We start from the raw sequence: 72,089 nt of genomic DNA on the forward strand, positions 1-72,089 counted from the left end.
ATGTAGGGGGATTGTGAAATCATAAGTCTACAGGACATCTAGCTATTCTATTTCTGTATATATGATTGCTTTATTAGTTTGTAAATTAGCTTTACATTACATAGAGAATTACAGCATGTAAAAGATTATGTTAAAAACATATGACTTAAAGGGCCACTTAATATGGTGGTAATGGTGGTTTCCGAAAGGAGCCACCTCTTGGCTGGGTCCTTCCCTGGAGGAAGACCTGGCTATTCCCGTGTTTGAGACTCTTAAATGAGGCTCCACGGACTTTATTTGCATATTCGTATTTCCCAGGGAGCAATGCACCTATGATTTCACTGATTGAGCGCCTTTGCCAGCTGCCGCAGTGTTTTCTTTGACTGGTCTTCTTGAGGTCAGTGATTGTTTCGAAAAACATATGGATGTCATACAGATGGTAGGTGAGGAAAAATCACATACATGCATAGCTCTCGTATGACAGAAGTTAAACCATACAGATACCACTCGTCCAACTTTCCAGGAGCAACATAATAACTATTTTTTATACTCTAATGCGCGTGACCCTTATGTTGATTGACAGTGCTTGCTTTTCAGCTCTTGAGCTGAATTGAGGGGATTGATGCTGACAGGAAAGGGAGATGAGAACACGCACACACTGACACTGTGTGTGCTCGCACTAGCTCGGCTCCTGCAGTGTCGGTGTGTGTGCATTCTCATCTCTCTCCTGTCGGCATTGACCCGCCCTTGTGATCCTGACTGTAATGTGTGGCAAACAGGGCAAACAGGATACAGGAATCAGAGCACACCTGTACTGACACTGTGCTCTTGGCTCTGCGGTGCTAGTGCAGGCAGGACTTGGGATTCAATTCAGACTGCACTGTGAATCAACATAAGAGGAGTGGCGGAGGCCTGTATTTGAGGTGGCTGGATAGTGGACTGAACACTTGAACATGCTGAGGTTACTCCCTTACAAATGTAACAAAACATTTTTATGTAAAGTAAAATTACTGAAATGTATACTACAGGTTTGATTTGTATAGAGGCATATGAATGTATAAGTGATTTAATTTGAGTTTTGGTGGTTAAGCACTTTCTAATGTATCCAATCCAACAAACAATGATTGTCGAAAGAGGACCTTTCCACCAGTTTGAGCATGTTAAACTGGTCACATCATGGTATAGTGGGTGTGGAGCTGACTGTATCAAATTTTTATTTTTTGTTTCAAATTTCTTATCTTGATTGTGGACAAGTCATGGGCGTCTAACAAACAGGCAATCCCTGCATAAGTTTCGACTGTCGAATAGCCGCAAGACATGCAGCCGAGGCCACTCAAACATTTTTTTCGAGCACACTGAAGATACTCAATTAGGACACGAGTACGCTCGCTCATCACTATTGTGGACATATTAGCTTCTAAAATTTTGCTCATCATTTATAAGTCCAGACGGGCGTTACCAGGTTTTTTCTCTGTTGACATGTACCTTTTTCCCTTGCATTAAATTGACCAATCATAACGAGGAAGAGTCACGCAAGTGAAAAAAAAGAACACACCCCAGAAAGGGTAGAAGAACATGCATTCTCCTGTGTGATGTTATGATAACAGTCCTCCACCTCCAGCTTTCATGTTATGGCAGTGGAGCACAGCTATGTGTCATCACAAACACCTCTGCAGTAGCAGTTCTAATCTCACAGTAACTCAGCCCTTCGCCCCACACAGACTGCCATGAGATGAAAGCTCAAGGTGTTTGTAATCATATTCCGCTCTGCTGTAATCACTTGCTGCAGAGATCAGGGCTGAGAGCAGTAACAGTCTGTCTTTACCTCTCACAGAATATTGACCTGGGGGTTTGTCCTTTTATCCCCACATCCTTATTATACAGTCTCTGTGCTATGTGATTTCAGGCAAAGGAGTTGTCAGTCAAGCAGGAGGAGATGGTGCTGGGGGGGCAGTAGGATCCAATGACAGAGGCTTTGGATCTGCAATACCTCATTTGTATATTAATTAAACCGCTGATTTCTCAGTAGCGGACGTATAGTTGGACTTGACTTTGAAAGAGCTACATGCATATATAAATAATTTTGGGAGTGAAATCCTGATGACAGATTCACTTTAAATGGGATCATTGCTTGTTATATTGGATGTATTATCTGCTGTTAATTTATCAAATCCAGCAAGCAGTGATCTTATTCAAAGAAAATAAGACCAAGTGAAAAGTTCTGATGAATATGAACATTTTTATTTTATGAACTCATGTAATATGTAATATTTAATCTCATCACAGATTATCCTTTCAGAAAAAAAGAAATGTGAAATGTTTTCAACATAAGCTGTAACCTCCAACATCTGGTGTAGAGTGACACATTAAAGCTTTTTTAGTCACTACTCTTATTTTATGGCACAGGCTGCCACCTAGTGGTGAATAAAGTTATTCTTATAATGGCAGTAAAAGGGATTGGGCCGAATTCATTATTGCATTTGAGCCTATAATTTTTTTGTCTCAATTTCTGTGTTCTTCAAACGTGCCAAATTCTTCTTTTAGTTTGTGTCTTTTTTTAAAGTCTATGTTATATGTGTTCAGCTGTTCTTTCATATGTTCACCTCCTGGAGTAATTTTTTGTACGACAGGTATTTTGGTGCAATTTTGCACCATTTTGCAAAGCGGATAACTTTGTTTTAGCTAAGAGTTTGCAAAATAGGTCAAAGGCAAAAATAAAGGCGATTTTGGACTATACGCGAAATTCATGAAAAATGTGTGTCATTTTAAAGAACTTTCCATAAAAAGCTATCTAATATCACGTGACAAAAAAGAAAATTGAACTAAGAAAAAGCCTCAAATGATGAAACGGGGCCCTTCTGTACTGTTAAGTCTAAAGTTTGGTATAGGAAAGCAGTGTGGTAAGTTGATGAATTAATACACAAATATGGAGTTAGAGAGTTTGTAGGTGCAAAAAAAGAATTTACACTTGTTCATTTTTTGTATTATTATGCACAGCTTTGGCATGCACTTAAGGCATAAAGTATATTAACTGGGCAGGCCAAGACTAAAAAATTAATTACCTATCCATAGAATAGGTCAACAATAGCAAAACAATGGTGGTCATCAATATACAGTACATGCTATAGACAAGTTCTGGACAGCCTCTTTAATACTGAATTAGAATTATAAAAAGATGGAATAGTTCCAATATGGCCTTAACCCTAGAAAATGGGTTCAGGTCCTAAATAGTGATGAGCGAGGCAATCCCTACATGTATTCAGGCTGTCAAGTAGCCGCAAATCATGCAGCTGCGTCGACAGAAACTAAATCTCCGAGCACATCCAAATACTCGGAGACCACCCGAGCATGTTTGGGGAAACCCGAGTAACGAGCATACTCGCTCAAAACTAGTCCTAAAGCTTTCACCAAAGACACTAAAGACAAATTTGTGTTGCACTTCTCAAACATACCGTACAGTGTACATGTGGTGTTCTATTCTCCCAAATGGAAACATTTTTAGGGTTTCGGGCAAACTACTGTACATGTGGAGATAATGGCGGAGATGTGATTGATATATTCTGGAGATATTACAAACTTCAGGTATAAGGTTATGTCCACACGCAGTATTTCTGCGTTTTTTTGCTGCAGCCAAATCCTGCTCTCTTGACAGTTAAGGCTAGTTTCACATTAGCGTTTACGGCCGCAGCGTCGGGCTGCGCACGGCCGCCGCTAAGCCCCGTCCCCTGCAGTGCCTCCGCCGGTAACTCCGCCTACGGACGCATGACGCTGCATGCATCCTGCGTCCCCTATCTTTAGCACTGGGGACGCAGGCCGTGCGCAGTATGCGTTTGGCGGCGCATGCGTCCTTTTGCTACTGCGCCGACCAGCGTCAAACGCAACAGGTCACAATTTGGTGCGCTCGGCGCAGCGTCAAAAGGACACATGTGCCACCAAACGCATACTGCGCACGGCCTGCGTCCCCAGTGCTAAAGATAGGGGACGCAGGACGCATGCAGCGTCATGCGTCCATAGGCGGAGCTACCGGCAGAGGCGCGGCAGGGGGCGGGGCTTAGCGGCGGCCATGCACAGCCCGACGCTGCGGCTGTAAACGTTAAAGTGAAACTAGCCTAAAATCTGTTGTTAGTGCCGTTTTTTTGGGGTGTGGATTACAGACTGGATTTTTGCATAATACATATTTAATAAAGTTAGTTTTATTTAAAAAAAATGGGTGAAAAATGCAGCAAAACTTGTTTGGTAGCGTTTTTGCACTTTCTCATTGTGTTACATGATTTAATAGTATGTAGAGAGCTAAATGCTTGTTGGGCACAATATGGCCACGTTCACATGTTCAGTATTTGGTCAGTATTTGTAAGCCAAAAACAGGACAAATTTTAAATTTTGCACAAATTGTAACATTATCTTTCTGCTAATGCATGCTTTCCTACAGACGTAGATAAGACATAGATGAAAAAGAAGGTACTTGGCGCATAAATTGGCCAATTCATGAGTGCCCATGTGTGCCCAATGCAGTCCAATATATGCATTAAGTACTTTCTTTTTTTAAACTTATTTTCTCCAGCAGTAATATAGTTCCAATTTCATATATTCAATGTTTGAGTACTATAGCGCTTCAAAGCGCAGCTTATATTGAGTGAGTCTCTTAGGCTACTTTCACACATCAGGTTTTCGGCGTCAGGCGCGATCCGGCGTCGTGCCGGAACGCCGGATCCGGCAAATGTTTCGTAAAACCATATGTGACGGATCCGGTTTTCTGCCGGATCCGTCTTTTTCTTGACAGACAAAACCGGATCCGTCTCATCCGGTTCATCCGTTTTTCTATCCGTTTTTCGATGGATTACGCCGATCCGGTTTTTAAAATTGACCCTTGTGGCCTTCCGAACGGGATTGGCTACTGGAAAACTATATATAGCATGTTCCTACAGCCCTTCTTTGACAGGTTGTAGAGGAGAAAGTGCAGGTTGGAGAGAAGAGCAAGTTACTGGCGAAGATGGATGTTGTCATTGGAAATATTTTGAAGAATTTGGCGGATTTTACAGCGGAGGCGAATCGTTTGAGGGTGATTGTTCTGGAGAAGGAGAGAGCGAGACAGCAGCGCATCAGGCATCGTAGACGACGTTTGTGGATCCACCCCATCACAGCCAAGAGAATGACGCGTGGGGTCTATTCTACACTCTGCATGGACCTTCGACGAAACCCGGATAAATTTTTTGGATATGTTAGGATGAAAATGGAGAATTTTGATTACTTGGTGGAGCGCATTGCACACCTCATAAGAAAAGCGGACACCTATTGCCGCTTCTCTGTTTCACCCGCAGAGCGTCTGATGGTGACTTTAAGGTAAGCCACATTTATTGGATATGCTCGCATCAGAGCACACTTTCACTGCAATCTTGTTGGTGGTAGTTTGCATCTCCAAGTGTTATAGGTCAGTTTTGGTATGTAATGCTGTGATTTAAAACTAATTTATTGTTTTTTAATTCCCCACAGATTTCTTGCAACTGGAGAATCCCTTTCGTCACTGCATTTCCAGTACAGACTCGGGATTTCCACCATATCTGGAATTGTGAAGTACACATGCCGTGCACTGTGGGACTCCTTAGCTGAAGAGTTTTTACCAGAGCCCACAACAGAGAGGTGGATTGAAATTGCTGACAAGTTTCAACAGATATGTCAGTTTCCAAACTGCTTGGGCGCTGTGGACGGGAAACATATCCGCATTGTAAAGCCAGCTGGATCGGGATCGGAATATTTCAATTACAAGAAATATTTTTCAATTGTCCTCATGGCCATCGCTGACGCGGAATACAAATTTATTGCGGTTGATATTGGGGCCTATGGCCGCTCCAATGACTCTCAAGTTTTCAAACTGTCTGCCATGGGGCGTAAACTGTATGGAAACACCTTCCAGTTCCCACCACCTAGACCGCTGCCGCAAACATCTGGTCCACCTATGCCATTTGTCTGTGTAGGGGATGAAGCCTTCCAGCTGTCAGAACACCTTTTGAAACCGTACTCTAGCAGAGGATTGACAAGACCAAAACGCATTTTTAATTACCGCCTCACAAGAGCAAGAAGAATGGTTGAATGTACCTTTGGTATTCTGACAGCCAAATGGCGGGTCCTATTGACTGCGATCAACCTCAAGACAGAAACTGTGGACGAGGTGATCAAAGCGTGCGTGGTACTCCACAATTTTGTTATCTGCAAGGAACCCATTTCCATTGAGGACACCTCTGAAGAAACCACCTTGCAAGATTACCATGACATTACCACTAGAAGTTCTGTGACGGTTTCAGTAATGAGGGACAATTTTGCACTATACTTTATGTCACCTCAAGGCAGAGTACACTGGCAGGATGACAGAGTGTGAAAGATTTGTGCCCAACCAAACTTGTGTACCTTCTGTACCAACAGTATATACCTTTGCCAACCAAAGTTGGCTATCTTGTCATGGTCTCTATTTTTAGCTTTAGGCCACAGGTGTGTACCTGGTTGTGTTTTATGCAAAGTATTTCACCTTTTAACAAAAGTTGTGTACATTGTTAGGAAATCACCAACAATAAACACAACTTTTTAGGTGAAATACTTTGCTTCAAACACAACCAGGAACACAACTGTGGCAAAAAGCTAAAATTTACCCACAGTTATATACCTAGTTTTGAATACCATTTCACCTTTTAAATACCCTGTATTTAACCTTTTTCGCCGCAGAAAGAAATGACAGACAACCAGTGTAAAATAATTTAACTTTTATTGAAAAATGTTTTTTTTAGTAAACTTTTTTAAAAATTTAATAAACTTGTTTAATAAAACTTTGAAACTATAAAACTGAAACCATAAAACTGGTCATTTTTATTTAAATACACACATTATAAATCTGTGTAGTGTGTGGTGGAAATACTGCTGTAGGGGCTGCGGGACACTTCGACACTGGGAGTGTGGAGAGAGGACTGGGATCGTGGTGGGGAAGGAACAGTTAGAGGTGAAGGTGTGGAAAAAACTACAGAATGGGTGGACATGTGGGAAGCAGAAGAGGTGGTGGGTGGTGGAGTGGAGGGTTGGGCAGGGACTGTAGGAGCAGATGATGTTGATGGCAAGTTGTATGGGGAAGGAGTTTGGTACGGGGCAGGTTGCTGGAAGTGGGGAGATGTCTGGTACGGGGCAGGTTGCTGGAAGTGGGGAGATGTCTGGTACGGGGCAGGTTGCTGGAAGTGGGGAGATGTCTGGTACGGGGCAGGTTGCTGGAAGTGGGGAGATGTCTGGTACTGGTGAGGTTGCTGGTACTGGGGAGTTTGCAGGTACTGGGGAGGTTGCTGGTACTGGGGAGGTTGCTGGTACTGGGGAGGTTGCTGGTGCTGGGGAGGTTGCTGGTGCTGGGGAGGTTGCTGGTGCTGGGGAGGTGGATGGTGCTGGGGAGGTGGATGGTGCTGGGGAGGTGGATGGTATGTAATAGGAGGGGGAGGATGGAAAGTGGCTGGAGGGGGTGTAGATGTAATAGGAGGGGGAGGATGGAAAGTGGCTGGAGGGGGTGTAGATGTAATAGGAGGGGGAGGATGGAAAGTGGCTGGAGGGGGTGCAGGTGGAGGAACTAGTGTGGTGGGAGGAGGAGGTTGGGAGGTAACTTGCTGGAGAGCAGCGTGGCATGAATGCATTACATGCATCTGCTGGGCAGGAGAGAGCGTTTCCATGCGCTCCACAACAGACCTGAAAAAGGTGTGGTTTGGCGAAGTTCTTGCTTCTGAATGCATGGTTTGCAGAAGTGTCTTCACCTCCAGAATGCTGGAGTTGATCTGCTGAAAGCCTGCGGAGATTTGCTCTGACAAGACTTTTAGACAGTTCTGGAAAGATGCATTCAGATGCAAGAACTCTGGCGCATAAGTCTTTTCCTGACCCCTCTGCCGCTGCCGCCCAGTACCCGCAGGTGTACTAGAGGTGGCAGGGGCAGAAGGGTGGGGTAAAGGGAAAGCGATCTCCTCACCAGCAGCTTCATGTAATGTAGGCGGCCACGATGCTCCTGTGCTGGTGGATGGGACAGATGGGTCGAATGTGTGGTAAGGCTGGGAAGGTGCAGATGTACCGGGGCGGTCGAAGTGTTCCTCGGTGCCGGTCTCCTCATGGATCGCCTCAGAAGGGTCCAATCGTGCAGGCTCCCGAGTGCTGCTCACCGTGCTGTGGAATAAAGAGAAAAAAAAACAATTAAAATACTGACATGGTATGGCCCTGGCTGAAAAAAAAATTTACATCTAACATTTTTTTTCACATGTGGTGTGTAATATTTACCTTATGGTGACCATTGTTTCCCGGAGGAACGACAGGGCTTCTGCATACTTGTACTTGCTCCTGCGTCCTCCAGATCCACTCGGGGCCCGCATCTCTTTATTGAACTCCTTCTTGAAACGATCCCTCACAGACCGCCACCGATTCACAATTCTGTTCCCTGAAACGAGAAAGGAGTGGTTAGTATACAACATCAGTGTTTCCCAAACTCCAGTCCTCATGGTCCCCAGGGGTCATGTTTTCAGGATTTCCATAGTAAATAGAAATCCTGAACACATGATCCGTGGGGACCACGAGGACTGGAGTTCGGGAAACACTGGTTTACATCAAGCAACTGGTACTGTATATACTTACGCTCTGTAATCTGGGCCCGAACATCGAGGTCCTCCCAGCGGCCCACAAGGAGCGAACAGATTTCCTCCCAGAGTCGTCGGGTAACGATAAGGTTAGCGTGGCGGCGGTCAGCCATATTCCAGAGCGGCTCCCTTTCTCGGACGAGATCGATGAGGTGGTCCACATCGAGTCCTCCATCCTCACCGTCAGAGTCGGGAGCACGCTGTGAAGGCTGTTAAAGAAAAAGACAAAAATAACATAATTAGCCTCCACATAAGAAATTAAATAAAAAGTGCAAAAAAAACAAAGCAAAAATATTTATACTTACACGCTGGTGACCGCCGCGTTGCTGTCGCCGACGACCCTGGGAGGCACTGCGAGGACCTCTTGGCCGAGCACCAGATTGGGAAGACTAGAGAAGAAAACAAAAAATGTTATGTCTTTGGATGTAGGCATTTGTTTGCTGTGTGTGGTCTGCAGAACATTGTTTTCTATGTGTTGTGTGTAGTGTGATGTTGTATTTCTGCGTTTGATGCAAAAAACTTACCAATTGTGAGCCCACTCCAGGTGTCTGTCCACCCCTTCCTTCTTCTTCTGGGAGCTCCTCTTCATCTTGTGAATCCTGTTTTGAAATAAAAGGCAATGAATAGACATATATTACAGAGAAGATGGATTTTGGAAATAAAAACTTACCGTCAAACGCTGACGATGCGAGGGAGGGCTCCCAGAAGATGATGTGCTGTCTTCCTGGTGGCCACACTCCATGCCTGTGGGTGGTGTTCCAGCTGCTGCCATTGCTGCTGCTGCTGCTGCTGCTGCATCTATTGGGCGGCTGTTGAATAAAGAGAAACAAAGGGCCAATGAATATCTTGATATTCAATAGCCCTAGTTTGGAGGAATGGGGGATTTGATAATTACCGTCTCTCATCTGCTGCTGGCCTCCCCTCCTCAGCATGTTGCATTTGCTGCTCCATTTGGGGTGGTTGTGGTGCTGATGGTGCTGCAGTGGTCTCCTGCCTTCTCCTGCTTCGCTTGGTTGCTTTCTTGGGTGGCATGTTGGGTGTGGCTGTGGGTCCCACTGTCTTGCTTTTATATATGTCTTGTGGGCAGAGCTACTGAGCATGCTCAGACCAAAAAACCGGATCCGGCGCATTGCGGCGCTCATAGGCTTTCATTGTGTGAAAAAGCCGGACGCGCCGGATCCGGCGTGTCCGGCTTTTTCGCCGGAGACAAAAAACGTTACAGTAGCCGTTTTTTCCAGACGCCGGATCGCGACACATTGCCGGATCCGGCGAAAACCGGATGAAACGCATGGCCATCCGGCGCGATCCGGCGCAAATGCAAGTCAATGGGGGGGAAACCGGATCCGGCATTGCATTTCGCCGGATCCGGTTTCTGTCAAAAGCGCCGGATCGCGCCTGACGGCGAAAACCTGATGTGTGAAAGAGGCCTTAGCTTGCACTTGTTCACATTTGTCTTTCTGCTTGGAAGTGCCGGTCAGTCTTTTCATAGGTGTAATACACGCCTTCTGACTGAACACTCCACCCATCAGCCTATGGCGTTTTTAAATAGAGCTTGATCCTACCTGCCCATTTGTTGGTGTTTGACCTTGCACACACAGCCATTACACAGTACATAACAGGGGCACATATATAAGATTATCTCAGCACAGGAACATATTTTTTACTTACATCCAATTGTGGAACTTAATTTTATTCCAAAATCTATTGAATAAAATGAACGTTGTTGGTGTGCGTAACGGGACTGGAGCAATGCCTGGAACAGCTGAAGACAGCGGCTGATAAGTATGATACTAGGGTTAGGAAATCACTCCAGTGTAGGGGGTGGGCTGACCTATGGACCTGTCTGAGGTGGGAAAGACATGTAAAAGATGATGTGCATTATGCTTTATTATATGTGTATGGTTAACAACTGGAAATTAATACAGGACGACGTAGTACCGGGTTTTGGCCACAAGATGGAGACAGGGAGCAGTGAGAAAAGGACTCAACAGCAGGCCTTAGGCTAGAGAAACAGTATAGTCATGGTGGGCGGAGTTATGGGACTGAGAAGGGGATTTCCAAAAAGAGTAGATATAAGGAAGGAGAGTTCCAGGGGTAGGGCAGACACCCAGGAGGAAGAAAGAAGTGATAATAGCTCAGGAGAGGACGGCGAAAGGAGAAGCTCAGGAAGGACAAAGGAGAAACAGAGACTCGGAGAGGGGGGTGGCCCTGAGAAGTCAGCCACAGGAGAGGACGGCAGTGACTAAGGGAAGGTATGGGTACCGGACGGCTGGACACCGAAGAGTGAGTAGGTGTACAGCGGGCAGACATAGCCAGGGGGAAGCGCTGTGGCCGTGTGCCTTACGGCAGCCACAGTGAAAGAACCCAGAGGGACTTTGCCAATAGCAATAACAGGAAGTGACGGGTACCCGGGCCTAGGGGCAGAAGCTGTGGTGCATGCCATGGATGTCAGGAGGACACCCAATAAAGTTTGGACCTGATTGAACGGATTCCCGTGTCTGTCTCCAGTCTGTCTTGCAGCCGAAAGGGACCACCCCCCAGTCGGCACACGTACCTACACCAGCACTGAAATAAAAAAATCAAAATCACTGGAGTGGTGCCTTAAATGCTGATATCATAATGTGTAGCTGAATCCAGTTTCTTCATGTGCAGCTCTGCATCTTCCTTTGTCCAAAACAGGGTCATCATTTGTAAGACAAAGTTAAAGGGAACTTGTCATGTAAAAAATTGCTAATCTGCAGGCTAATAGCTTTCTGTAGCTGTGCGGCTGCTGCACTGAGGACTGGGCATTGGGGAAGAAATTAACTTTCTTAATCCCAGCAGCCTATGGCTGCACCCTAAAGGCCCCGTTACATTTAGCGATGCACCAGCGATCCCGACCAGCGATACGACCCGATCAGGATCGCTGGTGCATCGCTAAATGATCGCTAGTGAGCTGCCACACAGGAAGATCTCACAGCGATGCAGCAGCGATACAGCCGACGATACTCACCTTTCAGACATGGCGATCCTGACGTCCTCCATCCACGTCCACGCGTCGCTCATCGGCGCCAGCAGGAAGCACCCGACGAGAAATGGAGCTGCGCAATCTTGCGCGATCAGCGATGGACAGCGGGGGAGCCGGTCGGAGGTAAGTATCACACATAGCGATATCGCTGCTGCATCACCAAATCGGTGATGCTTCAGCGATATTGTTAGTGATATCGCTATGTGTAAAACCCCCTTTAGGGTATGTGCACATGTTGCGGATTCGTGTGGGGATTTTTCCGCACAGAATCAGCAGAATCCGCTGGTCATAATACCTGCTTTTTTACTCCGGATTTCCAGCGGATTTTTTGCAGATTTTGTGCGTCTTTGGCATACATTTTTACACCTGCAGATTCCTATAATGGAATGGGTGTAAAAACGCTGCGGAATCTGCACAAAGAATTGACATGCTGCGGAAAATGAACCGCTGCTTTTCCGGGCAGATTTTTCCGCAGCATGTGCACAGCGTTTTTTTTTCTCCATAGGATAACATAGTACTGTACATCACTGGCGAATCTACAGCGGATCCACAGGGCCAAATCCGCTGCAGATCCACAACGTGTGCACATACCCTTAAGTGGTGAACTGAATCTGCACCGGCTGTGCCGTAATGACTGAAAGCTGGAGGCTGCCGGGAGGAGTAAATTTAATTTGCTCCCGGCTGCAGGGTCTTCAGTGCAGCAGCTGCATGGCTTTCAGAATGATATTAACCTTCAGATTAACTCCATGTTTGCAGGTTAGTAGCATTTTTTGACATGACACATTCACTTTCAGGCTGGAATCACATTAGCATATGGCATTGGAGGCGATATGCTAATGACACTTGGCGTCAATGATGTTGCGAGCAGGAACCGAGTGCACTGCGCTCCGATCCTCTCCCATCAGTCGCAGCACAGGTACAGAGGCGATGGAGAAATTAATTTCTCCATCTCTTCCATTGCCGGCGTCTGCGGGAATCGCGCCTACACTTGATGTTTCACACACACCCATAGACTTGTATGAGTGCATACAGGTGTTTTCGCATGCTCAATCGCAGATTTGTACTGCCTCATAGTTTAACATTGGGCTGAGTGCAATCTGATTTTTTTATCAAATTGAACTAGTGCGATTGCATCGCAAGTGTGAGGGAGCCCTAAGGGTTCATACTCATCAGCGTTAATAAAATCGGTCCGATCTTGCTCCTGAAAAGTCAGATGCGTGTCATGCAAGTACAATGCGATTTTTCTCACCTAGCATCCGAACACGTGTATGCTATCTGTATGCAGTTTTCTAACAAAATATTCTTCAATACATAAATAGGTAGATAGAAAAATGTGAGTATGATATATAATCATTACTTTGCGTGTGTAGCTTACTGTATATGTATTTAAGTCATAATTAAATTATTTAATGAAAAAAATGGTGTGCAGTACCCTGAAATTTTAATATCCAGCAAAGGGAAAGCAAACAGCTGGGGGCTGATGTTTATTTCCTAGGAAGAGGGTAATAAACATGGAGCTTCCCAGGCTATTGTTATCAACTCACAGCTGTATACTTAGCCTTTACTGGTTATTAAAATGGGGGACACCCCCCAAAAAAAGTGGCCGATATATGCGGCAAATCAAAGCATTCTGTGATTTTTTTTTTCTCAGTCCTATCTGAGCTTGGAAAAAAAGCAGATGAGCAGGGAATCATAGACTAACATTAGGCAGAGTGCAATCTGATTTGTTTTATCGGATTGCACTTGTCCATTTTTCACGCAGATGAGTATGAGCCCTAGGGCTGACTCTTGTCATATTTCCAATAATGTTGAAAAATATATTTTATATACGACATTGCATTTTTTTAAATGTTTATCTTTGCAATATTTGTCCGTGGTCTGGTGATTCAGTCAAACTGTGCTGAATGGGGAAATGGTAGCATTAAAATATGTATTTCTGTTTTTTTTTTCCTGTGGCTTTGTGCTGACTTGTATAATAGTTATACATCTGTAAAGAATGAGCAGAATCAACTCATTATAAAAAGATATTTTTACCTTTTCTGTGGTCAAACAAAAGACTTATGATTCCTACTTTCGTAATGTTTTTATCTAAACGCCTAGTAGGGCTTTCCATACTACAGTATATTTCTTGAAATATTACACAGGGCAGAACTCTATTTCAGTAAATGATGTTTGCTCAGAACTTCTATGGTTTCAGTTGAAATCTTTGTAATTGAAACTGCGGCATAATGACTGCCTTCTTATCCATTTCTGCTGAGAGCCATCTTGCTCAAGTCATTGTCTGTAGTGAGGAGAAATCACGTCCATGATGCTTCCCATTTGTCCTCTGTTCACCTACTGTCCTGTATACCCTACGTGACCATTGCAGCCAATGACGGACCACAGCAGTCTTGTGGAATATACCGCTGAGGCCAGGGGCGGACACCGACAGCTTGGTGCCCCTGTGCAAGAAATGTGTCTGGTCCCACAACCACACACATACATGTATATATAATACATTGTCTTCTTAATATGTACATTGCTGTCCCTTATTACACAGTGCCCCCTCTTGTTATGTACAGCACCGTCCCTTACATATCTGATTATCTAGAGCGCTGTCTTTATTACATACTGTCTTCTCTTGTTAGGTGTATAATGCAGTGACAGCTGATGGAGCATGGGAAAGCTTTTTTTCTAATGGAGGAGCTGATGGACTGGTCGTCTGGTCACCGGCTGATCCATCAGCAGTCATTTTATATCTAACAAGAGAGGGGACTATGTAATAAAAGAGGGTGCGGAGAACAACAAAAATAACAAGAATAAACTATGTAAGAGGCAGCACTGTACATAAGAGCAGAGGAAGCTATATAATAAGGGACCTCATTATATATAATGAGAGAGGATGGTATGTAATAAGGGACAGTGTTACACATAAGTGAGTACACTCTATACTAAGGGACTGTGCTATACATTATAAGACTACATTGCTGTATCCATGTGCAGTATCGGTGTGCTGCCCGCTTTTACAGACACATTGAGCATGTCCTATTCTGATCCTCAAAATCGGATCAGAACAGAACATTCACTGACTCTCATGAATCTCATTCAAAGATCTATGATTTACGAGTAGGTGTGAATGGACCTATAAAACTCTGAGTTCGTGTACCATCCGATAAAAAAACCTGGAAGCACATGGACACTTCACACAAATGTGAGAATGTAGAATAAGGGATTTTACACATAACATTATCACTCCAAATCACACAGTGCAGATACAGAATAATATCTACATCCATTAACTTAACCGCTGACGTCTTGTCTGATTAGAGACGCTTTCTCCTGTTTCTTCTCCATCTGGTCCGACCTTCATGTTGACATCTCCCAGCCATAACTCATCTTGTCACGATGATCTTCGCAACCCTGAAAATAACAAGGTGACATACATTGTATACATACATGTGTCTCCCCCCGAATACAGATATGTACCCCACCATTATAAATATAAAGTAATAAGCAGTACTGTGCCCCTATTAACTATATTCTTTACCACCCAATAAACTATTCAGTCTGTGACTTTCCCCAATTAAATGTAAGGCTATGTCCACGCGGAAAATATGCAAGGTTTTACAGCACACGCAAAGTGAATGAGATCCCTGCAGTCTCATGCACACGTTGCTTATTTTTTCCTTGCAGATTTGCAGCAGATTAAAATCTGCATAATGTCAATTCTTGTAGCGTTTTTCACCTGTATTAATGAGTAAAAATACGTAACAAAAGCATGGCAAAAATGTGAAAAAAAAATAAATGTATTTTTACGCAACTTTTTTCCTGACAACACATTAGGATATGCATCAGAATTTTCTCCCGCAAATCCTGAACGTGTGCAAATAGCCTTAGTCCTGTCCTGTGCCCCCCCCCCGCCATTCATTAGAAGTACTTTATAGCATCAAAATGAATATGGAAGTGGGAGAAGACATTATCACAAACTGAGCATCCTCCGCCACATCCCAATTCATTACAATTTCCTGACAGAGTCTTCTTCCTCTTTTCAATTCATTATAAAGGGTCCTATGCACCTTATCACCTCCTCTCTCAATCCCCAATAAGTCCCCAATAGCATCACAAAGAATTGTGAGATGGAGGAAGATGCTATGAGTGGCTTAGCATCCTTCTCCACCACCCAATTAATTTTTACATCTATATCTAACTTCCTCCTCCTTTCCCCCTGTTTGTAAGTCCATTATAAGTCCCCTTTCATTCCATCTCAATCACCCACACCACTCATTGTCCTCCCCCCACATCTCATCATTGTCCTCTCCCTCACCTCCATCATTGCCCTCCCCATCACCTCCATTATTGCCCTCTCCACCACCTCCATTATTACCCTCTCCACCACCTCCATTATTGCCCTCTCCACCACCCCAATCATTGCCCTTCCCATCACCTCCATCATTTCCCTCTCCACCACCTCCATGATTGCCTTCTCCTCCACCACCCCATCATTGTCCTCTCCATCACCTACATCATTGCCTTCTTCCCCACCACCACATCATTGCCTTCTTCCCCACCTTCACATCATTGCCCTTTTGTCACCTCCATGATTGCCTTCTCCCCTACCACCCCATCATTGCCCTTTCCACCACCTCTATCATTGCATTCTCCCTCACCATCCCCATCTGTTATGATTGAGTCACCGTAGTAGTCAAAAATAGAAATGCTAGCTAAGTCCAGAAAACCAGAGAAGTTGGCAGCTATCGGATTGCAGACCCCTGAACCTATCAACACAACTAGCAGTAGCCGTGGGGGGCTCCTACGATGCCCTAGGCCCCTCGATCACAGCCGGAGGACTACATAGCCTAAAGACAGAAAGGGAAATCTAAACTGCCCCAGAGCAGACCCCAAAGCAAAAGGCAGCCCCCCACAAATAATGACGGTGAAGCAAGAAGAAAGAACAAAACACAGACAGAAAGATAGACTGAGCAAAGATGGGGCCCAAGCTAGCTTAAATAGGAAAGGACAGGAAGGCTGCTGTCTGCAATCCGTGAAAAAACCTATGAAAATAAGAGCCAACAAACTGACAGTAAAAAAGGCCCTGAAGACGCTAGGCTTCAAAAAAGGCTATGTCAGTACTCAGGAATATTCTGAAGACAGAGCAACAGGCAAAAGGAGATTCAGCTCGCCCCAGCAGGGAATGGCAGAATCCAGAAAAGCAAGGAAAACAAAACACTAATGCAAAAAGGCAAAGCAGAAATCTTAGCTTTAGATGAGCAGGAATCAGACTGGTTTCCTAGAAGTCCACAGAGAAATCACCCGCAGGCCAGAAGGGCGTCGGCAGCCTTATATCCAGTCATTAACTCCACTCAGCCAGTCATCATCATCAGCCCCAGGTGTCTGACAATCAGGCTCACTACCTTTCTTCACCAGAAGAGGGAGTTCCTCGGGCCTCAGTAGTGAAGGGGAAAATGAACTCACAACACCCATCATTGCCCTCTCCATCACCTCCATCACAGCCTTCTCCTCCACCACCCCATCAATGCCCTTTCAACCACCTCCATCATTTCCTTCTCCCCCATCATAGCCCTTTCCACCACCTCTATCATTGCTTTCTCCCCCACCACCCCATCAGTGCCCTCTTCACCACCTACTCATACACACACAGACACACACATCATTCACCTCTCCGCACGTTCTCCGTAGTTGCAGCATCTTCATCGTCGGCAGCTTTCTATCTGACACAGACTCGCGCTGAATGCTGACGTCATCCAGCCGTGCTACTGTGTCAGACGGAAAGTGCGAGCAGAAAGCAAGACAGATTCCTGCAGCTCCACTCCACTGCCATTTTCTCCCAGAGCCTCTGGGCTGGAAAAACAGGCAGGATTGCCCTCAGTGTTAGCCGCCCTGGCTGCACAGACTGGTTTAAAGTTATTTTATTGGAAACTGTCTTTACATTGCTTCATCATTGGGATCAGTTCCTTTACAAGGCAAAATATTCTAGTAAGGCATCAAAGAAGTTGCAATTAAAGAATATTATAAGGAACCTGACATGAAAAAACACTATTAACCTACAGACAGAGATTAGTCTCCCGCTGCTGGGAGGAAATTGACTTTATTCCTCCTAGCAGCTTTTAGGTTTCAGTCACAGGGGCGGAGCCGGCATGAGTTCAGTCACCGCTTTGTGTATAGAGAGGGGCGACTGTAATCACTCCACAACACTGACTGACAGCAGGATCAGCATTCGAGTCGGCTATCAGTCAGCATAGGGGGCGTGGTGGTGTAAAGAGGTGGGGGAGAACCCCATTACTTCCCCTCTCTCCTATGTGTTGGTCCCGTGCTCTTTATGTGGTACCCGGATGGTGTACCTGTATGTTAAATGTTATGTCCCATTGCTGTATTGCTATGTATTAATGTGCTGTGTTTGCAACGTTTCCTATGTCTGTTGATACAATGTGTGATGTCCCTTTTGCTCTGTATTGTATTCAGACTAGGGAAAGTAAAGGGTTAAAATGTGGGCTGGACTAACAGCCTGAAAAGGCAGCAGGAAGCTCCTGCTTCCAGTCAGAGCCCAGTCAGGAGTGCCTGAGGCAGGGCGTGTGTCCCCCGTCTGGGACAGAAAGGACCCCCCGTTTGAGGCCTAGGTGTGTCCCCGCTTAGGACAGAAGGAGCCCCTGACTGGGGCATATGTGCGTCCCAGTCTGGGACAGAGTCAGTGCCCCGGGCATGCTTGCCCAGGGCAGGCGCTCAGCAACAACCGGGAACTCTGTCTGGAGGGGACAGAGACTGCTGCCCCAGACCCACGGGCAGTGAAATGGACACAAGACTGCATGGTGTCCAAGGACTAGAAGTGTCCAGAAATCAGACCGGGGAGTTTCACAATGGATTGTCACAGTGGACTGTCACTGTTGCTGCTGCCATTGCTGCTGCTGATATGGTGGTGAAAAGTAATAGGGAAAGAGCAGGAAGTTTCACCATATTTACTGCAACTACCTTTTCTACCTTTTTCTACATAATTTATTCCAAAATAAATAATTTCACTGTTGGATTATTACTGTGTTCCTGGATCCTGATTGCCTGTGCTGCAGTGACTGTGGAGAGGAGTTAAATAGCCCGGGGCTGCATATGTCCTGTCTGTGTTTCATGTGCAAGGGGCCGGGGTGTTTGTGGACTGTTGCTTTAAGTAGACTCGCCCGCGACTACCACCCCATGCCACCTTGTTACAGTCAACTCTCTCTATACAAAGAGCAGTGGCGTCACCCTCATGACTGAAACCGGAATGCTGCCATGATCAATAAAGTTTACTTCCTAGCGGTAGTCGATCCAACCACTATTAACCTGCAGATTAACACTATATCTGCAGGTTAATAGCGTTTTTTTACATTCCTTTTAATAAGGCTCACTGGAAAAACCCATGGGTACAAACTGTTTTATGACAGCTTGTATCCACTGAGTTAGAATAAAAATTGGGAAGAATTAAGTAAGTCTTTTAAAATTTTCATGCTAATAGGTTAGTAATTAACATAATTATATCAAAGTAAGCTATCCAGAAAGGCTACATAGGCCAGACAAGAGTAGCAGTATAAAAGCAGAACACTATTTCCTTTCAGTTGTTTTTTAAGCATTATTTGGATGCATTACTGTTTCATCGCTTTTAGTTTATTTCCAAACAGGAGAGGCATACACGAATCACAAAATTGACCATGGCAGTTTGAAAGCAATATATCTCATCAGTACAAAATGGCAACAAACATTTCTGAAAATGTACATACATTCAAATACACGAAAAAATGGAATAAAAATGTAGTACAAATATTTCGCAAATGCAGATGGATAGGACTGACATTCTCTAAAACCAGCAACACTAAATTTTCATTTGAAGAACTGATGACTATTATCTTAAAGAGAACCTGTCACCATGAAAATACAGTCTAATCTGCAGGCACCACAATATGCGAGGGGCATTCATTAAAGATTAACCCTGACTCAATTCTATTTATCACAGGACACTGAAACTGAACATGAATAATGATATACCGTATTTTTCAGACCATAACACCCACACCAAATCTTCAGAAGGAAAATAGGGAAAAAAATATAATGTGTCAAAAGGGGGTCCGTCTTACAGTCTGAATTCAGCATTTTGTAACAGGTGCGGCGGTGATGGTACTCTATGGTACTTCTCTGTGGGGCGGCGGCCTCATTGCCGAGATCTGAATTTGAGCATGTGGTGGCCTCCAGGAAAATGGCCACCGGGAGCGGTGCATGCTCAGATTCAGATCTCGACAACAAGAACTCATCCCGAGATGATTGCCAAGATCTGAATCTGAGCATGCGCTGCCTCCGGCGGCCATTTTCCTGGAGGCCACCGCATCGCAGCACTGGATTTGCGGATGCCTCCGGGCTTTCACAAACTGCCGGTGGAGCCCCGCTGTCCCACAGAGCACCGCCACTGCTGTCGCCCCACAGAGGAGCACCACCGTCGCACCAGCCTGGGAAGAGAGGCTGCATTGCCCTGCAGCATTGGACTGGGTCCACCGCCACAGTATTTGTAACTATATTTTGACCATAAGATGCACCCCCATTTTCCCAAAAAAATTTTTGGGAAAAAAGTATGCCTTATGATCCGAAAAATACGGTAAGTCTCCATAGGTTACGTGCCAATTTGCAACTCAGAACTGATAAAGGTCTTGATTTTACAGGTGCTGAAGTGGTGTGAGGTTTGATAATGGACCCAGTGGAATACAGAGCAGTCATCAAGTTCCTTTCCTTGAAAGGCCGCACACCAAAGGAGACGAGCGATGAGATGAAAGAGGTTCATGGCATTGTTAATTCAAATGTGGTCAGACTTCAGTACCAACAGCTCCAATTCCAGGGTGACCCCACTCTGCTATTGATGAATACACCATCCAGCAAGTGGAGGTCGCCATTTTGGAAAATCGCTGCGTAACCATTCACCACCTAGTCCAAAATGTCAAGATTATTGTGGGGTCCGTGGAAAAAAATCATCCAAGACCATCTTCATATGCATAAGGTATCCGCTGTCTGGGTTCCCAGCTGCTCACATGTTTCCAGAAGCAGGAACGAGTTGAATTCTCTCAGGCTCTATTGACGATGTGCAATGTAAACCAGGAGGACTTTTTCAACTGATCACACAGGATGAAAGCTGGGTCCATCACTATAATCCTAAGACTAAAGTCCAGTCGATGCAAAGTAAGCATCATGACTGACCGCCTCCAAAGAAGGCACGTGCCCAACCCTCGGCAGGCAAGGCTATGCTCACAGTATTTTGGAACCAGCACGGAGTAGTATTGATGGATTTCCTAGCAAAGGGTACCATGATCACTATGGCATACTATGCTTCACTGCTGCGGAAATTGCGAAAAGCCATCAAAACCAAGAGATGTGGCTTGCTCACCAAAGGTGTCCGCCTTCTGCAAGACAAAGCACCAGTTCACAACTCACATGTTGCCCAAATGTAAACTTGCTCGTGTGGCTTTGAAATTTTACCGCATCCCCTTATTCACCTGACCTCGCACCATCGGACTTCCACCTCTTTCCAACAATTGAGTTATTTTTGAAGTGCAAGTATTTTCCAGATAATGAGACTCTGATTTCCAAAGTCACAGCGTAGCTTTTGGAGCAACCTGTCGACTTCTACAAGCAAGGTATTTATAGTTGCTTACAGAGATGAGAGAAGTGTGCATCCCTAGGTGGCACCTATGTAGAGAAGGACTAATAACTGCCAAGTTTCATTGCTCTCAGTCCACAGGAATCTTTAATGAACGCCCCTCGTAGAATAAGGGAAGCTGCATGGATTGATATGTAGCTTTGTGAGAAAAGATGCAGTATAATCTGTTTTTTCATTGTTTAAACTTTTGCTCTTTCAAGGATTTTTTGTCCAGTGGGCGGAGCTATCAGTGACAGACAGCTATCTCTGCTGTCAGTCTCTGATAGCACCGCCCATTGGACCGAAAATCCCAGAAAGAGCAGAGGATTAAACAGTTAAAAAACAGGTTACACAAAACAATATATCAATCTACTCAGCTCCCCCTGCTCTATAATACAACACCTGCAGATTGAACTGCATTTTCATGGTGATAGGTTCCCTCTAAGACAATCTAAAAAATATATTTAGACTATCTTATTAACACAAAGGAAGAATGCTCTGCAAGGAATTTAAGGCAATTAAGTGCTTACCTCATTGGACTCTTGACACCCCATAATATGCCCAAGGGGTTGAAGTTAAATACAATAGAAAAGTTATTTTCCATGATTATTGCAGAATAATGCAATCAGACAGACTTCATACAAGTGAATAGAAAATCTATATAGTCACAGAAGTGACAGTGGTTCTGGTTTAGCATGTCCAACCAGCTGTGTAGCTGTCCAACACAAAATACATTATTCCACATGGTTATGGTACATGATCGGAAAAACACAAATTGTATTAATCACCAACTTTAATGGATTCAAATGAAATTTGTCACCAGGTCTTGGCAACGCAATCTTAGAGCAGCATGCTGAATTATTATTATTTATTTATAAAGCACCATTGGTTCTATGGTGCTGTACATGAGAAGGGGTTACATACAGATTACTGTAGAGACAGAGCCCCTAATTCCAGCGATGTGTCACTTACTGAGCTGCTCACTGTAGTTTTAATAAACTCATTCTTTAATCAACATAGTATTTTTATGTTGAAGGGAGATTTTAAGTCCATCTAATTCAACTCATAGCCTAACAAAATAGGAATCTTGTGGGTATGATACCTTTTAATGGCTAACAAATAATAGTGAATGATGTTACAATGCAAGCTTTCAGGGGTGCTTACGTCCCTTCATCAGGCTGTATAACAAAATATTTGAAGAAACCTTATTTATATACAGTATAAAGCACAGGCAGGTGTTGTATTGTAACCCATTTACCTGTGGCCAAACATTTCTGTGATCCAGGACACAACATAGACAATATGAAAGTTGTCATTTTAAAAGGCAATTTTAAATCACAGAATCACCGCAGGGTGTGGGAACATAAATTCATTACAATCTTTGATTCTATTCACACAGGACTCAATCTGTCAGAAGGTTTTATGGCCCATTACCATATCTGAGCTATTTCCTCCAAATAGCCCTTTGATCTCACAGAACTTTCACACTACCTATCTAGTCTTACTTAATTAAGGATTCTCTCCTCAAGCTCATTGTTTGTATATTGAAATGTCCATGTATCACACCTTGCCTGTGCTTTATACTGTATATAAATAAGATTTCTTCAAACATTTTGTTATATCAGCTTGATGAAGGGACATAAGCAGTCCCGAAAGCTTGCTTTGTAACATCATTCACTATTATTTGTTAGCCATTAAAAGGTATCATACCCACAAGATTCCTATTTTATTTCTCTCACTGAGAGCACTTTAAATATTTATAACCCATAGCCTAACATGTTGATCCAGAGGAAGGCAAAAAAAACCAGGAGATTATCACTAGAGGACTAGTAAACCTGCTGCCATGTAGTCCTCAGTTTTCATGAGCTCTGTATAACACTGTCCCCTACACTGATTGGCAGCTTGTTGCCTATGCACAGTACACACAGAAAGTTGCCAACCAGTGGTGGGGTCAGAGTTATACTAGTGACTTTTATCAAAAATACAACACACAGCTCAGTAAGTGATACATCACTGGAATCAGGGCCTACATCATGCTACTCTCAGATAGGGTATGGTACATGTATTTGGGTAGGTGCTAAGGGAAAGAAGTAATACTAAGTCAAGTTTATTTTTTAAAGACTATGGACACTTCACAAATTTTTTTTCCTCCCAGCAGTATTTAACAGCCACAGGTGGATCGCGATTCCATGCGCGGCTGTTAGAGGCACATGTCAGGTGTTCAAAACAGCTGAAATGTGACGGAAAAGATGTGGGCTCAGCACCGGAGCCCACATCTTTTCCTGCACATAGCTGTTTTGAACACCTGACATGTGCCTCTCACAGTCGCGCATGGAATCACGATCCACCCGTGGCTGTTAACTTGTTAAATGCCGCTGTCAATCTCTGACAGCGGCATTTAACTGGCCCTTCCGGAAAACGCACATGAAATCCCACCAATCGGCGCCCATGTCACATGATGGGTTGGCAGGATAACCAGAGGTCTCCAGCAGACCTTTATGGTTGTCACTGCCAGATTGCTATGAACGCCGCACAGTGGTTGGTGCTCATAGCAAGTGAGCAATTCTGTTACATTCAGGCGATCTAATCATCGCCTGTATGTAGCAGAGCCGATTGGATTATGGCAGCTTCTAGTCTACCATAGAGACTATTGAAGCTTGCCAAAAGTAAAAAAAAAATGTTTTTAAAAATATTAAAAAAATAAAAAATATAAAAGTTCAAATTACCCCCCTTTCGCCTCATTCAAACTCATTCAAAATAAAACAATAAAAAACCAAAGATACACATTCGGTATTGTCACGTTCAGAATCGCTCGATCAATATAAAAAAATAAATAACCCGATCGCTAAACTGCGTAACGAGAAAAAAAGTAAAAATGCCAGAATAACGTTTTTTGGTCACCGCAACATTGCATTAAAATGCAATAAAAAAAGATTGTATCCACACCAAAATGACATCATTAAAATGTCAACTCGGCGCACAAAAAATAAGCCTTTGCTCAATCCAAGATCACGAAAAATGGAGACGCTATGGGTATCGGAAAATGGCACAATTTTTTAAAAACTTTGGAGTTATTTTTCACCACTTAGATAAAAAAGAATTAAAACCTACCACTTTTAAGTAAGCAAGGAAAAAGTGCAGTTTACCACATTTCACTTTACTGTAGGAGCAGATTATCCATGATTTTTTTAGCATTATATTACCAGGCAAACAACTGAATCTGCATCAAAACTGTGGGCTATTCCACTTACTTTTTTGCTTTAGACACATTGGATCAGTAAAAACAATTGGTTACAGATTGCACATGACATTTTTGCACAACAATTGATTACGTCTTTCTTCAAAAAATATTTACTTACTAGCTGAAGAGCCCGGCGCTGCCTGGGCATAGTAACTAACTACGGTTAGTTATAACAAATTATAATTATTATTATTATTATTATTATTATTTATTGTTATAGCGCCATTTATTCCATGGCGCTTTACATGTGAGGGGGGTATACATAAAAACAAGTACAATAATCTTAAACAATACAAGTCATAACTGGTACAGGAGGAGAGAGGACCCTGCCCGCGAGGGCTCACAATCTTCAAGGGATGGGTGATAATACAGTAGGCGAGGGTAGAGCTGGTCGTGCAGCGGTTTGGTCGATCGGTGGTTACTGCAGGTTATAGGCTTGTCGGAAGAGGTGGGTCTTCAGGCTCTTTTTGAAGGTTTCGATGGTAGGTGAGAGTCTGATATGTTGTGGTAGAGAGTTCCAGAGTAGGGGTGATGCGCGAGAGAAATCTTGTATGCGATTGTGGGAAGAGGAGATAAGAGGGGAGTAGAGAAGGAGATCTTGTGAGGATCGGAGGTTGCGTGCAGGAAAGTACCGGGAGACGAGGTCACAGATGTATGGAGGAGACAAGTTGTGGATGGCTTTGTATGTCATGGTTAGGGTTTTGTAATGGAGTCTCTGGGCAATTGGGAGCCAGTGAAGGGATTGACAGAGGGGAGAAGCTGGGGAATAGCGGGGGGACAGGTGGATTAGTCGGGCAGCAGAGTTTAGAATAGATATAATGATTATATCTATATATATATATAAATATATATAAAGCTGAGTGTAGAGCCCCGCCCACTCCGCATAGCCACATTCACTACAATATCCCACATCATCCCGTCAGCCAGAGCCACCGGACTACTACCACTAAAATCCCACATCATCCTGTCAGCCAGAGCCACTGGACTACTACCTCTAATATCCCACATCGTCCCGTCAGCCAGAGCCACCGGACTACTACCCCTAATATTGCACATCATCCCGTCAGAGCCACCGGACTACTACCCCTAATATCCCACATCATCCCGTCAGCCAGGGCCACCAGACAACTACCACTAATATCCCACATCATCCCGTCACAGACGACGGACTACTCCCCCTAATATTCCACATCATCCCATCAGCTAGAGCCACCGGACTACTACCACTAATATCCCACATCAACCCGTCAGCCAGAGCCACCGGACTACTACCACTAATATCACACATCATCCGGTCAGCCAGAGCCACCGGACTACTCCCCCTAATATCCAACATCATCCCATAAGCCAAAGCTACCGGACTACTACCACTAATATCCCACATCAATCCATCAGCCAGGGCCACCGGACTACTACCCCTAATATCCCACATCATCCCATCAGCCTGGGGTCAGAACCAGAGCGCTGAGTGGAACCGGTCCTAACTTACATACCAGGGATCCCTTTAAGAGAGGCCTGGGGTCAAAACCAAAGCCCTGGATGGATTTGCTCTGACTTCCATACCAATGATCCCTTTAAGAGGGAAGATGTGCCTACGGGATGGAGGATGTGTGATGGGGATATGGGCGGGGGGGGGATTCCTTTCTGTCTTGTGCTCTCTGCTCGTTTCAGGGAGGCAGACAATGGCTGGGAGCTTATGTTCCCGAAGATGCTAGATTTCTTCCACCATGTCAGTGTCTGCTGAGGTGTTGTCAAGTGGGAAAACTTGCTCATAGCAACCAATCACATTTCAGCTAGTTTTAACAATCTCTGGTGAAATGAGAGATGCTTAGTGATTGGTAGCAAGGAATACTGTTGCTCATAGCAACCAATCACAGCTCAGCTTCTTTTGAACAGCTCTGGTAAAATGAAAGTTGCTTCGTGATTGGTTGGTGATACACACACACACATACATATATACATTCACTTTTATATATAGAGATGATATTTATTTGCAACTCAAAAACTGCAAATCCGAGAGGAAAAAAAAATCTCAACCAAAACTAAAAGACATTCAAAGTATGGATATCACAGTGCAAGGGAGGGGTACAAGCATAACCCTTGCCACTACATGGCAGTGATCGTATCCCTTTACTAAAGAAAAGGGCAACTCATTTATAAATAGAAATGCCTAATACCCTGCTTCTTTCATGCAGTCTTCCTTTCCTCAGTGGCACTAATCTACTTAGGGATTCTAGTAGATGAGAAGAACCATGTCTTATATCAGAAGCCTTGCTGAACTAATGATCAGGAAGAAAGCTGTTGAGAGTTGTATTGTCACCATCGCTCTCTTCAATGCTGGAAGCAAAAGTTTTTAATTTTTTAGGCTTTGGTTTGTTCTGCTGGTCATTGTCGGGCATAAGAGAAGATATACACCTCATCTCTGTGTAGGTGACTGGGTGACGTAGCTTGTTTTTCTGTTTCATAGAAGAAAGTTTGGCAGCAAGGGCTATGGTTGAAATGATAAAGATGGTACATACAACAGCAAGGATTAAGATTGTAAGCATGCACTGTCTCATCATAGACTGCGTATATACTTTATCTTCTAAAGATGTGGATATATATGTTACTCCTGATGGTTTTGTAGGGGACCTAGACATGACATCGTGTTCAGTTGTTAGATCTTGCAAGATAACTGATGTGGAGGATGAGGAGGTCTTTGGTGCTTTCGGTGATGAGCTAGATGTGATGTCCTCCAACAATTTATCATTGGTGGTGCTTGTGTCTTGACTACCTTTGGAATTAATTTGGCTTACAGTGGTGGCTTTGTTAAATGTTTTACTTGTTAAAACAGGTAATTCTTCAGAAGAGGTAGGGTTTAATGGTGATTCAGTGACCAGAGTTTGTGATTGGGTAATCAATTTTCCGACCTGTGTAGTTTCATCCTCATTGAGAGCCTGTTTAGCTCCATTTGTTGTTTGCTCTAAATCAGATAACAGAGTAGTTTCATCCTCTTCAAGTTCAGCTCCATTTGTTGTTTGCTCTAAATCAGATAAAGGGGTAGTTTCATCCTCTTCAAGTTCAGCTCCTTTTGTTGGTTGCTTTAAATTAGTTAATAGGGTAGTTTCCACTTTATTCAAAATGGGCATCTTTTTAGCTTTTGCAAGAGCACTAGATGCCTCCAGACTGTATGGGGTGGTATCAGAAAGCTCTTCAGAAAGGGGTTCTGTTGGTTCAACTTTTGGAATTATTTTTTCAGCAGACTTGACATCCTCTTTTGGAGACTTCTTAACTCTTCTCAAGCGAGCTAACATGAAGTTGCCTTCATCCATTCTGTCCTGTGATTGCCATTCCCACTGTGAATTGTATGGTTTGTCTATGGTGTTATCATCATCAGTCAAAGGGGGTCCATTCCAAAGAGGAAGCTTGTAAGTAATGGCAGGAGACATCAACAAACCCAACAGTATCGTTGACAGAAAAAACATTCTTCCTGAAATATGGATTTTTAATGTTAGTCAAGTCAAATAGTTGTACAATAAAACATAGTAAAACCTGGATAACAGTTTTGGAAATATTACTTTATAAGATATGGAGTTAATATTGAACAAACCACTATACTGGACCTTTTGTTGAAAAATAAAATAAAAACAGGGATGGCAAGATAAAAAAGCCTGACGAAGGACGCTGGTTCCGCGTCGGGAGTGCCTGGCACCACCACACGGGGACTGTCACTGTACCACTAACAGGTAATATACCTCAATATCGATTTAGGCGCAGTTGTTTCTCCATCACATCTCATATTGGAGCTATATATTTATACACAGTGGAGCTATATATTTATGCACACTTGTTTTTTTTACCTCTTGTTAGATAAATACACAGATTAGCACCTTTTATATCTTTGCACCTTATTAATTATATATTAAACATCTTTTCATATAGATGCTATTAATATCATGATTTTATATCATATTAGGTTACTGTGTGAATTTTGGAGATTAATTGGGGTATTTATATTATTGTGCTGCTTATAATAACCAGTCTCATATACTGTGGTAAATTCCATTATATATATATATATATATATATATATATACTGTGGTTTTTGGTATAGTATCATACATGTGTTATATCTATATATCATATTACATCAGATTATATTTAATTAATTATGTAAATGATTTAGTAGTCCCTATGAATATTTGCAATTGATTTTAATGAATTAGTGTGCCATACTGGCACTTTTCTTTTAAATTTGCACATTGTCTGTTTTTTGCTAATTGATTTAAATAAAGGCTTTTTTATCTTGTTCAATATTGTTACCCGAATGTTACCCGAATGTTCTGCCATTCAACCACTGAGACACATCTGCGTTACGTTTAAGGTCATATTTGATGCACAATTAATTATTTTATTGGTATTTTTATGATTGTTGTACATTTTAGTATATTCCTTCAGGTGTGTCCCACTATTACTAAGATATGGAGTTGGATATTCACCATAGACCTATTTTTAGGCTATATTTGCCATGATCTAAAGAATACATGTATTTTGGAGGTGTAGTGCATAAAGCATTAGTCCTGAATACTTACCAATCAATTATGTAGTGGTTACATATTTACCAGCAGGAAGTTGCACACATATCCTCTCCTCATATTCAGGGACAACCTGTGCAGCCGCACAGGGGCCCATAGGTGAGGGGGCCCACTTTCTCTGTCTGCCACTGCTCATTGTAGTATTATTCATACTATACCCCTCGCCCATTTACTAGAACAGTGCACCCGTTCTGTCACCACTTCTGTCGCTGCTCTGATGTTGTTATGCCATGCCCTTTTATAATGCAGCCCTCTAAAAAGGACAGTCCTACCTATTTTTCCGTGACCCTTCAAGTCTCCACAACTGCAGGTTTAACAAACAGGTAATCCCTGCATGTGTTGCGGCCTTATCCGATCAGGTTCGCTCATCACTACACGTAACATGTTTTATAGCTGAACTGAAAAATGGAAGTCTATTAAAAACGTCAAGGATTCTGACATTCTAAGGAAGTATCAGGCTCAGTGAAATTGGAGGAGTGTGTGTCTCAGTTATCAAAAATGACTAACAGAAACACTGGGTTTGGTTGTTGTTTGTAGTAACCAGAGTGCTGCTTTCATTTCTTATATTGTGCTGGAGACTGGCTGCAATGGACAACAAAGCCAATGTTTGGGTTTCACCGCTGTGATAAGGGTATGCTCGTTTTGCAGATGATGGTATTTCAACTTCCTGTCATATATGTCTTTACATGGCCTACTGCTAGACTCACTACAATGTGAACAAACGCTATAGGAGCCTTCGCATGTCCGGCAAGGAGAAAATTCTTTATGGTGGTGAAGTGTATATGTGCTGTGCTTCATTCATATACAGTTATACTTAGTACATTTTAGAGTCTCAAAAGAGGATACAATTAACTGTACATCTGCAGAGCATAAGAATAAGGAAAGATTTGCAGAAATGTGACCCTTGCTCTCTCTAAAGAATTGTACTTAATGGGCAAGATGGGGCGTAAGCACATACATTATTTTAAAATGTTGGCCGGTCCAGTCCGATGAGTGTCGCGGTCCGGTCCGGCGACTCCCATCTTCTAGCGATGCTGTCCTCCTTCTTACTTCTGCCGCGGCTCCGGCGCAGGCGTACTTTATCTGCCCTGTTGAGGGCAGAATAAAGTACTGCAGTGCGCAGGCGCCAGACTCTCTGACCTTTCCCGGCGCCTGTGCACTGCAGTACTTTACTCTGCCCTCAACAGGGCAGAGAAAGTACGCCTGCGCAGGAGCCACGTCAGAAGTAAGGAGGAGGACGTCATCTCTAGAAGATGGGAGGCGCCCATCCGGACCACGACACCCACCGCACCTGCCCCCCGGTGAGTATAATCTAACTTGTTTTTCTTATCTTTCAGGTTACATGGGGGGCTTTTCTACAGCATTACAGAATGCTGTAGATAAGCCCCCGATGGCAGCAGCTCATAGGGCTAAAAATAGGTGACAGACAGATTCCCTTTAAAGGAGTTTTCTAAAATTTAAAATTTGATTGATGGGAGCACCAACTCCTGGTACCCCTGATTGGCTAGCTGAACTAAGGGGTTGTGAAGCTCCTCCACAGTGAATTATGAGCTTTAGAACTAGACGTAGCTTCAGCTATATGTATGGGGCTGGCCCTGGAAAAAAATTAGGATGGGACACTGCTGTCTCTTAATTCAGCTAAATAGTGAAGGTGCCAGCAGATACACTCAATACAGATCAATATTAACAGGCTGTTCTAAGGATTGTAAGGATGAACTTTCAATAATAAAGTTCCAACTTGAGCTGTGCAGTCCCTTAATTCACCTGACCATTGTGGGTGCCAGAAGATGGTACCTCACTGATTAACTATTAATGTTATCATTAGTTCTAATAGTTAAAGTATATGTCACCATTACTCCAACCCTATCATGTCAGACCAAATGTGAATAGTGGCGTCATGAACAGCTGTGTAAAGCCACAGTAATACACAGCAATGTACGAATGTGACATATCGACATGGTCAGAGACGGAAGAATTGTTGCCGATTTTGTGCAGATCCTGCATTACAGAATCTGCATCAAAATCTCCATGAGACACATTTCCACCAGGTCTGAACAAAGACTAAGGAAAAAAAAGTGAGAAAGACAATACGGAACTCCAAATATGCAGAAATAAAGGTGATTTCTTTTATCAAAGCAACCCAAAGCATTTAGCGTCACATTTCAGTCCAACACAACAGGCCTTTTTCAAGCAAACAAATTGCCATGGATAGGGAAAAAGTGATGTTGTATACGCCACCAGCTGGAGGGCGCCAACCAGAGCTGCAATGGTCGCATCGCATAGGTCTGCTGTCTCCCACACTGTGATCCTTCTTGAGCACCCTATTGTATGGGGTACGGAGTAAAATGGACAGTCCAATTATAATCAACATTCAATGAGTGAAATTTACCAATAAAAGTTGTTTTACAGACTGTCTAGATCTGGAAAAAGACAATAGTCAGATAATTGATCTTTCATCCATGAACTAGCTTCCTTCAAGAGGGTTCAGAGAAAGATCTTTTGCTGAGGGTCATTCAAAATATAGGTAGGCTGAGGAACAATATGGACTAAAATACGTACGGCTACATTCATCTAATGATCAGTCAGTAGACAATCGATCATTCAATGGTTGTTCAACCATTAAACTACTTTCATCTAGCGTGTATGAAAACCCTTAAGAGAAGACATAATGTGAAGAATGCCAGTCGTGGTTAAGCAACCTGCTTACAACATGTCGCTCTTGTCCTGCACTCATCCAGGAAATGATGCCTTCTGTTCTTACTGCTGATTTCGAAATTGTTAATGTCGGTAAAGTCTTTGAAAACATTTTAAGTCATGATTTCTCTTGTCAAAGGAAGTTTGAAAGATCATGCCCGAAAACCAAAAGCAACGAAACAAATAATCATTCTAGGCAAAAATAACTAAATTAATTTCACCTATTTATTAAATGTATATTAAATTGAAAGATTGAACAATGATATGCAAAATAAGCTTAACTTAATATTAGTTGTGCTAAATTGCATGGGAAGGTATAAATATATGTGAGATTCACATATATTGCAGATGACTTATTTTCAATGTCAAATTAATAGGTATAGATAGATGATAGACACAGATGGCTAGATAGATAAATACTGTAGATAGATATAGATAGATATGATCTTGGTGACCCATGAGCTTCTTACCGTAAAAATCCTTCCGTGCCTAATATACACTTTAACGCTGAAGATGATCTGGTCTTTTCTTATTCAGAAGCATTTCAGGGCTGCAGCTATGTACCTGAGGAAGACAGGAAACATAGACGAGGGTGTGGAGTCTTTAATAAATAAGGAAGAACAGGACCGCAGGCTGTGGTTTCTTGAGAGGCGGGGGTTAGTGAGAGATAGAGTGTATGTGTTATCAGAAGAAGAATACAGTTTTGTAAAAAGGAAAGGAGTGACAGATAGAGGCATAGATTAGACAGGCAGAAGCAAATGTATATTCAAAATAATAAGACATGCTATGTGACCCATGGTGTGAGCAGGGAGGATGGTTAGAAATGAGGCCGAGGACACAACTATGCAGACATGATTATACATGCTGGAAGTTACTTGCTCTCAGGCATCTCCTGCTCAACCCTAGAAACACATTGTTGGATAGTGAATCACTAAATTGATTTTATATACATTTTTAATTGCTACATCAAAATCAGCAATTAGAGTGCCATAGGGTTTTGGTATTTAAAGGAATGCCAAAGCACTGGTATTATTTGCTGCCACATTACTGCACAGGCACCGATCATATCACTTTTACATACAGTTAAATCGGATTATTTAGTGTTGACCAGTCAGTAAGCCCCCAAAAAATCCTTATCCCTAAAGAAAATTCTTTGGCATCAATCAGGCAAATTGGGCTATTTGGATGTTTATATAGCCCTATTTGCCTGATAGATGGCAAAATAATTTTCTTTTGTCAAGCACGGGCAGGGATGCTTGAATTATTTTTTAAATACTATAGATAATGATACTCTGCAGCATGCCACTTTTTCTCCATAAAGCCATACCATAGTAGCTTCCAACATAGGCTTACAACTCAGTGTTGTGATGCAGGCTGAATCCTTTCACCTTTCAGATTTGCTGAACATTGTAGATTCATTTTTGCAAAACCATTAACTTTGCGTGGAGAACATCTGTAAACTCTTAAGGGAAGCCCTTTACTGCAAACACATTACGTGCTGTTCCTGCCCATACATATTTCATCAGGTAATCAATATCTAGTCTCCAGACTCAGACCACAGCACACCATTATGCTGCAGGGTATAAAGGATTCCCTCCGTACACATGCAGATACCCAGCTCACTCTGGGGAACAAGTCCCAGGGTTTCCCCAGATGCATCATATATAGCCATTTACAGCACATTAGTCTCAGGCCTTCAACCCAAAGTGAATGAACACAGGAGCCATAGCTTCTTTCATACATTCAGAAATTATTAAAAACATCTTTGTTTCTAAAATAATTTACAAACATAATGTCATGATCCAGGACGGGGTTTTGCTTTGGCCCATCCTGATCAGACTGGGGGTTAATTGTTCCGCCTCTCTCTGGCAGAGGGCGGCTATTTAATGCTCACTGGACCTAGGTCCGGTGTCAGTTATACTCCTGCCCTCGGCTGAGTTAGTTGACCTTGTGCGTATGTGTGTCTTGTGCCTGATATCTTGCTTGCTTGTTTGGTTTTGATCCGGTTCTGTCCCTGTTACGAGTTCTGCCTGTCCCTCTTGTACTGCGCTAACTCTCGTGTATGACTCTCTGCTTGTGACCCGACGTCTCTCTGCTCGTCCCCTTGGTACCACGTCGCCCTCTTGTGTATGACCTTTGGCTTTGTCTGACTACCCGTCTGTTTGTCCCTCCTGTGCCTCGTGTGCCCGTACTGTTGTGACCTCCGTTTTGCCTGACTCTGAGTTGTTGTATGGCGTCCTGTCATATCTGAAAGCAGGACGCTAAGCCCCGCCCCCTTGCAGTCACCTGACCATAGGTCCTGTGCCAGCTTGCTAATTTCAGTGTCCGCAGATCCTGTGCCTCTTTACTTTCCGGCGCTGACTGGACCCTGACACCGATAGTTTGAAGCACGCATTGTCACCTCTGCTGCCCTGCTCCACAGGTATCTTTTAGCACTGTTTCTGTACTCAGGACATGCGCACTGGCTCTGTGAGCGAGTGTAGTGCGGTGTCTCTGACACATAAGAGATTCTGAATATTTGCACTATACTTAGTGGAATCATTCATGGAATGTGTGCCTGCCCTAGAGAAAGGGAAGGCAACTTTCTATAGGTCCAATGGTGTGGTGGGGCTGGATTTTAAATGAAATTGGGTGGCAAATCTCCCATCTGCCTCTCAATATGAAGAGGAGCTCAAGTCTGATATTTTGCTGGAGCACAAAATGAAGATATTCTCACAACATTGTACAGATTTTACAGTGTGCTTGAAATAGTAGTTCATCCACAAACATACTTTGCATCATCACAGAACCTCATGAAAAGAGCTAAATATTTAAAGCTACTGTATAGATGAGATTTTTTATTTGCATTGCCCAGATCCCACATCTGGTCCAGTCCTTCATGGCAGTCGGTCTCCAATTTCAGCCCTCGTCATTCTTGGCCCAGCGTCCAAAAGGCGGTAAGAATGCTGGGCACAGTCAAAGGGAATCTATGAGTAGGATAAACCCTTCTATGCCATATACATTGGCTTGCAGGTCATAGAAGTTGATATCTGCAATCTGATGTCTTATTCCAGTGAAATCCACATTTCTTAATATGCAAATGAGCAGTTAAGATCTCTGGGTCGGACATAGATCTCCCTGACAATCTGCCTCTAGAGCTTATTTTAAATGCTGTTTTCCCTGGGTCTTCTGAATGCATTATTCATTTTACTCATGCCGAATCGGGAAAACTTCGAATAGCACTGGGCTTTGTTATACGCTCGTGAAAGAGTACCATAATAGTATTAGAACCATCCTTTTGAGTGAGAAGATTGTAATTATGTCTCCCTCACACTAAATCCATGTCATATTAGTACAAATGCAGATTCAAGCTCCCCATGAAGATGACCACAAAGATAACAATGAAGGAAACTCCCCGTTAATGGTATCTTGGTACTTTTTGATTTATATTAAGTAAACAGATCTACCCACTATTGTTTGATGTAGTACTAAATTATCTAGCATGTTGAAGTTTATGCCCCCGTATTTTTGCTTGTATAAATGAATATCTCTGATACAGCTGAACAGATAAAACTGAATCAGTAAAATAAAAACATACCTTTTTTTAAGCATTATCTTATCATATTCTGTCATTGATAAACTCATGACTTCTAATCAGTCCCCTGGGAATCCTGTGTAATGTCTTCATGTAAGATCAGTTCTTGATTTGTCAATTGCCAATGTATTGCAAAGTTGATAGAACCACGTTGTGCGCTAAGGTGGCACACGTGGTTCGTGGACCCACTGTGCCATGGGGCCAGACTTACCTAGGAGAGGCGTAGCTAAGCAGCTACCAGGTGTTCATTGGTAGTCCCCAATACTTCAGCTGCTGATCACAGGGATCAGATATGCAGACATGGATATGGACTTTGGCTCTGTTTAGACTACTAGTTTCTGGATCCTCTGGCAGAACTGTTACTGACACAGACACGTCTCTGGCTCCGCTCAGATCACTTGGTTCAGGATCACTGCAGAACGGTTACTGACACAGAGACTAAAACAGGGGTGATTCGGAGACTAGCTGCAGCAGTCTGGATATTGATTCAGTGACTGGCAGCTCACAGACCGGGAGATGACATTCAGGCACTGGCCGGACAAGGACCAGCAACTTCAGGTTCAGGACTGGCAACACAAGGACCAGGGACTTCGGGGTTCAGGATACTGGCCACACCAGATCCAGGGGACCTCACAGCTCACTGGTAGACTACAAACTACTACAAAAAACTTGAGGTTTGCCTCTCTATCTGGACACCTCACATCCATGAATTGGCTGGTTCCTTATTGTGCCTCCTGATGAACCGTGTGGACGGGGAAACGCGTTGAGGCTGGAAGCTAAGTTTGGGTTAACCCCCAGCTGTTTCTATAATTTTTTTTTTGGCAATAGGTATCATCCATTGCCTTCTATGGGAACCAATATGGATATAATTCTGATGTTCCTTTATTGAACCACGCTATTTTTTTTACCTCTAGTCTGTGCTTGTCTGATTTTACTGCAGAGATTTTTTTTTTTGGCTTTATTTGATAATGCATATGGAATCTATGTTTTCTGTAGTCTATTAATACCCAAAAAGACAAGATTGCCACTATCTACTGGTAGTCTATGGAATCTATATTTTCTGTAGTCTATTAATACCCAAAAAGACAAGACTTGCTAGTATCTATTGGTTATACAAGAGGTTTCTCTATGTTTACATGTAATAGCCTGTCTTTTATATATTGTACATTAATAGCCTGTGTATTATATTAAGCACTATCTTTCATCTCTTTTATTTACTTATTGTTTTCCCACCTGTAGTTTATAAGGGTCATTTAGGGCGAGTCTGAGACAGCCGCCGCCGAGTGGGGGCGCCAAATCGTATCTTTTAGGGTGCCAACCTCCACTGTCAGGAAGGGATAGCAGGCTAGTGTAGGGCTATCGTAAGTTATTATTGTATAGCGTTTGTTAATTGTGTTGTTGCACTAGGGGGGTGTTTTTTACCTCAATTTATTAAAGTTTCATATTTTTAAAGGGATTATATGATTGCACTTTAGACTACAAACTACCTAATGAAGTTTTGTTGCTTGTCCCCTTCCTATTGGGGAGGGTGCCTTTTAACCCCTTTCCGACATCGGACGTAATAGTACGCCGATGTCGGACTCCCTCTCTTTGATGTGGGCTCCGGCGGTGAGCCCACATCTTTCCCGGCACATGTTGAACAGCTGACAAGTGCCTGGATCCACCTGCAGTTATTAACCCGTTAAATACCGCTGTCAAAATGTTAACAGGGGCACTTAACATGCGCTTCCGGCATTCGCGCTGAAAATCTGCCCACCAGTGACCTCCATCACGTGATTGCAGGTCACCGGTGGGTTGGCATGACAATCGGACGTCTCCTGGTTATCATTGCCGGCTTGCTGTGAGCTCCGCCCAGTGGTCAGCGCTCATAGCAAGTGAGTAATTCAGCTACATATAGGCGATCTGATCATCGCCTGTATGTAGCAGAGCTGATAGGGTTATGGCAGCTTCTAGTCTCCCATGTAGATAACAGAGGAATGAACACATATCCCATATATACAGGTGTATATTATATTCCCTGTGCTTTATAGGTGGGGAATGAACATGAAATATATGTAGATAATAGGGGAATGAACACATATCCCATATAAACAGGTGTATATTATATTCCCTGAGCTTTATAGGTGGGGAATAAACACGTAATATATGTAGATCATAGAATCATAGAATCATAGAATCGTAGAGTTGGAAGGGACCTCCTGGGCCATCTGGTACAACCCCCTGCTCAAAGCAGGATTCGCTAAATCATCCCAGTCAGATGTCTGTCCAGCCTCTGTTTGAAGACTTCCATTGAAGGAGAACTCACCACTTCCCGTGGCAGCCTGTTCCACTCACTGATTACTCTAACTGTCAAAAAGTTTTTTCTAATATCTAATCTGTGTCTCCTCCCATTCAGTTTCATCCCATTGCTTCTTGTCTTTCCTTGTGCAAATGAGAATAAAGTTGATCCTTCTACAATATGACAGCCCTTTAGATATTTGTAGACAGCTATTAAGTCTCCACTCAGTCTTCTCTTTTGCAAACGAAACATTCCCAAATCCTGCAACCTTTCCTCATAAGACAGGGTTTGCAGACCAGTCACCATTCTGGTCGTTCTTTTCTGAACTTGCTCCAGTTTGTTGATGTCTTTTTTAAAATGTGGTGCGCAAAACTGGACACAATATTCCAGATGAGGTCTGACCAAAGAGGAGTAGAGGAAAATTATGACTTCACGTGATCTAGACTGTATGCTTCTGTTAATACATCCTAGAATTGCATTTGCCTTTTTTGCTGCTGCATCACACTGTTGACTCATATTCAGTCTGTGATCTATTAGTATACTCAAGTCTTTTTCACATGTGCTGTCACTTAGCCCTATTCCTCCCATTCTGTATATGATTTTTTCATTTTTATTGCCCAGATGTAGTACTTTGCATTTCTCCCTGTTAAAAACCATTCTGTTAGTTGCTGCCCACTTCTCCAGTTTATTTATATCTTTTTGAATCTTCTCTCTCTCTTCTCTCGTATTAGCTATCCCTCCTAGCTTTGTGTCATCAGCAAATTTAATCAGTTTACCCTCAATTCCTTCATCTAAATCGTTGATAAAGATGTTGAACAATACAGGGCCCAGGACAGAGCCCTGTGTTACCCCACTTGAGACATTCTTCCAACTGGATGTGCAGCCATTTACGACCACTCTTTGGGTCCGATCACTAAGCCAGTTATGAATCCACCTAACAGTTGCCTTGTCCATTCCATACTTAGTCATTTTTTCAATAAGGATTGTATGAGAGACTTTGTCAAATGCTTTGCTGAAGTCAAGATATACTATATCTACAGCATTTCCTTGATCCACCCAATCAGTGATTCCGTCATAGAAGGAAATTAAGTTAGTCTGACCTGACTTATTAGTTACAAACCCATGCTGACTCTGTTTAATCACTTCATTCTTATCCAGGTATTGACATACATGTTGTTTAATAATTTGTTCAAAGATCTTTCCTGGTATAGAAGTCAGACTCACCGGCCTATAGTTGCCTGGTCCACCTTCTTCCCCTTTTTGAAGATAGGAACAACATTTGCTCTTCTCCAGTCTTCTGGCACTTCTCCTGTTCTCCAAGAATTTTCAAAGATTATGGAGAGGGGTTCAAAAATTTCTTCTGCTATCTCCTTCAGTACTCTGGGGTGTAATTCATCTGGACCTGGAGACTTGAATTCATTTAGGTTAGCTAAGTGTTTCCTCACTATCTTTCTGTTTATAGATATCCTGGATTCTTCTTTTCCCTTAATAGGACAGTGAAGAACAGTTGATGTTATATTTCCTTTCTGAGAGAAAACAGTTGCAAAATAGGAATTTAAAAGTTCAGCCTTCTCAACATCCTGTCTTACCATTTCATCATTTTTATGCTGTAAAAATCCTATAGCATCTTTGACTTTTCTTTTACTTTTGACATATCCCCAAAATCTTTTATTATTGCTTTTGACATCTCTTGCAAGCCTCAATTCATTTTCAGCTTTAGATAATGTGATTTGTGCCCTGCAGGTTCTGCAGACAGCATTATATTCTTCTTTAGATATGCCTCCCTCTTTCCATTTTATAAACATTTTTTTCTTCCTTTTTAGCATGTGCTTAAGTTCTGTGTTCATCCATCCTGGTTTCCTTAAATGCTTCCTATTCTTCCATCTTTTCGGAATTGTTAACAACTGTGCTTTGAGAATTTCATTTTTCAAGATTTCCCATCCTTCCTGGACATGTTTGTCTTTAAGGATATCCAGCCATTGGATCCCTCCAATTCTCTTTCTGAATCCCTTAAAATCTGCCTTTCTGAAATCTAACCTTGACGCCTGAGTCTTCACAGGTCTTCCGCCTCTAGTTATCCAAAATTCTAAAATAGCATGGTCGCTACCTCCTAGGGTCCCTGCCACTTTTACCTCCTCAACCATTTCCTCCCTGTTTATAAGGATTAGATCCAAGGTAGCAGTTCCCCTTGTTTTCTCCCCTACCTTTTGGAAGATAAAGTTGTCAGCAAGAGAGGATAAGAATTTCCTTGACCTGTTAGTTTTGCCTGAGAGAGATTCCCAACAAATGTCTGGATAGTTGAAATCTCCCATGACAACTATGTCATATTTTTTGGAGAACTTGGCCATTTGATGCATAAAGAGTTCATCCATGTCTTCAGCTTGCACAGGCGGCCTGTAGTAAATGCCTACAATGGTGTCCTTTCCATTGTTCTGTCCTTGTATTCTTACCCAAACAGTTTCCACAGAACTCCCAGTCTCTGAAGCTTCAATCTCTGTGCAGATATACGCGTTTCTAACATACAATGTGACACCTCCTCCTCGTTTATCAAGTCTGTTTCTTGCAAATAAGTTGTATCCTTCTAGTCTTGTATTCCAATCATGTGTATTGTCCCACCAAGTTTCAGTGATTCCAATGACATCATATTTCTTTTCCTGTGTTAGTAGTTCCAATTCTCCTTGTTTGTTGCCCATGCTTTGTGCATTAGTATAGAAACATTTTAGTTTGTGATTGGTTTCTCTTTCTCCAATATTTTTATTAATTAGATTCTTTTGTCTTTGTTCTTCCTTTCCACTTCTAATAGCAGAGTTCTCAATAGCATTTGTCAGGTGTATGGCTTTTTCTGGTCTTTTGCTTCCTTTCCCACGTTGTTCTAGTTTAAAGCTCTCCTTACATGTGTAGCAAGGCGACTTCCAAATACATGTTTTCCAGTCTTCGTAAGGTGCACCCCATCTCTAGCAAGTAGTCCATCGTATAAGTAATTCACTCCGTGATCCAGAAATCCAAATCTTTGCTGACGGCACCATCGACGTATCCAGTTGTTCACCTGCAGAATCTTATTCCACCTCCTTGTTCCATGGCCATCCACTGGGAGGATGGAAGAGAAGACCACCTGCGCTCCCAGTTCTTTCACTTTCTTGCCTAAGTCTTCAAAGTCTCTGCAGATGGTTTCCAGGTCATTTCTTGCGGTGTCATTTGTCCCCACATGTAGTAGCAGGAATGGGTAGTCATCTGTAGGTCTGAAGAGTCCTGATATCCTGTCAGACACATCTTTAATTTTTGCACCTGGAAGACAGCACATTTCTCTTGAAGTTATATCCGGTCTGCAAATAGCGGCCTCTGTTCCTCTCAACAGGGAATCCCCATTGACCACCACTCTCCGTTTCTTCTTCACAACGTTTTTCTTTCTCCATCCAGGAGGACTCTGAAGGCGTACAAGGTTGCTGTTTGTGGGCAAAGTCTTATAATAGGTGAGATAATAGGATAATGAACACAGATCCCATATAAACAAGTGTATATTATATTCCCTGAGCTTTATAGGTGAGGAATGAAGATGAAATATATGTAGATAATAGGGGAATGAACACATATCCCATATAAACAGGTGTATATTATATTCCCTGAGCTTTATAGGTGAGGAATGAAGATGAAATATATGTAGATAATAGGGGAATGAACACATATCCCATATAAACAAGTGTATATTATATTCCCTGAGCTTTATAGGTGGGGAATGAACATGGAATATATGTAGAGAATAGAGGCATGAACACATATCCCATATAAACAGGTGTATATTATTATATTTGAAGAGAGAAGGAAGATCCGGCACTGGAGACTTAATAAAATCCACGATAAGTTTTATTCACATAATTTCATGATAAAACCATAAAGGGGAAAACAGACCCCCCACGCCTGACGCGTTTCGAACCTTACACCAGGTTCTTCCTCAGAGATTCCCCACCTATCTTCTATATTATTATATTACCTGAGCTTTATAGGTGAGGAATGAACATGAAATATGTGCAGATAATAGGAGAATGAACACATATCCCATATAAACAGGTGTATATTATATTCCCTGAGCTTTATAGGTGGGGAATAAACATAAAATATATGTAGATAATATAGGAATGAACACATATCCCATATAAACAGGTGTATATTATATGCCCTGAGTTTTATAGGTGGTGAATGAACATGATATATGTGTAGATAATAGGAGAATGAACACATATCCCATGTAAACAGGTGTATATTATATGCCCTGAGCTTTATAGGTGGTGAATGGACATGATACAGTTGTGGCCAAAAGTATTGACACCCCTGCAATTCTGTCAGATAATACTCAGTTTCTTCCTGAAAATGATTGCAAACACAAATTCTTTGGTATTATTACCTTCATTTAATTTGTCTTAAATGAAAAAACACAAAAAGAATTGTCCTAAAGCCAAATTGGATATAATTCCACACCAAACATAAAAAAGAGGGTGGACAAAAGTATTGGCACTGTTCGAAAAATCATGTGATGCTTCTCCAATTTGTGTAATTAACAGCACCTGTAACTTACCTGTGGCACCTAACAGGTGTTGGCAATAACTAAATCACACTTGCAGCCAGTTGACATGGATTAAAGCTGACTCAACCTCTGTCCTGTGTCCTTGTGTGTACCAAATTGAGCATGGAGAAAAGAAAGAAGACCAAAGAACTGTCTGAGGACTTGAGAAACCAAATTGTGAGGAAGCATGAGCAATCTCAAGGCTACAAGTCCATCTCCAAAGACCAGAATGTTCCTGTGTCTACCGTGCGCAGTGTCATCAAGAAGTGTAAAGCCCATGGCACTGTGGCTAACCTCCCTAGATGTGGACAGAAAAGAAAAATTGATAAGAGATTTCAACGCAAGATTGTGCGGATGTTGGATAAAGAACCTCGACTAACATCCAAACAAGTTCAAGCTGCCCTGCAGTCCGAGGGTACAACAGTGTCAACCCGTACTATCCGTCGGCGTCTGAATGAAAAGGGACTGTATGGTAGGAGACCCAGGAAGACCCCACTTCTTACCCCGAGACATAAAAAAGCCAAAACTTACCTGAAAAAGCCTAAAACGTTTTGGAAGAATGTTCTCTGGTCAGATGAGACAAAAGTAGTGCTTTTTGGGCAAAGGCATCAACATAGAGTTTACAGGAGAAAAAAAGAGGCATTCAAAGAAAAAAACACGGTCCCTACGGTCAAACATGGCGGAGGTTCCCTGATGTTTTACGGTTGCTTTGCTGCCTCTGGCACTGGACTGCTTGACCGTGTGCATGGCATTATGAAGTCAGAAGACTACCAACAAATTTGGCAGCATAATGTAGGGCCCAGTGTGAGAAAGCTGGGTCTTCCTCAGAGGTCATGGGTCTTCCAGCAGGACAATGACCCAAAGCACACTTCAAAAAGCACTAGAAAATGGTTTGAGAGAAAGCACAGAGACTTCTAAGGTGGCCAGCAATGAGTCCAGACCTGAATCCCACAGAACACCTGTGGAGAGATCTAAAAATGGCAGTTTGGAGAAGGCACCCTTCTAATATCAGGGACCTGGAGCAGTTTGCCAAAGAAGAATGGTCTAAAATTCCAGCAGAGCATTGTAAGAAACTCATTGATGGTTACCGGAAGCGGTTGGTCGCAGTTATTTTGGCTAAAGGTTGTGCAACCAAGTATTAGGCTGAGGGTGCCAATACTTTTGTCTGGCCCATTTTTGGAGTTTTGTGTGAAATGATCAATGTTTTGCTTTTTGCTTCATTCTCTTTTGTGTTTTTGCATTTAAGACAAATTAAATGAAAATAATAATAACAAAGAATTTGTGTTTGCAATCATTTTCAGGAAGAAACTGAGTATTATCTGACAGAATTGCAGGGGTGTCAATACTTTTGGCCACAACTGTATATGTGTAGATAATAGGAGAATGAACACATATCCCATGTAAACAGGTTTATATTATATTCCCTGAGCTTTATAGGTGGGGAGTGAACATGAAGTATATGTAGATAATAGAGGAATGAAGACATATCCCATATAAACAGGTGTATATTATATGCCCTGAGCTTTATAGGTGGGGATTAAACATGAAATATATGCAGATAATAGAGGAAAGAACACATATCCCATATAAACAGCTGTATATTATATTGCCTGCGCTTTATAGGTGGGGAATGAACATGAAATATATGTAGATAATAGGAAAATGAACACATATCCAATATAAACAGGTGTATATTATATTCCCTGAGCTTTATAGGTGGGGAATGAAAATGAAATATATATAGATAATAGGAGAATTAATACATATCCTATATAAACAGGTGTATATTATATTACCTGAGCTTTGTAGGTCGGGAATGAATATGGAATATATGTAGATAGAAGAGGAATGAACACAGATCCCATATATACAGGTGTAAATAATATTCCCTGTGCTTTATAGGTGGGGAATAAACATGAAATATAAGTAGATAATAGGAGAATGAACACATATCCCATATAAACAGCTGTAAATTATATTCCCTGTGCTTTAAAGGTGGGGATAAACATGAAATATATGTAGACAATAGGATAATGAACACATATTCCATTTAAACAGGTGTATATTATATTCTCTGAGCTTTATAGGTGGGGAATGAACATGAAATATATGTAGATAATAGGAGAATGAACACATATCCTATATAATCTATGTCATGATCCAAGACGGGGTTATTCCTTTACTGTCCTGGTCAGGTCAGAGTTAATTTAATTTTCCTCTCTCTGGTTCAGGGGTGGCTATTTAGTGATGGTATTTCCTGGGTACGGTGTCGGTGATACTTCCGTTCGCTCGGCTAGAGCAGCTGACCCAAGTTACTCTGCTATAATTGTTGTTCCTCTATATGTGTGATCCTTACTGTGTATGACCCTGTGTGTTCCATGACTTGTGCTTCCATCTTCCATTTTGGTATCGTTCAGTCCTCTCTGGTTTCCTGACCCCTCGGCTCGCCCCTTACTACGCTACAGTCTTGTCCTCTGGTTTTATTCTCCCGTTTGGCTTCTAATCCCCGGCTCACGTCTGTCTATGCTCGCGTCTCCGGATCACACGCTCCCATCTGGTGTTTGACCCTCTGGCTCGGCTCTGACAGCATCCTGTTTTCTCCCTTTCTGTACCGCAGCCTCAATCGGCTTCAGTCCTCCCTTTTGCTTGCTGGCTCCACCCCCATCGTCTCTCCTGGCACCGCACTCCCAGCTAGGCCTCGATCCCGCTCACACTTCACATTGCGTCGTCTACTCGACCTTTCTGCTGGTCTGCATCCTCTGTCTGTCCTGCAGTGCCCCTTAGGCAAAACCCCCTGTGACACCAGCAGCGCATCAACACAATCTACATATATTTCATGCTCATTCCCCACCTATCACACTCAGGGAATATAATATACACCTGTCTATATGGGATATGTGTTCATTCCCCTATTATCTACATATATTTCATGTTCATTCCCCACCTATCAAGCTCAGGGAATATAATATACACCTGTTTATATGGGATATGTGTTCATGCTCCTATTATCTACATGTATTTCATCTTCATTCCCCACCTATAAAGCACAGGGAATATAATATACACCTGTTTATATGGGATATGTGTTCATTCCACTATTAGCTACATATACAGCTCTGACAAAACTAAGAGACCACGTTCATTTTGTGTGATTTTTCTCTCTATAGGTATATTTTTGAGTAAAATGTAAATTGTTCTTTTTGTCTAAAAACTTCTGACATGTTTTCGAATTCCCAAGCAATAAATTTTGTGTTTTTCTTCTGACAAGGAAAAATAGTCAAAATAAAAAAAAAACCCCAGTGCTTTCAGACCTCAAATAATGAATAGAAAGCAAGTTCATAATCATTTAGAAACAACAATAATAATGATTAACTCAGGAAGAGTTCAGAAATCAATATTTTGTGGAATAACCATGATTTTTAAAAACAGCTTTCATGCGTCTTGGCATGCTTTCCACCAGTCTTTCACACTGCTTCTGGTGCAAATATTTAAGCAGTTCTTTGTTTGATGGCTTGTGACTATCTATCATCCTCTTGACTACATTCCAGGGGTTTTCAAAGGGGTTCAGGTCTGGAGAATGGGCTGCCCATGACAGGGATTTGAATGTTTTGGTCTCTTAATTTTTGCCAGAGCTGTATATCATGTTTACTCTCAATATATAAAGCTCAGGGAATATAATATACACCTGCTTATATGGAATATGTGTTCATTCCCCTATTATATAAGAATTTCTTATGTTCATTCCCATCCTATAAAGCTCAAGAAATATAATATACACCAGTCTATATGGGATATGTGTTCATTCTCCTATTATCTACATATATTACATGTTCATTCCCCACCTATAAAGCACAGGGAATATAATTTACACCTGTTTATATGGGATATGTGTTCATTCCCCTATTATCTACACATATTACATGTTCATTCCCCACCTATAAAGCACAGGGAATATAATTTACACCTGCTTATATGGGATATGTGCTCATTCATCTATTATCTACGTATATTTCATCTTATTTCCCCACCTATAAAGCTCAGGGAATATAATATACACCTGTTTATATGGGATATGTGTTCATTCCCCTATTATCTACACATATTACATGTTCATTCCCCACCTATAAAGCTCAGAGAATATAACATACACCTGTTTATAGGGGACATTCATCTATTATCTACATATACTTCATGTTCATTACCCACCTACCAAGCACAGGGAATATAATATACACCTGTTTATATGGGATATGTGCTCATTGCTCTATTATCTACGTATATTTCATCTTAATTCCCCACCTATAAAGCTCAGGGAATATAATGTGCACCTGTTTTATGGGATATGTGTTCATTGCTTTATTATCTGCATATATTTCATGTTCATTCCCCACCTATAAAGCTCAGGGAATATAATATAAACTTGTTTATATAGGATATGTGTTCATTCATCTATTATCTACATATATTTCATGTTCATTATCCACCTACCAAGCCCAGGAATATAATATACACCTGTTTATATAGGATATCTGTTCATTTATCTATTATCTACATATATTTCATGTTCATTATCCACCTACCAAGCCCAGGAATATAATATACACCTGTTTATATGGGATATGTGCTCATTGCTCTATTATCTACATATATTTTATATTCATTCCCCACTTATAAAGCACAGGGAATATAATATACACCTGTGTACATGGGATATACGTTCATTCCTCTATTATCTACATATATGTCATGTTCATTCCCCACGTATAAAGCTCAGGGAACATAATATACGCCTGTTTATATTGGATATGTGTTCACGCCCCTATTATCTACATATATTTCATGTTCATTCCCCACCTATAATGCTCAGGGAATATAATATACACCTGTTTTTATGGCATATGTGTCCATTCCTCTATTATCTACATATAGTTCATGTTCATTCCTCACCTAAATAGCTCAGGAAATGTAATATGCACCTGTTTCAGGCCCGGATTGGTAATATAACCAACCGGGCATTTTCCCGCTGGGCCGCTGTCATGTGGGCCGCGGGCAGAAGCGCCTGATCATCTGGCCACTTGCCAGCTGATGCGGCCACTGGTCTGGCTGTTGCTCCTGCCGCCGACCCTTTGCTGGCACGGCGGTTATAGTTTCCAACCCTCCCGCACTGCAGGGAGATAAACCGCCACGCCCCCCCACGCACCCCATCCTCGCCGTAGCATGAGACCTCCCCCCAGCAGCCACTCACAGCGTCGCTTGCCTGCTCTCTTCTCTGTTCACAGGACCTGTGATGAGGTCACAGGAGGGGAGGAGTCAGGGGTCACATGATCAGGAGCCTTTGTCCAGACCTCTGATCATATGACCCCTGACTCCGCCCCTCCTGTGACCTCATCACAGGTCCTGTGCGCTCAGCCTTGCCTCTTGGTGTCTGCAAGACTCTGCTGTGCTGTTGTCATGGTGTTGGATGAGGTAAGTATGTGTGGGGTCAGGAGGGGTTTACAGGGTAGATGTAGCAGAGCTGTGTGTGTGTATGAGGTGTACGGAGTGGAGCCGTATGTGTACAAGGTGTACGTAGCGGAGCCGCGTGTGTACGAGGTGTATGGAGCGGAGCCGTGTGTGTACAAGGTGTACAGAGCAGAGCCGTGTGTACGAGGTGTACGGAGCGGAGCCGCGTGTGTACGAGGTGTACGGAGCGGAGCCGCATGTGTACGAGGTGTACGGAGCGGAGCCGCGTGTGTACGAGGTGTACGGAGCGGAGCCGCGTCTGTACGCGGTGTACAGAGCAGAGCCGCGTGAGTACGAGGTGTACGGAGCGGAGCCACGTGAATACGAGGTGTACGGAGTGGAGCCGCGTGAATACGAGGTGTACGGAGCGGAGCCGCGTGTGTACGAGGTGTACGGAGAGGAGCCGCGCGTGTACGAGGTGTACGGAGTGTAGCCGCGCATGTACGAGGTGTATGTAGAGGATTTGCGCGTGTACAAGGTGTACGGAGAGGAGCTGCGCGTGTACGAGGTGTATGGAGTGGAGCCGCGCGTGTGCGAGGTGTACGGAGCAGAGCCGTGTGTGTACTCGGTGTACGGAGCGGAGCCGCGTGTGTATGGGGTATACGGAGCGGAGCCGTGTGTGCACGGAGTGAAGCCATACCATTGTGGCCAAAAGTATTGACACCCCTGCAATTCTGTCAGATAATACTCAGTTTCTTCCTGAAAATGATAATAATACCAAAGAATTTGTGTTTGCAATCTTCATTTAATTTGTCTTAAATGAAAAAACACAAAAGAGAATGAAGCAAAAAGCAAAACATTGATCATTTCACACAAAACTCCAAAAATGGGCCAGACAAAAGTATTAGCACCCTCAGCCTAATACTTGGTTGCACAACCTTTAGCCAAAATAACTGCGACCAACCGCTTCCGGTAATCATCAATGAGTTTCTTACAATGCTCTGCTGGAATTTTAGACCATTCTTCTTGGGCAAACTGCTCCAGGTCCCTGATATTTGAAGGGTGCCTTCTCCAAACTGCCATTTTTAGATCTCTCCACAGGTGTTCTATGGGATTCAGGTCTGCACTCTTTGCTGGCCACCTTAGAAGTCTCCAGTGCTTTCTCTCAAACCATTTTCTAGTGCTTTTTGAAATGTGTTTTGGATCATTGTCCTGCTGGAAGACCCATGACCTCTGAGGGAGACCCAGCTTTCTCAAACTGGGCCCTACATTATGCTTCAAAATTTGTTGGTAGTCTTCAGACTTCATAATGCCATGCACACGTTCAAGCAGTCCAGTGCCAGAGGCAGCAAAGCAACCCCAAAACATCAGGGAACCTCCGCCATGTTTGACTGTAGGGACCGTGTTCTTTTCTTTGAATGCCTCTTTTTTTCTCCTGTAAACTCTATGTTGATGCCTTTGCCCAAAAAGCTCTACTTTTGTCTCATCTGACCAGAGAGCATTGTAAGAAACTCATTGATGGTTACCGGAGCGGTTGGTCGCAGTTATTTTGGCTAAAGGTTGTGCAACCAAGTATTAGGCTGAGGGTGCCAATACTTTTGTCTGGCCCATTTTTGGAGTTTTGTGTGAAATGATCAGTGTTTTGCTTTTTTCTTCATTCTCTTTTGTGTTTTTTCATTTAAGACAAATTAAATGAAGATAATAATACCAAAGAATTGTGTTTGCAATCATTTTCAGGAAGAAACTGAGCATTATCTGACAGAATTGCAGGGGTCTCAATACTTTTGGCCACAACTGTATGTGTGCGGGATGTACGGAGCGGAGCCAAGTGTGTACGAAGCATACAAAGCGGGCTTTTCCCACGGACACAGGAGTACATGGCGGAGCCCAGAGGAGCATTTTAAAACACACACATGACGTTCCCCCTGAAGTGATGTGCTGGAAGCTGACCGGAAATGAGATAATTTCTTGAGGAGATTGTGATGGAACCAGGAATGCTTCAGATCCATCACCATGTCCTCCTCCGACAACGCAGACAGCAGGATCACCTTGGAATCGGGGTTGCCGGCCATGTGAGCGGATCATGATATGTCCTGCACCGGGAGGCTCAGGTGGGCACTACAATGGGAGCCTGGCTGCTATAGTATCTTTATAGAATCTTTCTTTATTTCTTTCTCTCTTTTTCTTTCTTTCTTTCTCATTCTCTGTTCTGTCCTTCCCTCATTTTCTTTCTCTCTCTGTTCTTTCTTTCTCTCTCTAATCTTTCTTTTCTCTTTTTCTCTCTCTCTGTTCTTTCTTTCCCCTCTTTCTTTTTCTTTCCTCTCTTTCTTTCTCTCTGTTCTTTCTTTCTTTTCTTTACTTCTTTCTTTCTCTCTCTGTTCTTTCTTTGTCTCTCTCTGTTCTTTCTTTCTTTCCCCTCTTTCTTTCTCTCTCTGTTCTTTCTTTCTCTCTCGCTCTCCTTTCTTTCTCTCTTTTTTCTCTCTCTGTTTTCTCTCTTCCTTAGTGCCAGTCAGTGTGCCCATAATGCCAGCCACTGTGCCCTCAGTACCAGTCAGTGTGATCAGCAGTGCTAAATGGGTGCGATTAGGCGTGGACATGGGTGTGACTAGTTGTGAAATGGGTGTGGCTGGGCGTGGCCTAAAATTTGCAGCCGCGCGCTGCTGTCTTTCTCCCTCTTTCCCTTCTTCAAAAGTTGGGAGGTATGATAGGGGCAGCTATGACCAGGGGGTCTGGTTGCCCAATGGATAGCAGTTCTGCCAGGAATTCTGTCACCGTGCGTACAAAAGGGGACAGAGCTTTGGGAGGAGTACTGTACCTAAAAGCAATAAATAGGACTGAGCTGAAATACTGGGCACAGATCTGACTACATGTTATATAGTCGTGTTAATCTCCTCTCACTTCTTGTAACCTACAAGTGTACAAAGATATTATATAGTCACCATGTGACTAGTGGGCCTGTGTAACTTCAAATGCCAGGGCTGAATTTTAGTCACAGTTCGGTCCTGACCTGTTTATATGGGATATGTGTTCATTCCTCTATTATCTACATGCATTTCATGTTCATTCCCCACTTATAAAACTCAGAGAATATAATATACACCTGTTTTTATGGGATATGTGTTCATTCCTCTATTATCTGCATATATTACATGTTCATTCCCCACCTATAAAGCTCAGGGAATATAATATTCTCCTTTTTATATGGGATACTTGCTCATGCCCTTATTATCTACATATATTTCATGTTCATTCCCCACCTATAAAGCTCAGGAATATAATATACACCTGTATATATGGAATATGTGTTCATTCCACTATTATCTACACATATTTCATGTTCATTCCCCACCTTTAAAGCTCAGGGAATGTAATATGCACCTGTTTATATGGGATGTGTTCATTCCTCTATTATCTACTTATGTTTCATGTTCATTCCCCACCTATAAAGTTCAGGGAATATAATATACACCTGTTTATATGGGATATGCGCTTTCCCCTATTAGCTACATATATTTCATGTTCATTCCCCAGCTATAAAGCACAGGGAATAAATATGCACCTGTTTATATGGGATATGTGTGCATTCCTCTATTATGTACAGATATTTCATGTTTATCCCCCACCTATAAAGCTCAGGGAATATAATATACACCTGTTTATATGGGATATGTGTTCATTGCCCTATTATTTACATATATTTCATGTTCATTCCCCACCTATAAAGCTTAGGGAATATAATATACACCTGTTTTTATGGGATCTGTGATGATTTCCTAACTGTCTACATATAATTTATGTTCATTTCATATCCAAGATGCATATTTAATCTCTAATACCTCTTCATGTCTTTCGACCTATAAGTTACTATATTCATTCTTTTTCTTCATTCCTTTTCTTCATTCTTTTTAGTTCGTCCCACCAGTGTGGTCACCGGTTGCCACAGGGTTTTCATCCAGTCTTCCTCCTCCACTCCGGGACCTACATGTCGAAAACATTCACTAACACCTGTAGACCTTTAGGACTTTCTGGAAGCTGTAGTCTCTTTCAAAGCCTACTGCAATGCTATTATGATGCAGTAAAGGTTTACTAGTTTGGACGATAACATAATATCAGGCTGCACTGCTGTAATAAAGAATTCTTGGGACCAAGATGGGTTAAATGGTTTTTATTTCCACAAAGCATTTCAACGTTTGATTATCATCTTTTTCAAGTGAAAAAAAAAACAACAACTGCACTAATGGTTTAGTCACAGGACCTGTGTCTGCACGGTCACTTGCTGGAACTTTAATAATAAAGAAAACTTGGCACTCAACTTCTAGAATTTTTTTTTGGATTTTTTAATGCAGCCAGAAAATAATAGACGTTTCGGCCTCACTGGCCTTCATCAGTAACAGACTGCAGTATAGTAGTTAATTGCATTCAGTGCGATAATAGAAGTGACACCATAGTCACTTTAAATGTGCCTGGTCATGCACTAGGCGCTGGGCATGGAGCCTGAATCAAATAGTACCTGGGTGGGTGAGGGTGCCATGCAGACATCAGCGACCCAGACTCCACTGTTGGTCACTCCTGCACTGATTACATCTCTTTCACCATCATATTAAACACTCCAGGTTTTCCTTGCACTGCCATTGCAAGGGTTAATCAGCTCAGTTGATCTCCTTGAGCTCTCCATCCTGAATTGTCTCATTTGATCTGTGTTGGCCACTCCCATCTGGTATGTATGCTGCCACTGGCACTTGGGAGTTGCCAGTGATAGTTCACCAGCACCTGGTTTGGAGTTGAAGGAAAAGTTCAGTGGTTGGAGAGTTTTTCAGGAGATTTCTGTGTTGAGCTGGTTTGCGTGTTTATCCTTATCCTCTCCGGTTTAGTTTGTGTCTCCTATTGCTCTGCTGTTACTCACTGTTTTGTGAATGTATTTGTACAATTGTAGTTTTCTTTTTTCTTTAATCCCTGTCAGTTTACCCCTGTCTGTCTAGTTAGTGTTTCCCAATACACTTATGTCTCACACCTTCCTTGATGAGGGAACAGATCAGGATTAAGATAGGAGCATAGCAAGGTATGAGACCCCAACGTCTCCACGATTCAGGGTAATCCGGTGAACTTGGATAGCCTAGGGTGCCCCTAGTTTAAGGGATTAGGTAAGTGCCCACAGTACCTTGACACCACAGGGCAGCTATGATGTGAATGCATGTGCACCTAAAATGTAATAAGAGTAAATCTTTATATTATTTGTGCCACAAAAATGGTTAACATACTATTATGTCAAGGTAATGGTGCAGATACTGCCATTTGTTTCACAGAATCAATAGCAGGAGGAGGATGGTTGAAATAAACAGCTGCTCTCCTGCTGCACCTGCCAAGATCAAGGCAAACCATCCTGTAACCATGAACACCAGCCTCAGCATCACTATAAAGGTAGCATGACACCAAATAAAAGGCTCGTCTGTCCTTTTTGGGTAAATCAGTGGTACTGATAGGTGTGGCGGGTGTCTATGTGCATGAGGCTTGAGTATGAACAGGTAAAATGCCTATGTAGAGTAACAGCAAAGTGGGCCCTGTGGAATTACTTCCTCCTATGGGCCTTACACACTTCTGTTTGACATTGCATCAGACTATTACGTTGGAGGGGTTAGAATGGCCTTTCGCTGATGTGAGTGAATGTGTTATGTATGTTCCTTCGCTCTGAAGCTGAAAATATATCTCCCATAAATATTGGATTGAAAGGAAATATTGGATCCAAAGGATCTGCGATCAGTGCTTTGATCAGAGGAAGCTTGTGGCTGGGGAAACGTACTTCCCCACCACTGCGTAAACGAATCTCAGTCTGTCTTTTTCCCAGTGCAAATCTCCTGTGGTCATTATCTTTTTACTGTAAGAGGTCCATACTTCAATGGAGGTTGACACGTTCTCTCTCGTTCTCACTTCCCAAGTTATAATTATTTTCTCTCTTTCTCCATTATAATTAAACCCATATGTTTTTATGTGAGGGTGATATGTCCTCTCTCCAGAAGTGTCTTATGGATTTTAGGTTCTCTCTATGACAGTGTAGCTTACAAAATAGGTTCATTTCAGGGCAGTGGGCGGTGAGAAACCTGCTGGAGACCCACCAGTCCGACTAGTCTACAGGGTGGCTCAGTCCCTGGTGGCTATCGAAGTACTGTATATTCTTATCTGAAACACTGCAGCGTTTAAGAGTGAAACACTGGCTGAGTTCATACCGCCAGTGTTCGATACAAGCTGCTCAATCCATGGGCAGCATGTATCAGTTGTCAGGAAACTCTTTAAATTACAATGTATCACAAATACAGTCTCAGTACATTCTTATAACATACCATTTAGATTTATCTTATTATGTTATTCCTGCTGATTTGTAGAAGCCCAAGTACTTAGACCTCATCTAAGATGCAAAAAACTGCTCCTAACTCATTTTTGCAAGCAGCAGCTACTGCATGAAAGTGCATATAGCGGTGTAAGGACCCATTGATTTTCTACTGAATCTGCTCTGTCCATGTACTTGTAACAAGGTGACCCACGGGTGGTAGTCCCAGCCGAGTCAACTATGCTACAGTCATTGTAACCCCAGCACCTTGTACAGAAAAAGACAGGACAGACGCCATCCCAGACACAGCTGCAGTCCAACAGGGAAACAGTTTAATAAGAGATGAATGAAGTGCAACATCAATTGCCTGCTCTCTCCCTAACGACGTCCACAGCCATACCCACTACAGCCACGGCGGCCAAAAGAGGAGGTAGTCCATATGCCGGAATCTGGACGCTTGAAGTCCCTTCGGCAGGGCACTTACTTAGTCCTAGTATCTGTTGTGTTGCCCAAAGGTCTGGGGCACCACCCTTTTCCCTATTAGGGTCTGGCAAAGCTCCCATCCACCGATGAGCATCTGTCCTGGGCAAACGTGCCCAGGCTCTGATCTAGAAGCAGGAGCTTCCTGTCCCCCAAGAGGCTGCAAGTCCAGCCCACAAACTAACCCTTTGCTGTCCCTAGCCTACATACAGACAACAGTTAACAGAGTGAACACATGACAATACATAAATAAAAAGGGAATGTCACATACTAAAATATTGCAAACGTGGCACCCCTGAAGGTCAGTCGCCACAGAGGTGTGGTACTCTGCTCTCAGATGAGGGGACACTACCCAGAACCCAGACACTTGCATCCAACACCAGACCTCTCAGGCGCAGGGAGGGACGAGGTAGAGTGTGTGGGTTTGGAAAGCAGCAGGGGGAGCTGAAGGAAGGGACAGTGAGAGAGTGAGTGAGTTGGAGCTGGGACTGGAGCAGTGAGGAGCTCATCTCTGAACCAGCATACAGTAGAAAGAAAGAAAGAAAGGAAGGACAGAAGAACAGAAAGATAAGCTTCAGTGAAGAGAGAAAGAAGGTGTTAGGGGCACGGGTAGTGAAAAATCCACCCGCGGGGCCCGCATCCATACTGACTGTAGTTGGGTGGAGGGACCAGGTCACAGTTAGGGGACCTGTCCCATTCTAGGGGAGAAACTGAGGACTCCGCTAGCTAACCGGAGGCTGTAGTACTGCAAGTGCTACAGCCACATCCACATCAGAACAGTGATTAAAACCTGTGATCACTGCACACTGCCGTGTCCTCCAATTTATTTACTGCGCCCCTTGCCTTGCACTACAGCCACCATCATCACCATTGTATCACACTACAATTGCCCTGGGGTTTAGCTCTACCTGTGGAGAGCTGTAACAACTCTGCTGCATCACCATCAGCCCCAGCGGTCTCCTCAAGCTAACATCTCCAAGTTGCCGAATACCACAGGTGTTGTCACGAACTATCTTTTATAAACTTTATTCCCCTAGTATCATCATTTTTCATTGGATGCCCAGGGCCATGGACTGGGTCACTGCTGCCGTGACACACCCCCTTAAAAACCGTCCCTGTACAGAGTATCCTCATGGCCCTGGAGGGCGCTCCACAAACACAGTACAGCAACAAACACATGAACATTTTACAGTAAGACATTACATATAGGTACGCCATCTGGGTACCGCCTAAAGCGCATGGGTCCAATACATAGGAGAGAGGGGAAGCAGCGAGGTTCTCCACTACCTCCTTACATTCCTCCCCTCCTTAAAAATTGCTCTCCTCGGCCATGACGACCCCTGGAAAATTAACAGCAAACACATGCATAAAAAAAAACTTCAGTGGAACAATTTTCAAATAACACCAGCATAAGAGTTCCGATCTCTCTCCGAACGGGTCCACGTGACCCTAGTCTTATTGTTCCTGAGACCGTTGCAATCCGTATCCGGGCCCGATGGCAAACTTATTACACAGTTTTTTTTTTTCTTTTAAACCGGCTCGATCCTCAGGTCCTCCTGATGGCAGTCTTCCCCTCCCTCCTTTTAGGGGACCACGGGCTTTTAAATGGTGGTAGGCTGCATTTAACATGGGGCTAGTCCAAGGAGAAAAAGTGGCAACACAGTTCAGTTCTATAGCAGTCACACACAAAGTCCACCATAATTAACCCCCGTGGGGTTTCAGTCCCGTGATCCAGCGAGGGTTGCACCAACGGGTGCAAACAAACTGGGAGGAGGGGAAAATGAACAGCCATGGTCCCTATCCAGTGACCTCGCTGGATGCCGCAATCCTTCCACGCCATACAGGGCTACTTGCCCTTTCAGGGATGCAGAACAGTCCCCGGTATTTTTCTGGGTGCAACCGGCACCGAACATAACTTAGAGAAGGCCACTTCAGTCCACACATGGCCGCTGATTTGCATAATGGGCCGCATTCGGACCCTGCACCACTATATAATTGTGGGACGATGATCCGCTAGAGGAGGAGTCCCCCACTGTTCCTCCAACTCCGCATCCCCTCCTGCGGTGGTCCCACAGCTCCCAGCTCTGCTGTCACATCTGCGGCCGCTTCACTGTGTTTAGGTGTCACTCTCCTACACTTCCTTTAAAAACTGCGACCATGGAAACCGGCCATTCAACACTCTGAGCTTATTGCGGTGAGCTTGCCTCCCAATCAGAGGCCATTCTTTCGGTCACCGCATATGGCCCCCAGGGCCCCTGTTCCTTGACAAATGTAACACGGTCCCCAATCCACAGAGAACGCCTGAAAGTCAGGGACCTGGCAATCACATAGACTTTCATTCCAGTCTCCAGCTCCTGAATGAACCCGTATCCACGGGTTCAGTCAACATGCCGGACCACACCGGTGGTCATCCAACTAGCTGCAGCTCCCCCGCCGGGGAGTTGCAATTCCTCGATGATGCAGCACTCCCACCGCTTCTTCCGTATGACTCCTCAAATCCATTGGGCCTCTGCAGCTGTGGACACCCGGGGCTCCTCCACATACATGCCGCGGTGGTCAGCCGGAGCGGATGCGGTCTGTGGGAATGCAAGTGCCCTTGATGCTGGGGACGAAGGCAGAGTCGGAAGACGGGGCACCTCTAGTGATGACAGCGGGGCCACAAGAAGCCAGAGGGCAGAAGATGAGGTAACTGCATGGCCAGGCAAGGACTCTTTACTCACCGCCCCACCCGGTGACAGTCCTCGAGTTCAGCAGCCAGTGCTGGTGACCGCAACCATGATCCAGCGCAGAGCCGTCTCCAGGGTCTTCCGGACTCCTTCTGGTTGCCGCCGGGGCAAGGCCAATTCCTCATACTCCTCAGTCTCCCCGGGTTGTTTGTTTGACCGCCGGAACAAGAGTTGGTCCTCCAGCTCCTCCGACCATCAAGCCTAAAAGCGCAGGCTTATCTCCGCCCGGACCACGGATCGCCTCCTGTCCTGGCGGCTGATGCCGCTGCGAAACGACATACTTCTTCATTGCATGGTCTCAGATTATGGCATCTCTCCTTCTGGGTTCCACCCATTCGTGGGTGGGGTCACTTCCTGCTGCTCCTCCCATTTCTCCTGGTCAGACTGGGAGGGCGACAGCTCCTTCTCCGCCCACATCCATTTATTGAGGGCATTCTTTGCAAACTGATGTGGCTTTCTCCTTTTCGGCGCCAAGATGCTTTTTGTTGCCCCATCCTCGATTTTCGCGACAACGGCCGCCATCTTTTCAGCAGTGGTCAGTGCCATCTTTGTTCCCTTTTCCTTAGTTACTGATCCATAAGTTCCAAACGTCCTTGCCTACAGTCTTGCAATTTCGAGGCTGCGGAGGGTCGATCCTGCCGACTACGCCAAGTGTATCAAAGTGACTCAGGGGTGGTAGTCCCAGCCGAGTTAACTAAGCCACAGTCAGTGTACACCCTGGCACCTTGTACAGAAATAGACAGGACAGACGCAGTTCCAGACACAGCTGCAGTCCAACAGGAAAACAGTTTAACAGCAACTTCCTGCTCTCTCCCTAACAACGTCCATGGCTGTACCCACAGCAGCCACGGTGGCCAAAAGAGGTAATCCATATGCCGGAATCTGGACGCTTGAAGTCCCTTTGGCAGAACACTTACGTAGTTCTATTGTCCGTTGCACTGCCCAAAGGTCCGGGGCAGCACCCTTTCCCCTATTGGGGTCTGGCAAGGCTCCGAGCCACAGCTGAGCATCTGCCCTGGGCAAACGTGCCCAGGCTCTGATCTTGAAGCAGGAGCTTCCTGTCCCCCCCAAGAGGCTGCAAGTCCAGTGGACAAACTAATCCTTTGCTGTCCCTAACCTACATGCAGACAGCAGTTAACATAGTGAACACATGACAATACATAGATAATTAAAGGGAACTTCACATACTAAAATAGTGCAAACACTGTACAGCAACAATACACATGGACATTAACATATAGGTACACCATCCGGGTACCACATAAAGCGCACGGGGCCAGCACATAGGAGAGAGGGGAAGCAATGAGGTTCTCCACCACCTCCTTAGATACTTATGCAGGAGCTCAGTGCTGCGGATTGCTGAAGCACACCCTTAATAAAACACTATTTTAAGACATCATTGGGTGTCAACCAAGACCACCACTGATCAGCAGGACATTTGAGAATACATTAAAAAAAATAAAATTAAATAAAAAGTTTAATAAGTAAAAGCATTTCAAAGTTATTGCCACATACTCTAACACGCCAGATTGGAAAAATTGGCATGTGTCCTAAAGTCCCAAATAGGCTTCGTCACTAAGGAGAAACAATAGTAAAATCAGGTTTTATCTCCTGCAGCGGGTGCGGATCCCTAAAGTTCTTTCAATTATGTATTGCCATTTTCCACCAATATACTCAGATTTTATGGAAAACGCTTTAAAGATGTGCAGTGAGACCCTGCTGGAGTCGGGGTCAATGTCACTACTTCATACTGTCCTCAAATAAAGCAAGTGATGAATTCTTATTAAAACAATAGAAGTTTTAATATATTTTATTGATGTATCACTAATTCTAATAGTGCTAAATATAAATAGAAAAAAAAAAAACACATGGGTGCTTATTCAGAATTATGGTGTAGTAATAGAAGAAAGTCTAGCAACATTGGTTGCCAAAAATTGATGCTGGATTTTCTTCTACTATTGCAATCAGGTATTCACATGGTATTGTGCACCCAGAAGAGCAGAGATTACAGGCGTGGCGAGCTGTCTTTAAAAAAAAATTTTTTTTCCAGTATTCATTTTACATATTCGATCCCTAACGCTTATACTAATGTTAAGGATGTGCTAACAGGTTGCTTTTTATTTGCCACAATCTAGGTAGAATTCCAACATGCTTAACGTTTTCCCTTGACATTTGAAAATAATGTGGTTACCTGCTAATGCAGAAAAAACCGTGGGACGCTACAGTCGGCCACAAATTTCACGTGCAGCAGCTACTGTATGTAATACATGGTATCATCTAGTTTGCATGAGTTGGAGACACCTTTTCTCCAATTATGTCCAAAAGCCTTAAATGATCTGATGATTAGAGAGGGGCGAACTCAAACAGTAAAGTTCGGCGTACATACTGAACACGGACTTCACCAGGAAGTCTGTTACTGTTTGGGTTCGACCCCCCCGAACACCAGGTGTTTTTTGCACTGTCATGTGCATGACAGCGCGGTAAACACTGCTTCTGATCGGCAGTAAAATTATCACCACCAGTCAGACAGCCACAGTTCCCATCCAGTCAAATGACAGCGCGAGTCCGCAGCTATGATCGGAGGTATAAAGTTTACCTCCGATCATTGGTGTCCGCTGATGGGATTACTGCTCCCATCAGCAGACGCCTGCTGCCGCTAATAGCAGTGAGAGCAGGAGCAGCTCCATTTCTGACAATTCAGGCACATGCTACGAGATTTTTCTGTCCTGATTGACCAGTGCTGCATTTTTGACAAAACACAGCATGATAATTCTGGTCACATTCTTGTCACCCATTAAAATTAATATGTGAAAAATACCAGTAAAACACTGCCAAAATGCATTTTTCTGCCACCACTGGTTTTTGGTGCAGAAAAAAAAAATGCCACGTCTTATTATTGCAGCCGTTTGTAGGAATCATAATCCTGATGTGTAAAACTTGATGTTTTGGGCAAAACTTAAGTACTTTCCAAGACACAATTTACAGTAAATGTACTGGATGTTGTAAGCAGTATACTATAGGTTCACATTGAAACGGACGGACAACCTCTCCAAACACCTTACACCAGCAATGGAGGTCGCCAGCACTAATGCATTCAGCTTTCTTACAATATACTGCCTACTAGAGTTGAGCGACTTTGGTCGGATCGGGTTTCGTGAAACCCGAATGAAACAAAATAAGTTTCAGATGAAACTCGTCCGACTAGAGCAAAACAAAGTCGGAGTTTCGTCCGAAACCCGACCCCAATGCAAGTCAATGGGAAATAAAAGTCGGACGAAACTCCGACTTTGCTCTAGTCGGACGAGTTTCATCTGAAACTTATTTTGTTTCATTCGGGTTTCACGAAACCCGATCCGACCAAAGTCGCTCAACTCTACTGCCTACTACTTACATACATTGCAGCTTGGATTTCTGAGGAATGTCCTGAGTTTGAACTAAACCATCACTTTTTATACAAATCGGACGGCAGGTAAATAAAAACTACACATCAGCATCAGAAATGTAATTTTCTTGAATACATTCTGAAAAGGAGTGACATACTCCTTGTGCACGCAAGAAAGCAAGGCACATTGCATATCCCGTATTGCAAATATTTTGATATAGCTGGAAATTTCGTGATAGTTGCAAAAGTAAATATATCTTTCATGTGACGTTTCATAGTGATATTTATCAGTGTTTCAGAGAAGTCGATGCGAGTAATAATATTCGGTTGCTTCACTGATGTCAAATATAGATTATTTTCACTTCACAAAGCTGGAGCTTCTGTACTGAATAAGGCGACAGCAAACATAAAAAAGTTATATGTCATTTGTAAATGTCTTAGATGACAGCAGAGGAATTACTTCACTTCTGCATTATCAGATCCACATCCTGTTATCACATCCCATATCGGTGCGGTGTACATTACCAGTCATTTGTGCAAAACATGTTTCAGCATTTGTTTTGTAAATTTATTAAGGGAAAATCAGTTTTCTTTCAGCCAATTTTTATTTTGGCTTTAACACACTGCAATTGTACTTTTCTCATGAGAACACCTAATTAGTGCCATGCAATCTAGTCATGGCCGAAAGTGTTGGCACCCTTGAAATTGTTCTGGCACTGGGTTCCTTGACTGTGTGCAAGGCATCATGAAATCTGAAGATTACTAAAGGATCATAGGATCATAGAATCATAAAATATTAGAATTTGGAAGGGACCTCCAGTGTCATTGCATCCAAACCCCTGCTCGATGCAGGATTCGCTAAACCATCTCAGACAGATGTCTGTCCAGCCTGTGTTTGAAGACTTCCATTGAAGGAGAACTCACCAACTCATGGCAGCCTGTTACACTTATTGATCACCCTGTCAAAAAGTTTTTTTCTAATATCTAATCTGTATCCTCTCCCTTTCAGTTTCATCCCATTGCTTCTTTTATTGCTATGTGCAAATGAGAATACGGATGATCCCTCTACACTGACATCCCTTCATATATTTGTAGACAGCTAGTAAGTCTCCTCTTATCCTTTTTTGCAAGCTAAACATTTCCAGATCCTTTAAACGTTCCTCGTAGGACAGTTTGCAGTCAGATCACCATCCTGGTAGATCATCTCTGAACTTGATTCAGTTTTTCGTTTTTTTTTGTTTGTTTTTTATAAATGTGTTGCCCAGAACTCGACACAGTATTCCAGATAAGGTCTGACCACAGAAGCAGAGGGGGACAATTACTTCATGTGATTTAAACTCTATGCCATCCTTAATACATCCTAGAAATATTTGCCTTTTTTGCTGCTGCATCATGCTGTTGACTCATGTGCAGTCTGTGATCCATTAGAATACCCAAGTCATTTTCACACGTGACGTTGCTTAATTCAATGCCTTACATTCTGTACATGAAACTTTTGTTTTTCTTGCCCAGATGTAAAATCTTGCATTTTTCCCTGTTAAATACCATTCTATTAGTCGTTGCCCATTGTTCAAGCTTATCTAGATCATCCCAAATCCTTTTTCTGTCTTTTTTGTTAGCTATCCCTCCTAGCTTTGCATCATCTGCAAATTCAATTAGTTTACCTTTAGTTGCCTTATCTAGATAATTTATTAAAATGTTGAACAACACTGGGGCCAAGACAGATTCTTGTGGTACCCCACTTTAAACACTCTTCCTGTTGGATATGCAACTATTTGAGTATGATTACTGAGCCAGTTATGAATCCACCTAACTGTAGCCTTGTGTTATGGCCATCCGGTCCCCCCCCGATACTTACCTGGGCGCTGCTGCTCCTCGCCACGGCTCTGTGCGGGCCCACGTCATGTCTCCTCGGCACCTGAGTCCCTGGAGGGTTCGCTGCCGACGCAGGCGCATTGGGTCCCGGCCGCACGCTTCCTCTACACATCAGACTATGGAGGGTCGTGACTCGGAAGCTCCACCCTGTCATGGAGGCCACCGAGTATTTTAGGCTGCCTCCTGCTCGGGGTGAGTGCCTGATGATCATTTGCACGTCTGTTCAGTGGCTGTTGATCTCGCTACGGACATTCTTTGTATTCAGGTCCCGATGCACTTCCCCGTGTATTCTCTGCCCTGTCCTCGTGCACCTCCCCGTGTGCGCTCTGCCCTGTCCTCGTGCACCTCCCCGTGTGCGCTCTGCCCTGTCCTCGTGCACCTCCCCGTGTGCGCTCTGCCCTGTCCTCGTGCACCTTCCAGTGTACCCTCTGCCCTGTCCTCGTGCACCTCCCCGTGTGCGCTCCCGAGTGTGCACTCAGCCTTCTTGTAGTCCCGGTGTGCTTCCCTGGTCCTGCCTGTCCCCTACAAACTGGCCCTCTGGTACTGGCTACTGCAGTATACGTCCCCCCTTGGCTTGCCCCTAATGCTCCCTGGATAGGGGGTCGGTTCCAACTGCCCAGCTCGCCCAGGGACGGTTTGTGCCGTGAACCAGTGGGCCCACTCCAGGAATCCTGACACCTCGTATAATAGTAAAACGAAGGAGGACACTACTAGATGGAGATTAGGGATACTCCCGCAGTCGGTAAATAACATACACTGAAAAAAGTAGAAAAGCTACTGACCAAATAAAAGCAGGGATCACCAAAAAATATCATAAATTTTATTGGACAACCATAGACAACACCGATATAAAAACACTTAAAAAGTCATTCAACATGACAAAGGCATACACAAGGCTCATGATAAAGCCAACAAAGCACCCCCCATGTAAAGAGAGAGTAACTGAACAGTTCAAAGCAATATATGAGCAAATCAGAGTGACAAGTAATGGATTGTGATTATAAGTTCATATGGTATACTATAAAAAATATATATAATTCAGGTCATTGTTAATATCACCATCCCCTATCTGTGACAGTAGTTATAGTTATCATTCACCTATAAATAAATCACAGTACTGTGGCAGTATGAAAAGGCATCTGAGATGTATATAAAAACCGAATTACGGGCAGTAGAATTAATAACACAATTTGCATAAATGCCTCAGAATGACCTGAAAAGTAACCAAGAAATTATTTAAAGTAATCACAATATATGGAAACAACCCATAGTTTTGTCCATAACAATAAATGAACCGTGGACTTAATAGACTCTAACCATATCTTGCAATACAGCAGACAGTGCAGGTAGAAGATAAGGACAGACTGAAATAGATCCAAAATGAACAAGGACCATACCCCGCATCACCCAAATATAGAGAGAAACGCAATATATAACAAATGAAGGTGAGAAAAACAGGGGCTGGAGAATGTGTACTAAGGAAGTCCTATAAATATATTCCATAATAAACATAATAGATAGCAGCTGTGTCAAATTACCTAATCGGCCACATTGGATGGAAGCACGAGGAAGCGCCGTCAGGCGGAGACTGGAGGCATGACCTGTGACACTCCATTACTTCCGGGTAAATGCACGTAACGTCATTAGATGAGCCCTATATGGCATATCCTACTGTTCATGCCCAGAGAAAGTGGTTGTCACGGTAACCAAAGGACGCCAATATTGAGAGTAATATTGGCATTCTTTCAGCCAATATTTTTGGCGACCCACATAGCGATCATTTTAATTGTTGTGGTGCCATTGTGCAACCGCAATTTTTATGTTCTTTTGCTAACGTTATTTACATCTGTGGTTTTCTCATATGAGATCAATAGTAAGTTTCATGTTATCAGTAACTGTTGTAATTGGATTTTTTGTGGCCGCGTTGGGATATTAACTCATCAAATCTGGCGTATGATTTCTGGTCCATTTTATTTATTGCGCAGTACTGAATGGAACGTCTACTGATATATGTCCACCTCTTAAGCGCATCAAGCAACACACATTTTGTTTATATTCTGCTGAGAATGTTATATATATTTTTTTGGGTATAATAATTATGCCCCCTTTTTTTCATCTTTAAAGGGATGACAGACAGGTATTTTTCACTGTATATCTATCTGTACTTTATTGTATGCGCGTATATGACTATTTTAGTCTAAATATACTCAGTAGCAGCACTACCTGCAATTAAGGCGGCTATTGTGTGTGCGCTTGCGCATGGGGTTTGGGCCCAGTCTCCCAGCTTTAATTAACCAGCATATTACATTTTTTCAGTATCTGAACATGTAATCTTCTGTTTGAATGTATGTGTCTTACTTTAGCGCTTGCGCATTGATAATTTTCTGCACCAGAGTGACTTGAAAAGCGGCTATTGTGTGTGCGCTAGCGTATGGGCCCAGTCTCCCAGCTTTAATTAACCAGCATATTGCATTTTTTCAGTATCTGAACATGTAATCTTCTGTTTGAATATATGTGTCTGACTTTAGCGCTTGCGCACTTATAATTTTCTGCACCAGAGTGACTTGAAAAGCGGCTATTGTGTGTGCGCTAGCGTATGGGTGTTGGGCCAAGTTTCTCAGCTTTAACTAACTTGCATATTACATTTTCAATGTTTTAATATGCAATCTTTTGTTTGAACGCAGGTGTCTAACTTTAGCGCATGTGCATTGATAATTATTTGCACCAGAGTGACTAGAAGCAATAATGTTATTGCCTGTGCTGCAATTCAATGTATTTGCATATAGGGAATTGCGTCCTTTTGGAACTTTAATACATCAGCGTATTTCCATTTTCTAATATGCAATCTCCGATTATGGGTAGTTTCTGTAGGCGGTATCTTATATGCGCAACGTTTTCTCTATTTGTTTATTTAACAACTAATAATTACATGTCCTGTTTACTTTATATTATTGTCTGTCCTTTTATGGGAGATAATAAGCGTATTAGCCTATACCTTTTCTTTTGGATCATACGACGTGGGTGTTCGATCATTTAAAGCTCTAGTTTCTAGAGTCATCGTGACGACTACTCTTCCTGCATCTGCGCAGTGGTGTTTTGCCACGTCACACTTGTCCAATGAATAATTTTGTCTACATCCTTGGATTATACTATGTGCACACTAGTTTTTTCTAAATGCTAGCTTCCACAGTTACCGAGACGACCATTCTCTCTGCACTTCTGCAGTGATGATTTGCTATGCCATATGTGTTTAATGAGTTAGCGCGTTACAGTGGATTGTCCAAAGAATAATCCTATTTGTTTACATCCTTGGATTATACTATGTGCGCACTAGATTTGTCTAAGTGCCAGTCTCTACAGTTACCGTGACCACCATTCTCCCTGCACTTGTGCAGTGGTGATTTGCTACGCCATAGTTGGCAAATGTGTTAGCGCGTTATAGTGGATTTCTTCTAATACTAGCGTCCTTTGGTTACTATGACTACCACTTTCTGTGCATGCGCAGTAGGATTTGTCATATCGGGCACTTTGAATGAACCAATATGCAATTGCCCGGAAGTAATGGTGTGTCTCAGGTCACGCCTCTGGTCTCTGTCGGATGGCACGTCCTCATTGCTTCCATTAAATGTGGCTGTTCAGGTTATTTTGCCATAGCTGCAATTTATTATGTTCAATTTCTCTGTATATATCTATTACAATGGCCACCACATGTGCAGTGGGGATTTGCTACAGTTGTGGCCAAAAGTATTGAGACCCCTGCAATTCTGTCAGATAATACTCAGTTTCTTCCTGAAAATGATTGCAAACACAAACTCTTTGGTATTATTATCTTCATTTAATTTGTCTTAAATGAAAAAACACAAAAGAGAATGAAGAAAAAAGCAAAACATTGATCATTTCACACAAAACTCCAAAAATGGGCCAGACAAAAGTATTGGCACCCTCAGCCTAATACTTGGTTGCACAACCTTTAGCCAAAATAACTGCGACCAACCGCTCCGGTAACCATCAATGAGTTTCTTACAATGCTCTGCTGGAATTTTAGACCATTCTTCTTTGGCAAACTGCTCCAGGTCCCTGATATTTGAAGGGTGCCTTCTCCAAACTGCCATTTTTAGATCTCTCCACAGGTGTTCTATGGGATTCAGGTCTGGACTCATTGCTGGCCACCTTAGAAGTCTCCAGTGCTTTCTCTCAAACTATTTTCTAGTGCTTTTTGAAGTGTGTTTTGGGTCATTGTCCTGCTGGAAGACCCATGACCTCTGAGGGAGACCCAGCTTTCTCACACTGGGCCCTACATTATGCTGCAAAATGTGTTGGCAGTCTTCAGACTTCATAATGCCATGCACACGGTCAAGCAATCCAGTGCCAGGGGCAGCAAAGCAGCCCCAAAACATCAGGGAACCTCCACCATGTTTGACTGTAGGGACCGTGTTCTTTTCTTTGAATGCCTCTTTTTTTCTCCTGTAAACTCTATGTTGATGCCTTTGCCCAAAAAGCTCTACTTTTGTCTCATCTGATCAGAGAACATTCTTCCAAAACGTTTTAGGCTTTTTCAGGTAAGTTTTGGCAAACTCCAGCCTGGCTTTTTTATGTCTCGGGGTAAGAAGTGGGGTCTTCCTGGGTCTCCTACCATACAGTCCCTTTTCATTCAGACGCCGACGGATAGTACAGGTCGACACTGTTGTACCCTCGGACTGCAGGGCAGCTTGAACTTGTTTGGATGTTAGTCGAGGTTCTTTATCCAACATCCGCACAATCTTGCGTTGAAATCTCTTGTCAATTTTTCTTTTCCGTCCACATCTAGGGAGGTTAGCCACAGTGCCATGGGCTTTAAACTTCTTGATGACACTGTGCACGGTAGACGACACAGGAACATTCTGGTCTTTGGAGATGGACTTGTAGCCTTGAAATTGCTCATACTTCCTCACAATTTGGTTTCTCAAGTCCTCAGACAGTTCTTTGGTCTTCTTTCTTTTCTCCATGCTCAATGTGGTACACACAAGGACACAGGACAGAGGTTGAGTCAACTTTAATCCATGTCAACTGGCTGCAAGTGTGATTTAGTTATTGCCAACACCTGTTAGGTGCCACAGGTAAGTTACAGGTGCTGTTAATTACACAAATTAGAGAAGCATCACATGATTTTTCGAACAGTGCCAATACTTTTGTCCACCCTCTTTTTTATGTTTGGTGTGGAATTATATCCCATTTGGCTTTAGGACAATTCTTTTTGTGTTTTTTCATTTAAGACAAATTAAATGAAGATAATAATACCAAATAATTTGTGTTTGCAATCATTTTCAGGAAGAAACTGAGTATTTTCTGACAGAATTGCAGGGGTGTCAATACTTTTGGCCACAACTGTATGTGATACATGTCTATTGAATTAGTGCGTTATAGTGGATCACTCAATATTGGCATCCTTTGGTTACCGTGACAACCACTTTCTCTGGGCATGCGCAGTAGGATATGCCATATAGGGCTCATCTCATCTAATGAACTTACGCGCATTTACCCAGAAGTAATGGAGTGTCACAGGTCATGCCTCCAGTCTCCGCCTGACAGTGCGTCCTCGTGCTTCCATCCAATGTGGCCGATCAGGTAATTTGAATTTGACACAGCTGCTATCTATTATGTTTATCATGGAATATACAGTGGGGCAAAAAAGTATTTAGTCAGTCAGCAATAGTGCAAGTTCCACCACTTAAAAAGATGAGAGGCGTCTGTAATTTACATCATAGGTAGACCTCAACTATGGGAGACAAACTGAGAAAAAAAAATCCAGAAAATCACATTGTCTGTTTTTTTTTCATTTTATTTGCATATTATGGTGGAAAATAAGTATTTGGTCAGAAACAAAACTTCATCTCAATACTTTGTGATATATCCTTTGTTGGCAATGACAGAGGTCAAACGTTTTCTGTAAGTCTTCACAAGGTTGCCACACACTGTTGTTGGTATGTTGGCCCATTCCTCCATGCAGATCTCCTCTAGAGCAGTGATGTTTTTGGATTTTCGCTTGGCAACACGGACTTTCAACTCCCTCCAAAGGTTTTCTATAGGGTTGAGATCTGGAGACTGGCTAGGCCACTCCAGGACCTAGAAATGCTTCTTACGAAGCCACTCCTTCGTTGCCCTGGCGGTGTGCTTTGGATCATTGTCATGTTGAAAGACCCAGCCACGTTTCATCTTCAATGCCCTTGCTGATGGAAGGAGGTTTGCACTCAAAATCTCACGATACATGGCCCCATTCATTCTTTCACGTACCCGGATCAGTCGTCCTGGCCCCTTTGCAGAGAAACAGCCCCAAAGCATGATGTTTCCACCACCATGCTTTACAGTAGGTATGGTGTTTGATGGATGCAACTCAGTATTCTTTTTCCTCCAAACACGACAAGTTGTGTTTCTACCAAACAGTTCCAGTTTGGTTTCATCAGACCATAGGACATTCTCCCAAAACTCCTCTGGATCATCCAAATGCTCTCTAGCAAACTTCAGACGGGCCCGGACATGTACAGGCTTAAGCAGTGGGACACGTCTGGCACTGCAGGATCTGAGTCCATGGTGGCGTAGTGTGTTACTTATGGTAGGCCTTGTTACATTGGTCCCAGCTCTCTGCAGTTCATTCACTAGGTCCCCCCGCGTGGTTCTGGGATTTTTGCTCACCGTTCTTGTGATCATTCTGACCCCACGGGGTGGGATTTTGCGTGGAGCACCAGATCGAGGGAGATTATCAGTGGTCTTGTATGTCTTCCATTTTCTAATTATTGCTCCCACAGTTGATTTCTTCACTCCAAGCTGGTTGGCTATTGCAGATTCAGTCTTCCCAGCCTGGTGCAGGGCTACAATTTTGTTTCTGGTGTCCTTTGACAGCTCTTTGGTCTTCACCATAGTGGAGTTTGGAGTCAGACTGTTTGAGGGTGTGCACAGGTGTCTTTTTATACTGATAACAAGTTTAAACAGGTGCCATTACTACAGGTAATGAGTGGAGGAAAGAGGAGACTCTTAAAGAAGAAGTTACAGGTCTGTGAGAGCCAGAAATCTTGATTGCTTGTTTCTGACCAAATACTTATTTTCCACCATAATATGCAAATAAAATGAAAAAAAAACAGACAATGTGATTTTCTGGATTTTTTTTTCTCAGTTTGTCTCCCATAGTTGAGGTCTACCTATGATGTAAATTACAGACGCCTCTCATCTTTTTAAGTGGTGGAACTTGCACTATTGCTGACTGACTAAATACTTTTTTGCCCCACTGTATTTATAGGACTTCCTTAGTACACATTCTCCAGCCCCTGACGAAGCCACCTCGCGGTGGCGACACGCGTCGGGCACTCCACAAGCTCCCCCATGTAATTGTATGCTATTAGGGTAGTGCGGGCAGGACCTTTTTTTTTCCTCACCTTCATTTGTTATATATTGCGTTTCTCTCTATATTTGGGTGATGCGGGGTATGGTCCCTGTTCATTTTGGATCTATTTCAGTCTGTCCTTATCTTCTACCTGCACTGTCTGCTGTATTGCAAGATATGGTTAGAGTCTATTAAGTCCACGGTTCATTTATTGTTATGGACAAAACTATGGGTTGTTTCCATATATTGTGATTACTTTAAATAATTTCTTGGTTACTTTTCAGGTCATTCTGAGGCATTTATGCAAATTGTGTGTTATTAATTCTATTGCCCATTATTTAGTTTTTATATACATCTCAGATGTCTTTTCATACTGCTACAGTACTGTGATTTATTTATAGGTGAATGATAACTATTACTACTGTCACAGATAGGGGATGGTGATATTAACAATGACCTGAATTATATATGATATTTTTTATAGTATACCATATGAACTTATAATCACAATCCATTACTTGTCACTCTGATTTGCTCATATATTACTTTGAACTGTTCAGTTACTCTCTTTACGTGGGGGGTGCTTTGTTGGCTTTATCATGAGCCTTGTGTATGCCTTGGTCATGTTGAATGACTTTTTAAGTGTTTTTATATTGGTGTTGTCTATGGTTGTCCAATAAAATTTATGATATTTTTTGGTGATCCCTGCTTTTCTTTGGTCAGTAGCTTTTCTACTTTTTTCAGAATCCTGACACCTTGTTAATCCCATACTTGGTTATTTTTTCAATAAGGATATAATGAGATACTTTATCTAATGCTTTGCTGAAGTCAAGATATAGTATATCTACCGCATTTCCTTGATCTACCCAGTCAATGATTCTATCATAGAAGGAAATTAGAATTTGGATCGCAATGTAGTGCCCAGTGTCAGCAATCTAGGTTTGTGTCTTAGGTCAGGGGTCTTCCAGCAGGACAATGACTCCAAACATACTTCAAGAACCACCAAGGAATGGATGGAAACAAAGTGCTGGAGAGTTCTGAAGTGGCCAGCAATGAATTCCATTGAGCACCTGTGGAAAGATCTTAAAATTGCTATTGAGAGAAGCACTCTTCAAGTATAAGAGACATCGAACAATATTCAAGAGAAGAGTGGTCCAAAATTTAATTTGAAAGATGCAAGAGGTTTTTTGCTGGTTATAAGAAGTGATTGATTGCAGTTATTTATTCCAAAGTGTGTGCAACCAAATATTAAGTTAAGGGCGTCAACAATTTTTCCAGTCCATTTTTGTGGTTTAATGTGAAATCATGTCCTTTTTTTTCCCATGTTGTTCCAGTTCACACAAAGGAAATAAAAATGTGTATAGAAAACATGCTTTATTTAAAAATGCTTTATTTTTTGGAACAATGTCAAGGGTGCCAATAATTTTGGCCTTGACTGCATATATTTTTCTATATCGGAGAGTGTGTTGTATTCATACATCATTTTTAACATTGTTCCATGTGTATTATATATGGATCAAAGGTGAACATAAATCATACTTGCCATCTTTTTAGAAGAATTTTTTTCGGTCTTATATTCCACCCATATATAGGAAATGTCCCAGCCCACAGTATTTGTGCCATAAATTGCATATATAAACACCAGTGAAACTACATCCCTTATATAAATACAAAAAAAGACCACACATCCTAATCTCTAAATACAATCCCCCAAAATAAGTAAAGAACCCCCAAGACCACTTTATACAAAACACCTTGAATAAATACAGCTATTAAATAGAAAAATTACTACAGACTTCCTAAATCTACAGCCCTCCAATCCCCCACCCAAAAAAAAAAAAAAAAAAAAAATTAGAAATTCAGGTCTCAGTCCAGATCCCTTCATAATACATACAACAGATTTGCCCCATCCCTGATATGGACCCCATACCAAATGTATAAATCAGAGGACAGAAAATAACCCTTGTATAAAAATATTAAAAAGAGCCTCTGCAGTCTAAAAGCTCATTATAATGTACCCGTTTATGTGCTACTTTGGTGGAAGTGTGTAAGGAAGCCAGGGTGGTAGTCGTGGCAACGGGCTGTAGTGTTCCCACACCCTGGCACCTCACAGATTAAATATAACGTCCCTTTTGCTGTATGTGCAGCCAGGGCCGGTTTTAAGCAAAGTGGGGCCCTAGGCAAGGTTTAAAATGGGGCCCAAAATGCTAACATATTGCACATCACACAGAAGCATTTCAATTGTATTTACATGTGTTGAATTCAGGCCGCTAAATGAGTGTGATCGACAAAATTGAAGAAGTCGTTCAACGCTTGTTTCCAGGCCT

The 72,089-nt window shown here is 42.8% G+C and overlaps 2 protein-coding genes across 2 annotated transcripts; both read right to left on the reverse strand.

Moving 5' to 3' along the window:
* Window positions 1-6,330: 6,330 nt before the first annotated feature.
* LOC141096306 (uncharacterized) lies at window positions 6,331-8,465 on the reverse strand. The gene is made up of 2 exons (XM_073582845.1): window positions 8,263-8,465; window positions 6,331-8,151 (listed from the first exon to the last, which is right to left on the reverse strand). The coding sequence occupies exons 1-2, from the start codon at window positions 8,451-8,453 to the stop codon at window positions 6,852-6,854; spliced, it is 1,491 nt and encodes a 496-aa protein (XP_073438946.1). The 5' UTR covers window positions 8,454-8,465; the 3' UTR covers window positions 6,331-6,851.
* A 16,016-nt stretch (window positions 8,466-24,481) lies between these two features.
* SELPLG (selectin P ligand) lies at window positions 24,482-47,485 on the reverse strand. Its single transcript, XM_073582585.1, has 3 exons — window positions 47,427-47,485; window positions 32,242-32,335; window positions 24,482-27,972 (listed from the first exon to the last, which is right to left on the reverse strand). Exon 3 carries the CDS (start codon window positions 27,965-27,967, stop codon window positions 26,783-26,785), a length of 1,185 nt encoding a protein of 394 aa, XP_073438686.1. The 5' UTR covers window positions 27,968-27,972; window positions 32,242-32,335; window positions 47,427-47,485; the 3' UTR covers window positions 24,482-26,782.
* Between the last annotated feature and the right edge of the window lie 24,604 nt (window positions 47,486-72,089).

Source organism: Dendrobates tinctorius, unplaced genomic scaffold, assembly GCF_039654945.1.
Source record: "Dendrobates tinctorius isolate UK_male_01 unplaced genomic scaffold, ASM3965494v1 ptg000073l, whole genome shotgun sequence".
NCBI lineage: Eukaryota > Metazoa > Chordata > Amphibia > Anura > Dendrobatidae > Dendrobates > Dendrobates tinctorius.

Coding starts and splice junctions, on each gene's coding strand:
- SELPLG (XM_073582585.1), bottom strand. CDS start 27,967: ATGTTTTTTCTGTCAACGATACTGTTGGGTTTGTTGATGTCTCCTGCC.
- LOC141096306 (XM_073582845.1), bottom strand. CDS start 8,453: ATGTTGTATACTAACCACTCCTTTCTCGTTTCAGGGAACAGAATTGTG. Junction 8,152..8,262: donor GAAACAATGGTCACCATAAG/GTAAATATTACA, acceptor TTTATTCCACAG/CACGGTGAGCAGCACTCGGG.